Below are 72,089 nucleotides of genomic sequence, written 5' to 3' on the forward strand. Positions count from 1 at the left end.
TCTGAGCACAGCGATGTGATATAAACACAAATGGAGCAAGTCTTGAACTATTTAGGCGTCGATATGGTCACATTTCATGGGAAATGAGAGTTGGACATTGTGAAACCCATATAAGACTATAGATATGTAGTAAAAATGCAAGCCTTTGTGCTACTATCAACTTCAACTTAATAAATGTAGACCACAGAAAAGCAAAAATCAGAACACATATTTTGCTTTGTTGTATTTGGCACCTGTACATTTGTTTTGCATAACTTTGTTGGCTCCATTCTTTGCCTTTATGGTCAAGGTCTCTGCTAATGTCATGCTAATGATATGTGTGGGTGGTTTGCTTGACATGGCTGGACCTCTCTGTTAAGCCTCAGTGTTAATCTGGTTGGACACATAGGCCAATGAAAGCATTTTGTCATTAAAGCCAAATAAAGTTTTCTTGTAGCCATTTTCCAGTCGGGTCTCAGGACCCCAGTTGCTGCATAGCTGACCAATTAATCAGCCGGTGGTTCTCCAAATAGAAACACCTTTGTCAGCAGAACTGCAAGTACAGGACTAGTTATCAAGAGACAAAATCTCTAATTTCTTATCCTGCATAAAACTATTTTTATTCATTTGTTGTTGTTTACAGAAAAGAACAATTAGTAAACTTTGATCGAAGGAATGCAACATTCCTGGAAAAAAGTAATTTTGTTTTAGCAACAAGATTTACAGTTAGGTGTGGTATGAAACAATGAATGAATAAAAAAACCAACCCTTGATCTCCATTGTTTGGTGAAAGATTCAATTCTGTGGTCTGATATTATTCCAGAGTGAATGACATCATGATAAAAGAACATTTTAAGGAAAAAATAGAGTCTGCTCTGTTGCCAATCAAATGTTTTCAGGTGAGGTGAAGTTTACTTCGACAAAGAAGATTGCTGGCCATGACCTCAGACACCTTGTGGTTTTCTAATAGAAATATCTTAGCTTGAAAATGTTAAAGTCCGAAACACAAAACCAGATAAAGCCAGCTGTTGCAAATGCCCGATTATTTCATTGATTTGGTGCTCCGGGAGGCAGCCTGCAGTCATTGTCATCTGCGAATACAGATGGTTTTCCCATCTCCTTCTCTTAAAATGTTGATTCCCCAACATGGCCCTTCTGCTGTTTACCATGCAGCTTTCCTGCATACACAACCCCCTATGGAATTTTGCGTACACATGTAAAACACTGGAAGGGGCAAATTTATTAGACAAAAAGCATTTTAAGAATAAAGTGACTACAACTTATTTCCCCAGTCAGTCAATTTTCACAACTTATTAAGTGCTGCTGCATCAACAAATTGATTTTATCTGTTTGTTTGAGCCTTTTTTCAACCTAACCAGCAAAATGAAAATGAATTTCTGTAATTGGTTAAAACTTCCTGTTTGGCTTGTAGATACTGGTGGCTGTTGATCCTGTCCCAATCGTCATTCTCTAATACATAAACTGTCAGCAATTTAACTCCTTCCACAACTACATTTTCCTTCTCCCTGATCGCTCAACATTCAACATCTTTTGTCAAACACATCCAGTATCCCTGAATATACAATGGAAAATATTGCACATGTAGTACAGAAGACAGAAAACCTCATGCATTCCACCAAAAATTTAAAATTTATTCATGTATTTTATTGTCTTTCATTTTTTAAAATCTTGGAATCACTTTTAGACAAAATTTGTGTAATAATTTTGGGAAAGTTTAGACTTGTTTTATTGTGGCGGTCATAACCAGTGACGTCACTTCCTCCTTCACCACCCTGTTCCTGGCTGCCATGGCAGAAGGTGAGTTTCTCACCTCGTTTCTGTCGGTGTCTTATTTAAAAAAGTTGCTGTAGATGACAAAATTTTTGCTAGTGTGTTTGTATAATGTTAATTTCAGTTTTTCTACATATTTTGGCAGAAGAATGAATGTATTTGTCGAGTGTTGGACCGCAGTTTTGCCGCGTATGAGTTAGCTAGCTAATGTCGTTTCTTCGCTATGGCAGGTGGACTGATGGCGGCTGAATATTTTCTGTGCTGCTGAAATGTTAACTTCCATTCTGTACAGGTATGTTGTTCCCATCTGTTCTTTTTATTCAGCTTTCTTGTTCATTCTTGGAGTTTTTTATATTCTATTTTCGCAATACATCTGCATATTGTTATGCATTTTGATTATTAATCACAAGTCAGTCAGTGGTTTGTGATTTTTTCTTTTTCTTTGTTTTATCATAATTTTAAATAAGTAGCATAATTGTTTATATTAGCATTTGGTGCTGTCATATCAGACCAGACAGGTTCTGAATGTTATGGAGGAAGATGGTCTGATGTAGGCTGGATAGTTTCCCTGCTGCTGAAATGTGAAAGTCCATTCTTTGCAGATTACATATGCCATAACTTTAGCTGACCTTCAATTCTTGATGCATGTTTAATTCACAACACAGAGTTTTATTTGTGGTTTGGCTATCCACAGTTTTCTGCAGGACAAGAATTGCGCCACAAAGGTCTAAGATAGATGCCTGTCCAGAACAGGATGGACAGCTATATATTTCTGAATATCAAAATTTGGATTCTGAAAATCGAAAGGGGACCAAGTGAGACCAATTTCAAGTCAAAGTTTATTTGTGTAGCGCATTTTTAACAGCCTCAGCTGACTAAATTGCCTCACAATATCCCAAGTAGATAAATGATAAAATGGAAAATAAAATTAAGTTAAGTAAAAAAATAATAAGACAATTATACAATTGACAAAGATACCAAACGGTAATAATATGAAGAAAAAATAAACAATACTTCATTTTAGCTGCAGCCATTTTCTTCTCTCCTTTACTGTTTCTCTTTAATTGGTGTTAAAGGCCAGAGAAAATAAATGTGTTTCTTTCTGGACTGATTAAAGTCTGATTAATGTCTAAATTATTCGCAGACATGGATTATTTTATTTAAATGTGAAAATTTTTCTGCTGTCTTTTGATGTTTGCTTGAAATACAAACATAGGCTTATTTTAACCAGAAGGAACTACCCATAAATAATAACATCTCAATTACTAACACATTTCCATCAGATTATGTTTTCAACATGTAGAATCGTTTTTTTAAATGTTTATTAGACGTCTAAATTTAAGTTGTTTTAGATTGAGTAGCATAAAAAAGGCAGCCGCTCGCACCAAACTCAATCTTTAGTTCTTTACGTCCCTAAATAGCCTGACTTGGTCTGTTTCTTTACACACTATTATTTGGATATTATGAACTTTTATTTTTTTATGATAAGCTTTTGCACCTGGCAGTGTTACTTGGTCCAAACCTTGACAAAATATATAGGTCCCATATTGTTTTCACAAGGGTACAGCATCATCTCTTGGGGGTTTCTTCCATCTGTTCTCTGAAATGATTTATACCCTGCCCTATTAAGGACAATCTCACCTTAAAATCATTTTATTTGTCTTATTTACCAACTAAATATAAATACTACAGCTTTGTTGCTCTGTTTATGAAACACCCAAATCTGGACATGTTTCCAGCCACATGGATATGCATAAATACATATTTTTTTTCTGTTTGTAGAAGTTCAAACACAAGGCAAGCAATTGACAGGACTTCATTTCACAACTGCCTGGAGAAAGAAATAAAGAAAAAAACTACAAATGCATGTAGGCCAAGATAAAAGAAATCCAAGTCCTTTTGAGTGGCAGCCAAGATTCAGTGGCTCAGGTGGGCTCAGCCAAGCAGGGCTCCACATGCATAAATATTGCAGGGTTTAAATCTGAGTCCTGTGACCATTTTGATTTTGTCAAAGACGACAAGTAATAGAGTGAGGAAAGGAACTGGTGTGGCTTCCATTTCAAAACACGCAACTGTATGATATGTTATGCATTGGACATGAGATGAGCTCTTGCTAGTTTCATTTTCCTGTAGACTTGCTTGGGTTGTAGTAGTTTCTGGTACAAACCATCTGGTGGTGGATAAAAATGGAACATTTGGGTCGAGGGTTTACAGTCACCTCACCCAAAATGTAGCATCTACAACGCTAGTTTTAATCACTTAATTTCCTTAGAAACATCATTAAATACCGCTAATGGCTATGTGTTTTACCAAATTTACCCCACGGATACATTCTCCCCTTCCTGTCTCCTGTGCTGAATATGTCTACAGTTGTATCATGGGATAATCAGTGCAGTCTGGAGGTGATCGACAGGTGATGAGAACCTCGATCTAAAAACGGCAGGAAATCTGTCATAAAAGTTGTCAGCCTGTAAGTGAGAAGTTGCTGCAGAAATTCCCATGCACAGGAAAGAGAGACTGACTCCTTTTCTTGCCAAGTGTAAGAAAATGACAGAAGACTTCCATATGGAGTTTAAAAGCAGCAGAAAATATGTGAAGTATTGATTCAACATTGGACTTTCCATCATGTTCAATAGAAATTTGAAGTTAAAACTAAAGCCATGAAAAAGTGCTAGTCTTTACAGTTTTTACAGTCCATGATATTTTACCGGCAGGTTTCACAGAACATTTAGCAAATCAAACAAGAACAAAAATCACATTTCTTATCCTAAAGACCTAAAATATGAGTACAGCAAAATGCCCAAGACATCAATCAGGTAATTATTTTACTTCTTACCAGTTTGGACAAATTGTTCACGTAGTAGCAGTACCCAGCTTGCAGGCCACACTTCGATGTTAAAAGAATCAGCCAGGATGGGTGGTCTCTACACCATCTTGATGAGGTCTGCAGGGGGCTGTAGAGAACGGTGTGCGCTCTCCGTCTTGAAAGAGCATGAGAGCGTCCCAAGTGTTTTGAGTAAGTGAAAAACCCACGTAGTAATGTCATTATGTTTTAATATTGTGGTGGCAGCAGGGGGGCTGAGTTGAACCTGAGTTCACTTCTGGCATCCCTGGTTGGCTGAGAATTTCTCAAAGCAGCTCAGATTTGAAACCTGTGGCTAAAAGCAGTAGCACCAATGTTAGCACTGAAGCCTTGCCAAAAGAAACTCCTCAGTTCAATTGCCCGTCTTATAATAGACTCGTGACTTGTCTGGTGCGTCCCATGACTCCCATCCGTTCACTGCCACAATCTCAGTTTAAGCAGAAGCACGTTTCATCATTGTCACTATTTATTAATTAGAAAGAAGACAGGATCATTCTTTGATGCAGTTTATAACTTAAATTTAAGTTTCATTTTTGGAGTAGAGCTGAAACTGATGGTGGAGACCCAGAAACATAAAATTGTTCAGATTGTTTAAAGTTTAAGGGATTATTTTATCATTATTGGTGTCCCGACACAACTTTTTCTCTTCTGTGATGATATGAATATTGTAGCTTTTAGTATTTGCCGATACAGATATTGATATCAGCATGAATTGCTCTTACTTCTTCACTTAATTTTGATGTGGAATGTTAGGAAAAGCTTATATCACTGAGAACATTAGTCTTATAGTCAATGGAAACTATTTGTATTTTTAGCCATTTTTAAATATTTTTAAATAGTATGATGTGTCTTTTTAAGGGATTGTAAATGTAAGTATTTATTGGTTTATTTATTGTTCACTTTTTTAGTCATACCAGACCTACATGTTTTTGGTCAACAAGTTTTGAGTTTTTAACCTTCATTGTTTGAAGAATGGGAATTTATTGCCATCTAACTGGATATTAATTGTTGTTTTAATCTATGAAATTATTGGCATCTTCAAACATGAGTAAAGATTTTAATCTGTAATTAGTCAACAGCCAAGAACAACCAATGTGATTGAAACGCTGATGGATAGAAATGCTGGGCTGGACTAAATGCTGGAGTGGAGTGTGTCTGTGTTTGAGTAAAATGAACGTTGTTCTTTTATTCTATGAACTACGGACATGTCTCCAAATTCCAAGCAGAATGTTTGTATTTATGAGCAGAAAATGCAATAAAAAACCTCAAGGCAGAACCATTTTACACCTACCTACAACTGGCTGCAGAAGTAAAGTCCTGAATAGTTCATGGTATAATTAGTGATTCTTTGATGCTGACAGTGTTGTTTCAATGGAAGCATAAAAAAAAACACGGATGTTTTATCCATGAGACAAAAGTAATCCCAACACATCCAATGTCGCACAAATGGGAATTTAAAATGTATTTGTTGACATGAAAGTATTTACAGGAACAAAAGCAGCTTAAATTATCAGATGATAATTTGTAATATGAATTATTTATTGAATGAAAGCAGCCCACATAAAAGACATTTCCTGTTTCCCAGCAGGGTTCTTCACAAGTTATTTTGAATCCTGACAAACTGTGTTATGTCAGTTCTTCACTGTGTTGCAGCAAAGTTTACAAATCTGCTGAAGGATTACAGAAAAATGTAATCGAGTAAAGTTTCTGTCGGCCTGTCAGATGGAGAGAAGGAATAGTTTATATATGTGACAAAATATATGAAAGGGCAATCTGGAGCTTAAAAATTAACTTTAAGAAATATTTAATAACCGGATCACTGCATCTGAGCGGGAGCACCTTAGATTGTGAAACACAAGAAACTTACTTCTGACTGGATTTATTAGACATCTAAATTTGAATAAATACAGTTAGTAGAGTAGTGCACTAAATTGTAAGCAAATTTGTTGGTCATAAAAAGCTACATTTTATTAAGTATTAGTTGTAAAAAAATATATTTTTTATCTAATTTTTGTGCATTTTTTGTAATTTTTATAAAAAAATTTTATTTGCCTTCTTTTTCTACCTAGAGGACATCAGAAACATTTGTTTTTATTTAGATTTTGCTTTTTGTAAGTCTTGTATTTGTCTACTTCAGCAGTTATTTTAAGAGAAGCTTCAACAGAAAGGAAGTTGTAGACATGCCATGATGAGAGCAATTCATTGTTTCAACATTTTCTAACTTCCATGAATAATTGATCATTAATTTTGATTTGATTTATTTATTTCAAACAGGTTTATAAAAACAAAACCACTACTTTCTTGTTTGAAAAGATGGAACGATCAAAAGCTTATTTAATCCTACCCCTTAATTTGATGACTGATTTACATATTTACCAAAATAATAATGATTTTATTAATTTGTTCATAAGTTAATAAGCAATAAGATACTGGAGAAGTTTGATGGATGTCGTAATGCAGATGTGCAGACAGTTGGTGGGTCAGAGGAGCATGTTGTGCAATAAGAGACCAACATGAAAGAGATGGATAAAAACAAAGAAATTCTTATATAATGGAGTTTACTTCAGGTTTTGTCCGTTGAACAATCACAAAGAAAGCCTGTTTGTGTTGGATCTGCTTTGTTGTCGACCTCTTCTGAGAGCTGCTGTTCCTTTGTGTTGCACATCTGCACAATTGAGGCAAGGGACTCAAAATACAGAGCGGCGACATGACAGAGATAACTGCTCATTGTCTTTGTTCTCAAACTCTTGGCGCAACATGATGACAAATTTGCTAAAGATGTCAGTATGACCTGAGAAGGAACAGAGGGAATCGTATTGCACATTTCTCTTCACACCATGTCTGCTCCGGAGGCTTCAGATGTCTTGAGCTGTGTTTTATAATTGGATGTTGGGGATGAAAGAGCCACAATTGAGCATTGGTGGTCATAGGAAAGGTTCCAGTTTTTGATGGTTTACCTCTCGCAGTAATGAAAGGAATAATCGCTGCTCCACTGAAAGTTGTCAAAAGGAAAATTACAATCAGAAAATCATTTAACTTAGCTGACATTTTATGAGCTAATGCTTCAGTGACTACAGCTTTGAAACATTTAACATAAATCCTGTGTCGAGTATCAGAGTTTAGTTACTGCATGTATGTTTTTGGATTCAGAGAAGGATTAGGATGTCCATTGAGGAATTTTCTTGAGGGATTGGAGGGAGTATGAGGTTCAGGAAATGTAGCTTTGGGCAATCCACTCCTTGGATGACCAAAGTAAGAGTTATATTTGCATTCTTGGCACAAAGTAGAAGTTCAGGTTGTTCTACAGACCCAGGTTGCTCCCTGTTATTGATCCTGTGTTTTGTTTCCATGGGCAGAGATTCAACCTTATTTTAGAAGAGGATCTTTGGGTTTGGGAACAGCAAAGTAGTTGGTTTTGGAACATGAAGTGGTTCCTTCATGTGCTCCACAGAACGGTTGACTGCTTTCTTTGTGTTGAGAGTGAGTTCTCTGCCTGTTGCAGATCAGCTTTATTATGTTGTTGGTTGGAACAGAAGATGGACTGGTACGTTGGGGCTTTGTGTGCTATAATCCAGACATTGTGTCCACGATAGGCCATGAATTATGTCTGATACAACAAAATCTTGGATACAATTGGATGTAATAAGTTTTCTCTGTCTAACCTTAAACAAGTGAAGAGCTTAGAGAATTTGGTGCACCATGAAGCAAACACTTGTGATAGTTTGGGCATCTTGGAGATTTCAATGGGAGGAGACATCAGGTTGATTCAGAACATGGATGGATGCTAATTGATAAATAAAAACATTCAAGAAAACCATAAAATTGACCAACAGATCTAATTGATTAACTTTTTTTGAATAGCACATAACAAGGCAGTTCAAAGTGCTTTACATCTTAAAACACCAAAAATACCTCAGTGGAGAAACAACTCTTTTAACTTGACTAAAACTCTAGTTAAGCCAAAACTAGGTTAAGTGACCCGTCGACTGTGATTGAGTTTGGCACAAGTAGGTATTTGTAAATAAATACCAACCCAGAAAAAAAGGAAGATAAATGACATACATTCATAATTCTGCATAAACCAGCACCAGAAAATCTTTTTGTGTGTGTGAGCGGTAGAAAGGGATTGAGTCTGGCTTGGCTTTTACTTGACGCAATATTCTGTTGAAAATTATTGACGTCCTGGTCCACATTATTTTTATGACTTTGAAGAAGCATATCTAATAATCGTCATGCAAAAATCCACCCAACCCAACAGAAACAAAATAGTTTGGGACTTTTTTGCACTGTGCCAGAGAAGTTTCCAGCATGTGTTTCTTTTACATGTGTGGGGCCATTGTAATGGCCCTCAAAGTGCAGCCAGATGTGCAGACAAGAGAAAACAAGTGATGTGCACGGCTTGTTATCTTCTGCGGCTGAGCAAGTAAACTTTGGGGAGCAAAATTTGGGGAATTTGTTGTTTGTGGTGCACAAGCTTTGTTACTCACTAATGCATAGCTCTAGGCAAAGGATCATGTGGTCGAGCTAAAATATATATAAATGCATGAGTTACAAATTGGAATCATCAGTGCACTGCAAGAAAAGAAACATAACATATGCCAGAGTTTTATATTTGATTTGTCTTTCTTGGGATAAGTAGATTTTTCTCATGGAGAATATAACTATTTTGAGAAAGATGGTGATCACATGAGCGGTATTTGTTGATTAGGCCGGACAACAGATGGCACTAAAGAATTAAGGGTTTTTTAGGTATCATGACGTTACCTAATATGACATAAAATAACTTATATTTAGATAAAAGGTACTACATTTATCCAAATCTAAGCTTGGATTACTCACTGATGCTTCAACCTCCAATCATTCAAGTTCTTTGATTTCATTACATGTAAATAAATTATTTGGTTGATGCATTAACACACATTGCTCATTTTCTAAATCTGTACTCAAGGAAATCAGTCACCTGCAGCTTTGCACCTAATGTTGCTTTGATCTCCACACCATGGAGAAAGGGTCTCATGTTTTCTCAGGGGAAATGGCTGTATAGGAAACTTGACTTAAACCCAAGCACATTAAGAGACTGTCTGGTTTGTGTTTATTGATCTATCCTGCAGTTTGCAGTTCCCACAAAGGGAATAAACAATTGGTTATTATTTGTGTGCTCAGTGTCACTTCTGATTTGTGGTTATTTATACCAAATTTTGCAAACACATATGATTTCCCAGGAGAGTTTTGGTGGAGAAAGAAGATTAATTTCAGGTATTTTTGCCGTTCTAAGAGCAGAACTAAATAAAATCTTGTGTTTATTTTTCTGTGGTTATCTTGACAACCTCTCAGGAATTTAGCTTTTATAATTGCTTTTGCTTTAGAGATCAAACTTATAACTAAAAATGTCTTTGATATTATTTAGAAATTCCTAAATTCCCAACTCAAGCAGGATGCAGAAGATAAATAAATGATTGAAAGTCCTTTTGGTGACCCATAAGAAAATGCTAAAAGTTGTGCCAAAAAGAATGCAATTTATTTGGTCAGATTAAATCCCAATAAATTACCAATACTCCCTGCAGTAAATGTTAGTTCTGGATCTCGGGGATTTTTCTCTGAAAACCCCTTAGGTAACAGGTGATAGTCGCTCTCCATTGATTATTGACTTCTACTGTGGGAAATGACTGGAAAAACCTCTCTTAGACAAGGCAACTTTATTTATATAGCACCTTTCAGCCAAAGGCAATTCAAAGTGATTGTACAAGAGAGTTAAAAACAACATACAAGAAGAAGATAGTAATTAAAAATAATGATAAAAATAAGAACAACAAATAAAAGATCAAGCAGATTAAAAATACATTGTTCTCTCTTAAAAGCCATTTATACCCAGGGACAATAAGCATGATATTTCAAAATGGAACAATGCTCTCATTTTTTTCCATCCTATCTGTCCCTTTATCTCTTGCTCCATTTCCAAACAGGACAACAGGGTACTTCAGGCAGAAATCCTCTCCAAACCACCAGGGGGCCTTATGCCTTTTCCGGTTGAGAATCGCATGGAGAAATTTGATTGTAGATAAACTTTTGCTGACATATGTTCTAAAGTTCTTTGTCCATCCTAATACTGGGACAATTTTATAAAGGTAACCTGTTCTCCAACGAACAATGTTTGGATCACTAGAGGTTGTATTTAAGCCCTATGTAACTTTTTAATTCCCATAAAAGCATTCATGAATTTCATGCTAGCTTAGACTCGCTCACAGTATGTGTCTCACCAGGTGGTTGATTATTTTAGCACAGTTCTTGTATTTTATACATTTTAAAACGGTTAAGTATTTTCAGGGAATACAGTTTCTATGAAGAGCTGAAGTTTGGCAGGAACAAACTTAAAATACGAGCTGCTGTAAAGGTGACATTGATTGCATTGTGCAAACCTAAGGTTTCCCAACAGAGCAGGACTCAGGTATATATATATATTAATCCATTTGTCCATTAACTATTCCCCTTTATCCTTGCAGTATCATGTAAGAGTTGATGCCTATCTCCTGCGCTTATTGACTGAGGTACTGAGGTGCACCCTTGACAGGTTTCCTCCTTATTAAATTTCTTCTTTTTTGAGTTTTTTTTAACAACAGACCCATATAACCTTGTCTATACCTTGTCCTTACAACCCTGTTACATGATAAACCATATTTTTTACACATCTCTATCTGAATTCTGCCAGATCTATGCTGTTGAAGTAAATCAAATTTACTTCAATAGCATAGACTAGGCTAAGAAACCTCAAAAACACATCATTCCCCAGATGAGAGAAAAAATCACTAATATCTGTATCTGGAAAGCCAAAGTTTCCATTGACCACAAATGAAGAAGACATGGCACTAGAGTGAATCTTCCCAGCAGTTGCAGGCCGACAAAAATTACTCAAATATTTCAAGCAGTCACTTTTCCAGGGGTAAGGAATGAACCAAAATCAACATCTGAAGCTTAACAAATTTTCCTCACGGTCAGTGTTTATGATTCTGAAACAAAAAGAACATTTTAAAAAATATGTTGTGGTCTGCTAATACACAGGGCATATTGTTATGTCTGGTTTAGAGCAAAGACAACATCGCTCAGGCCAGTTTTTGGTTTGAGTTCTTTATTCCTCAATGTAGTTTGATGATCTGAAACAGCTTTTTGTGTCAAATAAGTGTAAAAAGCAAATCAACAACAGCAGTGATTTGTTGCAAGGCAGATTTTTAAATGCACTATTTAAATTCATGCAGACTAGACAAGACACAGTGCCAGGCTCTGTGTGATGGGGACACACTCAGATTTGTAACACCAGCTCTCTGTTGCATTGCATCAGCCTCCTAATGGTACTTGACATTGTTGAAGTGCTGAGGTTAATGTTAATGAGCATAGGAGTGTGTGTGGAGCTAACACTAAGCCTGTCCTTCATTCCTTGATATGCAGTTTTTCATCCACCTTCCTGAAACGCTATCAATGAAAACCTTCAACCGGCTTGGTAATCCCAGGATACAAGGCCTGGCCCACCTAAAAACTACAATGCTGTCAGTTACAGTTAATATTCAAACTTTATAAGTCATAAATCCTTTGGGTTTTAATCTGCTTCACCTCTATACGTTGGCCTGAAATTGTATAGCCATATGGCTCCTTTTTATTCTCACAAATTGGTCTACCACTCAGCTAAGCTCCCCATACTGAGCAGCATATATATGACTTCAGCCATTTAGGTTTGGGAGCTTGGCCAAAGCTATATGTCAAAGCAGGAGAAAAAAAAAGTGGGAGCAGTGCGAAAATTTGGGTGTATGACTGAAAGCGCTGGCTCCCACCCAGCTCTACCGTCAGGGTTAAAGTACCTGGAGCTAACGGCTTTGGATGTGTGAGCTCAGGTCGGTGTGTGTGTGTGTGCGTGTTTTCCAGCATCTCGGGGTTAGGTTTCAGTTTTCATGCTGATGGGAGGAAACGCTGATTTAATTTCAGCCTCCTTAGAGTGCCCCTAGACCTCTGATTTACAACCCTTGATACTTTAAGATAATACACTGAGGCCAGGCCGCATTAGCTACAAGAGCAGGGAGAGTTAACATTAAGATTCACACTATACAGCAAAGACAAGGCGGCTATAAACAACTGAAACAGATGGGAAATACTTTAAACTGGAGTTTTAGAAAAGATATTTATACAAAACAAAGAGCTGCATGCCTGCTATCCTCCTTTTGTCCACATCTCCTTTTCAACCAGGGATTCTAAGATGAGCTCCTGTGTTTTTATGGCCTATAACCATTTGGGGCTCTAACAGAAGATGTCATTATATATTCCACGGCACGGTGGCTCCTCTCGTCTGTTCTGTCCCATTGAGCTGCAAGGTGATCTTGAAGGAAGAGGGGGCACGGACAGGACCTCAGAAAATGAGATGCAGAGGTTATTAACTTTTATCCTTCACATAGGTTATGGATTTAAATAGAAAGCTGGAGCCATATTCAGAATCTGTCCCTTCACAATGACAGGTAGGGATTTTGGGAGGCAAAGCTAACATTCGAGAGGTGAGCTGTAGCTGTCGGTTACTGATTTCCCTGTTGGATTCAGGAGATGGGGCGGTCTCTTGTACCATGTCAAAGGGATATTATACCATAACCTGTTAGCAAAAAAATCACAGAGATGGTAAAGAGTCACTTTTATACGTTGTATGTGTGATCCCAGATAAGCTTGGGGTACGTTTCTGCTCTCAGAAGAAGAGTTCCAGTATCTTGATGTCTTGTTTATGTGACAAGACGGTCTTCATTTGGAGTTCAGACACAAACTTGAAAAATGTACAGTGGCCAAGCGTTACCTTTGAAACAAGTGGTGGAGCTCTGACAGAGGGAACTTGAAATCCTCACACACACTCTCGTCCACATCTGCCTCTTTTGACGCCTTCTTTTTTGAGACTTTCTGGGAAAATCACACTCGGAGGTGACCCACATCTCACTAGAGAGACTATGTATCCCTTCTGGCCTGCAAACGCCGTGTAGTTCCCAGAATCTGTTGGATAGTTTGGCTGGAAAGAGGAATGTCTGGGTTTCCATGATGGATCCTGAGCACTGAAACATTTTGTCAAAGGTGGAATACCACACACTGGTTTTTATGAAACACACCTTTACAAAGAGTTTGGTTTTGTGAAATATAAAATGCAAAAACTCCTTGAGGTGTTTTGGATTTTACATTTCCAAAAATATGAATTCACTTTATTTTGTTTCCAGAAACATACCTCCAAACAGCTGCTCCATAAGCACTGATAGAAATACTAAATATGTATGGCTTTTGGTTTAGATGTTCCAGGTTACGTTTGTGGATTAAGCTTCTCGCTGGTTACTATTTTAAAGCCCTTCACTGTCATGACACCAGAATCCTAATGGACCCATTGACTTACAAGTAAGCAGCTCTGACCTGCATCAAAGCGCCGACCCGCTTTGATGCAGGTCAAAGCTGCTTTCTTGCTCTGGCCTTTATATTTACAAAAGTCCCCACTGCCCTCTTGAGTATTTTTTATTGTTTTGTGCTCTGCAAGAATTAGAGGGTCAAATATTTAAGCTCTTTTTATCTACTACATATATTAGGCATGTGTTGCTTTATTTTTATACTCAATTTTGACTTGATCACTTGTTACCAATTAAAATTGCATTTATTCATCTTCAGTTCTTGACAGGAAGTTATTCTCAAGTTAATGATTTAGAAAAACGATGGTTCAACATGCTCAGGACTGAGAATTGGACCCAGCAATGTCCCAGAACATCCCATCAGTGGACAATTAGGAAGTGGAAAGTTCTGACCAGAGTTATGTTTGTATCTTTATCCTTTAGCGTTATTGTGGGGTTTTGGGAATGGTCTATAAATGGAGTAAACTCTTTAAACTTGAGGATTGGGGCAAACCGTCCTCAAACGAGTGGAAGAAAGTGGTTGGCAGAAAGTTTCATTGATGTTTTTACCAAATAAACTAAATTTTACAATTATTTTTGTGAAAATGGGCAACATTTTTGTTGTTTCATCCAATGAAACTAAACTATTCCCCAGATATATAAATAATATCAGACAATCAATATCTGATGATATCTTCAATAAGAAATTATTTGTGACATCTTCATTTTTTAACATGAATATAATTCACCTATCATAACTTTAGGAGTTACTGATGGGCGACTAGACCTTCAAGAGAGAAAAAATATTGTAATAAAATGTGAATAGGCCCTCAAAGACACAAATAGGAGCCGGCAGATGGGAAGAAGGTGGAAAAAAAAAAGAAAGCTCATCAGAAGCAGAAGCACACCAGCTGTCAGTCAGTGTCAGTCGGCTCCCGCGGCGCTGCAGACACCGGGTTGTTGGAGGCAGGAAGGACTGCGGCACCTCGCATGCCTGCGGGGCTCAGAGAGCAGGAGACAATCGCAGCAGGCTTCACCCCTGGGCTTCCTCTTCATCTCCACACTCATGTGGAATGTTTTGATTTGTGACAAAAACGTCTGCGAGTCGAAGCCCAGACCTCAGAGTGCGTCTATGTCTCGCGTTTGTATTTTGCCCTCCTGGATGCTTGATTATTTAAGTTTCTTTTGTGAGGAAAGCAACAATTAAAACCACAAGGAAAACCTTTCTGTGGAAGTAGGGGAGGTGAAAGATCACTGCAAGGTTTGCACTGAAGGAACGAGGAGTGAAGAGATGACTGTGTGATATTTATTCACTTGTTTTAGCTCTGTGTTGGTGGAAGGGCTTGATCACGACATGTTTGCCACATCTTGTTATAAATGGTGTCTTTTTACAATGTGTTTGAACTTTCTGGCTCCCAGCCGAGCCGCTTTCACCCTGGTCAACTCCTACACAGAAATCTACAGAAGGTTTCAAAGCGCGTTAGCTTAAAAATGCAGAGGAGGGAGGGAGGAGCTGTGGGAAAGTGATAGAAAGAAAATGATGCCTTGCAGTCATGTTTGGGTTGTGTGTGTTTGTGGGAATCCAGCAGTAGCAGCAGGCGGGGAGCATGCCTCGGCTCGAGACGGAGCACCATGAGGCAGAGCAGCAAATTATACCAGTTCAGGGATGAGCCTGAAGCTGTCAGCAGAAATGGAAATAAAAAGGGGCTTTGAGTGGCCCCACAGCAAGTCAGAATGACAGCCATGTAAATAATATTGGCTGAATATGCTGCAATTTGGACCTAATTTACCCGACTGCCCCTCCCTGCTCTCAGAAAGTAGAAAAACTTGAAACAATTTATCCTTTCGGAGGTTAAAATGAACATTTCAGGCCTGTGCGTTGAAAGAAGTTCTGTTAGCGACAGTAAGCGCAGTGAGGCGTGAGTCTGAGCAGGCCCTGCACACTTCCTCCTATACCGGCTGGCCCATACTCTAAAAATCATTACTGCACCATCTGTCTGTCATGACTTTGGCATATTTTCACTTCACATTTATGACGCTTTTTTAACCAAAACCAGATGCAGACGGCCCTTAAAGAGCAGAGCGATGCACCTCTTGGGGCTAATGGCTCAGAAGTGTGAACGTTGCCTTGGAGGGGCCTAACTCTGCCCCTTTTAATATCGAGCCACTGACGTTAAATGAAAATACCGTGCAGAGCTGGCAACCTTGGCCCCGTAATGAAGGCTGGCGAGGTTGCGTCACGTCCTGAGTGGATGTGTGTGACCGTGTCAGGCTGAGAACTCAGGGAACTCCAAAGCGTCTTGGCAAGTTTTAAGGAATTAAGTCAGTGGCAAATACTCCTGACAGGAAAAAAATGTGCCAGAGAGAACAACCAATAAAATAAATAACACTGATTTCTACTAGAGTATGCAATAAAAGTATGTCAAATATACATAAATAATGAGAAACCTGGAGGAAAATAAGGTGATAAAAGTGACAATGACGCTTTTTAAAATTTATTTCGCAATTTGTGTGTTTTTGGCCAAACCAAACTCCTTGGGCTGACGTCGTTGTTTGAATGAAAAGAGCACTACAGATGTATTTGGATTGATTTGATTGGTTAATAAAAGAATTGGCTCATAAAGAGAAATTATGTTAGTGACTAAGTGGAGTGTTTATAACATTTTACCAGTTTTCTGTGGTACAGAGTCAAGAAAGGGTCATAATTACTGCATGTTTGAAAAAACTAGTTGAAACTGAGAAAATAAAGTTGAAACTGAATGTTTCAACGTTTGGGTTTTTTTTATAATAAAATTTTTCATTGTGTTTTCTTTATTACATGTTCATACGTCCTCCTCTCAGATTGGGGTCAAAATTTGAGTCAGACAATAACCTGCAAGTTATTAATTAGAAAATTGATAGAAACAGACTTCAATGTGAAGATGTGACATCTGGACTGCAACAAAAACAATGTAAAACATGAAGTCTAATTAAAAAGAACTACACTTTTTAAAAATGTCCTCCTTGAACACTGTTTTCGCGTCATAAAATTAAAATTTGATGTTCAGATTCAAGTTTTATTTTTGTCTTTCAACTTGTTTTTATTTGCAAAAATTATGACCCTATTTTGGCTCCATACATGACAGAATGTGAAAAATAAACATGACTATTGAAAATTTCAACAGGTTGGTTGTTGGGTTGTTGAGGACAAAAACATAAAACAGTGTTTCCATCTAAGTGAAACTTTAATTATATGTGCAGAAATTATTTTGCATAAAATGTACCCTGAATGCAGCATTGATGTTATAATGTCATGTTTTAGTTGTTGAAGACTCGATCAAAATGTAAAATGAGAAGATCAAATGACTAAATTAACAGATGAAGTGATTAATTAGATGCTGTAGTTCAAAGTATCTGCTCTAATTACGTTTTTAAATGTTTGGCTTTAACAGAAAATACCAAAACGCTGACCTCTCCTTTAAACTAAAGTTTATTCCAGTCTGAAATTATTTCTAGAAGCCAAAACATAAAACAATATAATTTAATGGTGGATTAAACTGTGCTTTTGAGTTCAAAATCAATTTTAGATGTTTCATTGTGCATGTAAGGTATGATCAGAAGAAATGATTGCCTCTTCTATACACGAGTGTTGGCACAGCAACGCTTTGTGGTCCTGGCGAAACAGAGCAGCAATAATTCCTTCTGGAACATAATAACCTCTTACATATTAAAGGCAACACTGGAATATTACAGGTTTGAGAGAAACAGTTTTGCTCTCAGAGGTTGTTCAATAGATGGCAGAAAATACAGAATGATAATTTCTGTTCAGCAGTTTTTCTGGCTTGTTTTGTTCTGTGAAACTCCCACAGGACTCTTACCAGTAAATCGATGAGTGATTGATCCGTCCAATTGACTCCTGCTTTTAAAACAAAAGTTCTGATTTGTTAAAGCAGAAACACCGAGCCGATGGAAGAATTTCAAGCAATTAGAATATTGGGTTTCAGGACCTTTTCCCCTCTCAAACTGGTGTTTATTTCCAACAAACAGATGCCATTGGACCATACTGAAACAATTATGTGTAAATTTCTCAAGCTCTCAGACAGGCCTGAGTGTACACTGTTTGGAATTACATCTTTAGAGTTTGTTTTCCCCTCTTTTGGATTTTTCACATACAGCTCTTTAATAAATGCCAGAATGTCTGAAAGAACCCGAAGCTCAGGCGACATCTTTAGGGAACTTATGCAGAGATCCGTGGATCCACATCTGCCATCTGTTGTTTATTGTTGAAACAAAGCTCTGCTTTATGGCAAACTTTTTTTTCTTTTTACATGTCAACACAAACAAGATGCACGTCTAAAAAAATTAATTCAAAAGTACTTGATGAAAAACATTGACAAGGCATTTGCTTAAAAAACTGTAACACGTCACATCTTCAAAGTACCCCATGCAAAAAACAAAATTAAAAATTAAATCTCATAAATATGGCTATCAACAGCAATTAATGTAGGATAATGAATGTTGTTTTTGACTTTTTTGACTGGAGAAGAAGACTGATTTTTCTCTGCTGAGACGCACCAATTAAAGGACATGAGATTACCCATAATGCATGTTGCTGAAGTTGGATGTTCACACAGCATCGGAAAGATGAGTGGAAGGAAAAAGTGCACTGGAATAAGACACAAACATAAAACATAAAGGCAGGCTTGAGAGGATGTTGATCCAAAGCCCAGTTGAGAATTTGAAAGCATGATGTCCCGTTTTTAGAGGAATAACTTAAATAAATCATACAGAAAAAAATTTGACTGAATTATCAACATTCTTAAAGCGTTAAGTTAACGTATTATGTAGAAGTTACTGGTGAGAAATTGTTTGAAATAATAAAGTGCATACCTTAGAGCTTGGACTGGTGACAAACTGGAGCGGTATAGATTTTCTTGCGGCTCACCTTCCTTCTCAACAAGCAATTCGCCTGTAACCTTTGACCCAACCAGGATATCAGACACCTTTAAAACTCTGCTGTGAAACACAAAGCTGAGATTAATCACTGCGAGACACGGTACATTCCACTTTCTGTCTTCTTGATCCTGACACAGACAAATTAAGACATCATATCTCAGTCAGGAACCAAAGATCTAGTGTTCACTTTCCCAAAGCTTTCATGTGCAACGCTGGGCCCCGCATGGCCCCACATGGCCCCCAGGAGCTGATTAATCAATGTTTCCCCAGCCTGCTGCCCTACTCTGTTCTGCAAGTCAGAGAGAGCGATGGAAGGAGAGAAAACCCACAAGATGCAACTCAAAACCCTTCAGCATTTCTGTCCCGTTGAGCATCGTGGAATAAGGAAAACCAGCATGCTCCACTTTTACCCTCCAGTGCATCCAGCAAGGATGAAAATGAAACTCCTTTTCCTCTTGAACCTTTTGATCAGATCACAAGAGCAGATGTAACAGCAAAGACTCCATGTAAGTCCTGTCCTCTGGTTGATGTTCTGTGTTTTCAACAGTTTGCAGCATGTTCACTTCTTCCATTTGTCTTCAAAGTCCAACCGTCTGCCTACTGCTGGGTCCCTGGAGACACTTTGAAATGGTTCAATTCAAATTTGGGCCACCTGACTGCGACCCAAGATGGCGCCCTCTGAGAGGCGCCTCGGTGGATCAGATCTGGATCTGCTTTCAGGAAAGAATTTCAGCTTTACTTCCTGGGTATCAAAAGCTTTGGAGTATTTCTAAAGAGATCTGACCTGAAAGCAAATGTAAATTTAACATGAAACGAGTCGATCTGATGTGTGTTTCTGAGAGATTTCTGCTTGTGCTTTCCTTCTGAAAGATTTATATTTCTGTTTGTTCATCAAGTCGTGTTATTTGCCAGCCAAAATAAGTGTTTTCTTCTTGTCTTTGCCTCCACTTCCTCTGGGTGTCTCCTGTGGATTTTCAAGCCTCATTTGGAGGCGACCCACAGCGGCTTTAATCCCTCTGGTGTTATGAAGCGCTCGCTCTCAGAAGAGATGGTTGTCACAGAGAGACGTCGGCCTTCACCCACAAACCAAAGAAATGTGGAGGAAAGAGGTAGAAAGGAGCAGACCCTTCACCCTTTTATAGCCTACCATTACTGCTTTTACAGTTAGACCAGCCATGATCCATCTTGGGCTGCCATTAAGCTCTTAGTCAACATCCCAAATTGTCTTAAAGTCTTTCAAAAATCCATCGTCTTCAGCAGTTTTTTTTTTCCCCTCTGGCATCCTTAGGTGAACCTCTTCCACCCTTCCTGACCTCAGATCGGTCCTGCTTGTTTTTAGCTTTACACACAAGATTATAGGCAGGAAAAGGGTGTAAACACGCGGCTGCAAGCACATAAGAGCAAACCCACTCTCAGGAAAGCGTGTAGGGACTGTGAGATTGATGGCTGAACACATTAGTGAGTAAGCCGAGTGTCTGTGCCAGTGTGGTACCTCCGTGTTTGTGTTTATCATATGTTTGTCTGGCCGGCCGTGTGAGCGAGCGCGACTGGAGGATTCCCCCCGATGACAGTCCCAATCAATCACAGCAGCCACCAAAGTGCAGAGTTCAAGAGACATTTTGGCAGCGGGATGCACTGGGGGTTCTGCCAAGGCAAAGAGACCAAACTGGAGTAATGATTGCCATTAGGCGCCTTTATGAATATTTATGGCAAACATCTGCAGCGTGAACACGGCTCTGTGAGTTGGCTGAGCCGCGTCTCGTCGATGCAGATACTGGAGAATAAAAAGGAGTTGTACATGTGATCTCTAAAGGTCTTGGGTGAGAAGCTTTCAGGTGGCAGCAGAACAAACAGGTGTACCAGATTACCCTGAACAGCTCAGGATTTCAGAGATTTCAGGGAACAAAGCACAAAAACCAACTGGATTAAGATGACACACTTCAGCTGTAATGCTGTTTTGAAATCAAATATATTCATTTTTGAAGATTGAAGGACTAAGTAAACTACAGTAGACCAATAGCGGTGGTTGAGGATTTGTGGATTTAACTAATCATAGATTTTAGAATACCTCTCAAATGCATTAAAAATAAAAAAAGCTGAAATTTGTATTAATGTATATTAGTTTATTGCACTATTAGAACAGGCAGTTGTGTGTTTTTAGAGGAATGTCCCGTTCAGACATTAACAGGTCGTTTTTATTGTCGCAGTGTAAACATATCAAAGTTCCCTTATCATCATTCAAAAGATTTATTCATCTTATTACTTTTCCATTTCCCTCTTTACTTCTCGCTATATTTTTGGAGAAATGCATAGAACAGAGTAGATCGGAACATAAACTGAGTGGAAATGACTTTGGTAGTTATGCATTGTACAGTGTTTACAAAATTCACAAGCACTGAAAACCTTTCCCAGAGAATTAGGGGATTTTGGTGAATAACCTTAAAGTGCAGACGGTGAAAACTCTTCAGCATTTTACTACTTCAGCACAAAACTGGAATTACCCTGTTGTGTCTCTGAGATAAAACTCTAGACATACAAATTTACATGTGTGGTCACCAGATGGTTCGGTCACTACGGACTCAGATATGGTTTTGAAATGACTCATATTTATCCTCACAGTGAATGTTTGTTTGAGTCTTAAATACCTGTCTGTTTCTTCATGCCAGTCTGAGAAAAAGAGTGGGCTTCCCCTGCTGACTCAGCATCTCCCCGGTCCATTGTCATTATATTACTTAGCAACTTCAGCTTTTTTACGTTACACCATGATCCTATATAACACATTGTTTAGACTTAGATGTGAAATAAGTGGAAAAACTCAAAGGTTTTAATGTTTGCAGTTTTGCTTAGCGGTTCTTTTAAAAAAACATTTTATGAAGAAAACAATTCAAATTGAGGGAAAAGACATAAAGTTTATGACACAGTTACACCCTCAGTAAAAACAGAAACAAGATAATTGAGATAACAGTGGGTGTTTATAAAGATCAGGTATTTTGTTTTCTCTCCATACAAAATACCTGATCATTTCTTAATATTAATAGGCTCTTTAGCCAAACAATAATAATGCGTGACTATGCAGAACTATTATCATTTTTGTCATTTTTCTCTATATGCCAAATAAAGCAGATACTTCACTGCAGCTGTTGTCTGAAGATTTTAACTCCCTGTCCGTCCAGCACATGTAGCATTAGCTTGAAATTATATTTCAGCCAAAACAAAAAGCTGCAGCATTTTTAGTGCAGTCATAATTACAGATTTTGTGGTGTAAATTTAGAAAGGTTTGTTAGGAATTTGTACAATATTTGAGCTGATGTATGATGTTGAATGTGATTGTTTTTTTTATTACTCCCTGTGTCAGTTATGGACTGTAAATTGACAATGTTTTGGACCAATTTTGACAATGTTTTGGACCAATTTTGAAAAAATTTGCTGTAAAATCAGAAAAAAATGTGGAGATTTGTTGAGTTTGTGAATTTGTGAAAAACTGGAGGGAATTATTGATGTAATTTGGGGCCCCAGGTCTGGCCCCCGGGCCTTGAGTTTGACACCTCTGAGCTACAGACTTTGCTATTTTGTTTTGGTTGCTCGTTCTGCTATTCATCCATATTTAATATTTCATTAAACTTGTCATTTTTATCCTCATCTTTTGGCTGAACTTTGCTCATATTTTCACTTTTCCATTTCTGACATTATGAATTCACACCAACATCATAAACTACAAAGTGGAGGATTTTTAGTGGTAGCTGCACTGGCGCCCCTTAGATTTTATACAAAATTTTCCAGTAATCGTTCTTCTTGACTATCACTTAGAAGTGTTGACAGCTTTCCAAAATGCTTGGAACTACTTTTCCTTGATCCTTGATCGAACCGAATGGATGTGGGACATTTTTGTCTTAAGTGCACTTTACATGAGATGAAACAGTCAGTCACATTTTCTGACTGATCCATGTTCAGCTGAAGTAGAGAGCTTGTTAAAACAGCACTCAGGATGTTTCAAATATTAAATCTAAATTAATCATGAATGTAAGTGGGAACAATAGGTGCTTACACACAACACACAGACCATGTTACTGTTGGATTATTTTACTTCTTATCTGGAGTTACTGTTAAAACACATGTAGCTCATCCTAACCTTATAGTTTATCTTCACAGCCACTTCAAATGGGGAAAAGTTATGAAAATAAATAAATATGAAGGCTTTGAGTAAAAGATGGAGCTGAAGCCAGCTTTTCTTTAATTTGATTTTAGCTGTTTTGTTCTCCCGCATGCCAAAAACATGGCAAGTGTTCATCATGATTAGAGTATGATGTAATGAATTGCCTGAAACGCAGAACTAAAAAGGTTCAGAGAATCCTCTGCAGACCTGCGAGGCGGGCTTGAGTTAAAGCACAGATCTGCTGCAGGACGCAGTGTACTTTTGTAATATTGAAAGAGCCCCAAACCAAAGGTGGCTTCATAATTTTTAATGAGGAGAAGTTTGGAACCACCGGTTCAGACACACAGGCAAACACATTTGTTTTTTCCAGCACCGCGGTCGCAGCGCTAAACCAGGAGCGTGTGAGAGCCGACTTGGTAAAAACAGACATGAACTGGTTTTTCTAAAACTGTCTCTCCCAGTAAATCTCTGGTCCTCCCTCTGAGGGACTCTGAGTTTCTGTGGAGGATTACGGCGCACACCGACATCAGCAGTTTGATTTAAAAACATTCTTTAAAAGAACAGGTGTTTGTGAAATCTCCTTCTGATCTGAGATCAGGTTTTATAAACAGGAGTTCCACACATTGTCTTAGTCTGGATTTATAAACAGCAGCTGGTCATATTAAAAGACTAGACAGTGTTTTTAAACCGGCTCACAAACTGTAATCACAAATTCAACTGAAAACAGTGATTATGAAAGCAGCCATGTGCATTCACCCAGACTCAGAGAAATGATAGAGGTGGAGTGAGAACAGACAGAAGAGATCATGTTCACATGATCCAAGAGAAATCTGGCTGTTAGGGGGAAACGTTGGGCTTTTCTTTCAGTGTTTTCAAATAAATCCTGATGATTTTATAAGATTTTAATTGACTTTTTGTGTCCATGAACCAACTTCAAGTGCTTAACATCTCATCTGTCAGGAAACTGAAAGTAATTATAAAAAAAAAAAAATCATGTCATGCATACATTGATAGAGATGGTCTGCCATTTAAATAACAATGGGGATATTTAAACAGTCGTCTTTAAAGTCAAATATTTTTTTCTATTTGCTGTAGATTTTTGGATTTTATCTGTTTTATTTCCTTGGATTTTGCTGCAGCTGCTGCCTGACCTCAGAGGTCATCACCTTTACTGCTCTGCTGGCCGCAGACTTTTTATTTTCCAATCTCGTCATCTTTCTGCTTCTGCATGTTGCTGTCTTCTAACATTTGTTGACAATGACTTTACACCCTGCAGGCATAAAACACAAATCATTCTTTGGTGTTTCTAAGCTGTGAAACTTGTTTTGGGTGAATTAACATCAACTAACTGTTATGCTGTTATCCTATTTCTTTACAGTTGCAACTGAACAAGCAAGATAATCTGTCTTGCATCTTAAAGCAACAGCCATTCATCTGTTTTCTATACCATTGCAATTTCAGTAACAGTAAACAGGATAGTTAACCATGTATAAGGTTTATTTATAGACGTGTTTAACCAAAGATGCAGCAATACGGGAAAACATACAAACTCTGTAAAGAAAGAGTTTGAGATTCAAACTCAAGACATTGTGCTAACAATCCTGTCAACATAAAATTTAATTAAGCAGCTTTAACATTGTTAACCTCAACTTTATTTTTTACGGCGCTTAATAGAGTGTTTAAAAGTAACGTGTTAATGTTATCACCTTTCATCTTCCTTCTTTCATTCCCTCAAGACTCAGTTGTGCAAGTTGATAAATTAATTACTGACCTGCCTATTTTAGTTATTTTTAGCTAAAAATGTTTAGGATTGATTTAGTCATTTATTCAGATTAAAAAGAGACAGAATTTAACTGTGAAAATCTTTCTTGATATGTTGTTTATACTATTTGTTCATCTTTTTGCTTCATATGAATATAAATTGTGTTTTTTGCAATGAATTTATCTGTGTAGTCAGAAAGCAAAGACAATATCTTGTTTTGTCTACAAGGGTTAGTCCTCCGTCTGAGATAACTGGAAAACTTTTTTTTTTTATTTCTGCAGTGACATGACTGAGATGCTGGAAGAACTTCAAGGCCGTGCCACAGATATTCATCACAAATCTTATTACAGAGGATGGCATTTTCCTGCCACAGGTGAGCTCACTCGCACCGAGCAGAACATGACGGGGGATTTCCCCGGAGGTCGCAGAGGGGTCGCTGGGATATCAGGTTAATGAAAACCAACATGGTGCAGGTTGTCTGGGTCTCAAGGAGGTGATAACGCTGGAGACAGTTGGGAAATTTGTAGTCAGTTTTATTAGTGAAGCAGCCCCAGGGAAGTGTTTTAATTTAATTTAAATCCTAATGTAAAGCATGAGTGGACTTTGCAGGTGTTGCAAGGTGCTTCAGAGTGATTAGCATTAATTCCAACTACCTTCATTCACTCTCTGCATACTTTATAAAGAAAGGGTCGCCTGATGATATTAATGGATAATTTTTATTTTCTGTAGGCCATTAAATGTTTAGCCTACATGCAAAACACGTTTTGTTTTGATGCTACGTTCAGAGGCGAATGTAGCTCTGCTCTGAATCCTGTAAGTGACAGGATTCCAGCAGTAAACATTTATTTATATGAAAATATTATTAATTAGTAATAAAACTGCACCACTTAATGTAATCAGTATCCTGAAATAGCTTATTTCACAAAGAAAAATTGTATAAAAGGAGAGTTTTATGCATTTTTTAGGGACATAGTGCCACTTTATAGCTGTTTTTCTATTACGAATGCGTGCAAAACTGTCAATATTCCACTAATGTTTAAGAGACTACACTGTTTTGATTAAGTAATGCAGGAAGCAGAGTTAAAACCACACAGGAATGCATTTGTTCACGTAATAAGTCATTAAAAAACAAGAAGAAAACAGGAAGTGTCATCATTCTGCCACTTTCTGTTTCCGTCTTCTTCATTGTTTGTGCCAGTAGAAACATCCAGTTGTTGATCATGTGGTTCCTGTTTTAAAAAATGTGTTTCCATCGTAGTTTTGCAATATAAACCAAATTTAATACATCCAAATCCTAGCTTCAAAACATTTTGTTTTTTAAATTGGCATGTTTCCATTAAGCAAATTTATAATGAATGGAAATGCAGCTTATGTTGCATTCAGTTATCATGAAAATTCTGGTAATATCTGAAAAGGATTAAAATAAATTTTACTTTGCGATTTGTCACCTTGAAATTGGCCTCTGTCTCTTTAAGAAGCTCCTGCTCTTCCTGTTACTCCTCCATCGTCAGTTTGGTTTATTGATGTGCTGTTGCCTCTTCTTTCCCTGCAGTATCTGAGTTATTTGAACAAACCATCTATTTAAGTGCTCTTTGTATTTATTGCTGAATGTGTTATGGCAAATATTTTAGTTTAGACTGACCATCTGTTGGCTCTTCATTCATGGGTGTATTTTATTGTTATACATATATTTCCCTGGATAATTTTAGGGAATCTAACAGTGGAGAAAAAACAATGCACATCAGTCTGCACACGGCGTGAAATACAGTGAGGCTGATGTGGCTGGGAGATTTTTACAGCTGCAAGAACATTATTCTTGTAGGGTGTGTGTCTTCTGTTGACAAAATGGTGTTTCACTCCTTTTGTGAAGGAGCCTTTGTATGCTTGAATGATTTGTTTGTCAGAGCAAAGTGGTTCATCAAACATATTGGAAATGTTTATATATTGAACTGAGTTAAAAGCAGCCAGAATTCCCCCAGAGATCATGGAGAGCTGCTACTCCAAACCACTTTAAAAGATACTGGAAAGTATTTCACAACTAAATATGAAGAAATCAAAATGGGTCAGGATACTACACGTCTCTTATCTCCACAACCAACGGCTGTTCTTCCCAATAATGCCGCCCAGCTTCGTTAAAGGGGCAGTACTATTTATTTTCCAGGCACATAGCGCCATTTTATAGCACATTCCAGCATCTGTTACCTTTAGTTGTTATGAAAATGCTACATAAGGTCAAATTTGACTTTGCCTTCAAATTGGTCCTCTGTCTCTTTCAGAAGCTCCAGTTTTTTCTGAAACTCCTGGAAGTTATAACGACAAGGCTCCATTATTGACTCTTTAACAATGTTTTTTACCAGCGTTGCTCTCAGAAGTAGCTTTTATTATGAGCTCAGCAGATATTCAGTTCCACCAGGTGTTTGCTAATTGCTTCTGGCTAGTCTGAAGGAGCTGAGTGGAGAGCTGCCCTGTGAGGCAGACGCCCTAAAGCTTAGAGACTGCAGCTCAGAGGAGGAGCTGCAACTCGGCGTTTTGCGTAAGTGAATGGCCATGGAGATTAAATGATTTCTCAAAATAGAATCAATCATCATTCCAGGTATGATTTAGATGAGAGAATAAGGTTGTAACATGATGTGAAGCTCAAAAAGTTGATTTAACACAATACTGAGCGTTTAAATAAAATCAAAATATATATCAAAAACTCATACTGCTCATGTATTTCCCACATTAGTTCATTGATGACAGAAAAATTTAAGAAAATGAGGTTCAGAGTAAAACTGATGTGTTGTTTCCAATGCCGCCCTGGGTAAGTGCCCATGGGTCTCTAAACTCAGCATGTTTTGATGAAACACACCCATGCAGCAATCTCCGTGGCTCACTGACTCCCAACAGGACCAGATTTTTTCCAACAGTAACCGTCACATTTAGTCAGTTCTGCGTTTCAAGCTCTGCCAGAAGCCTTTCTGTCATCGTCCCTCCTTCCACCTTTTGTCTGATAGTTTTCGCTGGATGTCACAGGCAGGCTTCCAAGAGATGCTCCCCAAACTCCGTCCCTACCTCTTCCTACTGTTGTTTATGGAGGAAATATCATCCGGACTCTTATTATTCCAGCTGGGCAGGAGATACCTCTGCCATGGAGCTTGGCCCAGAGCAGAGAACGTGATCAGCACCAACATACATCCTCATCTGTGCCAAATGTCTTTTTCATCCTTTCTGTCCGAGCTCAGAGAAAACAAACAAGGGGAAGTCATTTTACTGCATCGCACTGCCAGAGGGGAGACTTTAAAAAAGGGTGTTCTCCACTCTGTAAGCCTTTTCTTCTGTGTCTGGAGGAGGGTGGAGTCACTTCAGTGTCAGAAATGAGGTAAGAAGTTTTACACTGGGGACTCTGGGGGTCAAACCGGGCTGGACTTGTTTTTTGGGCAGAAGCTGCCAGTTCCAGGTTTTTTCGCAGAGTTTAAGGGTCTTGACGCAAGGCGGCTTCCTGTTCCGAGCTTTGTGTCGGCGCTGTGCTCCAGCTCAGATTGAAGAGTCAGCAGAAGTTTGGTAGAATTTAATATCGCAGCTCCTTCATGATCCAGAAACAATATTTTATCTAAGTGCCGGCACCCCCTAATTGGTGGGATTTAGAAAATTCATTTACAGAGAATACTTTGTTTTTTCTCAGCAGTAAGTAAAGCCAAAACACCTCCTTACGTCTGCACTGAAATCATACACTGTAATGATATAGTGCCCACATAAACCTTGTTTATTAGCTGCAGCTAGGCTTTCTGGGTTTGTCTCATTCTCCATTTGTTTCTTATATTACATTCAGACATCCTCTAAACTCATCAGTTTTTCAAGTGCAGCTTGCCTTCTCTTCACTTTACACATTTCAGGCTGTATTAAACCAATTTACACCACGTAAAAAATTATAAAAACTTTCAATTCTGTCTAACATTAGATATTAGGTATAGGTTTAGAAAATAAAAATGTTAACAAACTAGTCATGAGAAATGAAACTGAGTTTGAAGGAAACTTAAATGAGAAACTTCACAGCATGACGACGTAGGTTCTCTCTTGCCACTCCAGTTTCTCTCACAGTTAGAGAAATTAGCATAAAGCAGTGCTGCACAGTGGGGCGTTTGGTAGCACTGTTGCCTTGCAGCAAGAAGGTCCTGGGTTCGATTTCCGGCCCATTTAAACTTCTGCATGGAGTTTACATGTATTCTCCCTGTGCACCCGTGGGTTCTCTCCGGGTTCTCCGGCTCCCTCCCATAGTCCAAAAACATGACTGTTAGGTTATTGGTCTCTAAATGTGTGTGTGCATGGTTGTTTGTCCTGTCTGTCTCTGTGTTGCCCTGTGGCAGACTGGCGACCTGTCCAGGGTGACCCCGCCTCTCGCCCAGAACTTTAGCTGGAGCAGACTGCTCCTTACTGGGTCACTGAGGATGTTTTCATACCTGATGGTCCAGTACACTCAGTTCAACTAGACCAAAATTGCCACATTTGCTACAATTTTAGCTGTTGCGGTTTGCTTTCGTACTGCATAGAGTAAAGTTACACAACCTGTTCCCCTCCTTGCCTGTGGTGGCGCTGCACCAACAACAACACCTGAAGGAAACAACGGAAAACTCCAAAGAAGACATGAGCACAAAATATAACAAAAATGGAGCGGAGTCAGATTTTAGCAGGATTTCTTTCTTTGGCACAAAACCACAAACCGTTTTTCCTGCTAGCGATAGACTCAAGTTTTTGTTTAGGTGGTATTTACCCAGAATGCCCTGTGCTATAGTCTGCGGTCACATATGCATGGTTCACTTCAACCAAACCAAAGCATAGGCTTGGAATTGGACAAGATTTCACTTTTTTGGTTCACATCAGAGTTTGATTAGCATTCATACTTCCACAAACAAACCAGACTTTCTAGGCAAACAAACTAGAGTTTGGTTAAAGCAAACTAAGCAGACAAAGAATTAGATAAATGCTCTATTGATTGGTTTATTAGGACATCATCTTCTTACTGGGATCAGGAACGTTTGGCCGGAAATGAAAATGTGAAATTATGAGCAGAAGCAGCTTATAATATATTTTTTCCATAGGAGTGTAAAATACTGTTTTTGTGATTAGTTCCTCGGCTGTTCAGCGCCGTCTGCCTGTCCTCTGTACTGGAGGGAGATGTGGTGGTTCGGGCATCAGGTGAAAATCCCTACCCACGGTTCTTTGGACAGGTCCCACTGGGAGGACGCCGCTGGGCAGACCTGGAACACAGATTATGTCTTCTGCTTGGCCTGGGAATACCTCGGAATCCCACCGGATGAGCTCTGGGAATGTCTGCTTAATCTTCAGACTGGCCTTCGGATAAAGGATCCACTTTTTATACGTGAGAAGACCAGGAATAAAATAACTGATTCTGATTCATAAAGCATTCGGATGAATCTGAATCGTTGAGGAGTTGGGATTTTTTTTGTGTTTTTGAGGAAAACACCATCCTCTCCTGTATCCTGACAGTCTTTTCCTTCTTTGCTGTCTTTTTTTGTGTAAAACTTTCCTACCTGTCAGACGTGGTCTTGTGTTTGACACAGTGGTGGAGAAGCTTCCTCCATCTAAATCAACCACTTAAGCTACCATTTAATGCTTTGTTAACCACGTTAAAAAGCTGAGTGCTTCACTGTGCCTTCTGTTAATGTGGCGAGCAAATAGAGGTTGAGCAAAATTACTCACCGACAGTCAAAATGATTATTTAAATCTAAGAAAGAAAACATATTTTTTGTCTTTGTTCTGAAGGATCTGGTCACTGTGCATGTTTTCTCCTGCAGCGTTAACCTGAAGATGGACTGACCTCAGCTCACAGGCTCCCACTTTGTGCTTCTCTCCATCTCTCTTTACAAATTACTGATAATTAGGGAGAGAGTTTTTTATTTTTTATTTTTCTGAGTGTGTCACTAATTGTGCCACTTTATTATTTTTTCTTTTGTGGCTTACCTGAAAAGGACTGTTTGGTGGAAAACGAGGAGCTGGAACAGCTGCTGCATTTATCCCACTCATTTGTTTTGACTGCCTCTGCCGATTCGGACCTGACTGGGCTCCTCTGTGTTTGTGCACCTTTGCCCTGCGGCGCTCATGGCGGTGGGCGGTAGGAAAATGAAATAGTGCATGGCAGAAAAAAAAAATACTTCATTTGTTTCTGATAGTAAGAATTATGGAAATTATATTTAAATGGCCAGTTGCCTGTCTTTTTATCAGCTGACCTGGTAACCTGAAGTCATTGTTCGTATGTTTATCTGCACATGCACTTGATTGTAGCCTGTGTAAGTATAGCTATGTGTCTGTGAATTTGCTTGTTTACTGATTTGAATTTGTGTATGCATTCTAATTTGTGTGTCAGAGATACTTCCTTCAATTTGCATGTTATGGCAATAGGATAGCCTGTTCATATGGGATCTAAAATGTTTCTATGGTTGATTTAGGACAACAAACTGAGCTCTGGTGGAGGAGCTGAAGATCTAATCTACATGGGAAAGTGTGTCTGCGTGAGTTTGTTTGCTAGTGCCGTATTTTTATTTGTGTAAAAAAACTGAAAACTTGATTCTTTCACATGGAATATCTCTTATTGGCTGTTATGTGTTCGAAAAAAGAAAAACATTCATAACCATAATAACACCAAACATAGTGACGGCAGCATCAATAAAACTGAATGTTTTGATGATACTCCCAGAAGGAGCCAGTTTTTTTTTATTAAGGTGGATACATTTATAAAGTTTAACTTTTACACCTGGATCCTCCAGGTGTCCAGTAGAAACTTGAAGAGGAATTTAATTTCTCAGCATCTCAGTAAGTTTAGGCGTACATCAAAATCAACCAAAATAGAAACAACCAGGGCAAAATTCAAAAGTTTAGACTCCACTGGCTACTGACAGTTACTAGACAGAACAAAGCGCACACATCCAGTTTGGACAGAAAATATTAATTATTAATGTCTTCATGTCATCACAGCAGTGAATCATATAAATACATTTTTTTCTGATTTATCTTCTATTTTTAGGCCTGGTTTTTGTTTTGTTAATATGATAATCAGGTGTTCAGTGTTTACATGTGGAGTCCTGGTGATGGGGAGCCGCCAACAGGTGGAGTAGTCCTACCTGAAAGTACCGTGTAAAAGACTGATGAATTCTTCATTTTTATTGTTTCATGACAGAGCCCTCTGGAGGTTTCTATAATGTAAATTCAAGGTCCTCCTCCTTCACAAATTACAATTGGATGATTGAAACAAACCCGACATAGCCCCTTAAAACTGCTTCTCTCATAGAGACACACTTTCTGAAAGCTTTATGTGCAGCCACTCTTTTTTTTTTTGATCTCTGACTCATATTTTGCTTTAATTCCCACACTGTAATTTTCTTTGCCTGTACCTGCGGTTCGGTGTGAACTTGAAAAAACGTCGGTGTGCCAAACTCCCTCAGAACCAAAGCCGCACGTCACTCCAACTCTCTGCTGATGGGATCAAGTACATCTTCAGGGAAGACTCGTTCTAAAGGTTACTGCCAGTTTGCCAAACATTTTTCAAGTGCTGCAGAACGAAGCAAAGGAGAGCTGTTAAAAAAAAGCATCGGAGAGGGCTTTTACCCATCTGCCAGCAATATCCCTATTTAGATATATTCATCTGTCAAAAGAGTGTTTAAAACTCAAACAGTATGTTCAAGAACGAAAGGTTAAAATAGACATTTTTTCCCTGAAGACTTTATAAACACATCTGAAAAGGGCTTTGAACATGTTCTTTAATCACAGCTGGTAGAGATTTTTTTTCTTTCAAAATCACGATGACCTTGTAGTGGAATCAGTCTGAAATGGTCAGTATAAACATTTAGCAAGAAAAAGAAACATATTTAGGAACATCTTGTGTAGGATGAGAAATCCTTTTAAATCTGACAAAATCACATAGTTGATGGATGAAAAACACTTTTCATTAAAAATCCTCTCCTTTGTCCTATTTGGGGAAGTAATTTTCATATTTAATAAAGGATTTGAACAATTTAGCTATAATAACTTTGTGATGTTAAATTTTCGCATGTTCCCCCAGAGTCCTGAAAGGTGAAGAATCTACTTAGTGAGCCACAGTTAACACATTAATTTCAATTTTTCAGAGAAGCTCTCCTGTAATTTAGATAATGACACAGTTCCAGAGCCATTTCCATTCTCAGGGGTCAAATATACAATTTAGTCATTTTTTTCTGGCTTATTAAACAAACAAATAAGGAGTTGCTCTGTTTGAAACCGGCTGTGGTAATAGCAGACACACACTGCGAAATTGCTTGACAGCTTCTGTCTATTATTAAGCAACACTCCGTTCCTAATGGAGCTTGAAACTTTCACAAGGTCAAAAAATGTTAGGCAAAAGTTTTATTTCTTGTATGAGCTTGATCAAGTTAGTAGCAGAAAGCATATCATCAAGTTTACCGTCAAAGTTTTGTGGTCTTTGCTGGGAAAATATTTTGTCTTCTGGATCAACAATTTAACGTAATTCTTCATTTAAAGACAGCTTTTGTAACTTGGAACAGTTTGCTTTGTAGTGTAAATTTGGAGACCTCATAGTGACACCAAAGTGATGATGGGAAATGTTTTCTGAATGCTAATGAAAAACGGCTTTTTATGATAGCTCGAGTCATAAAGCCTGATAAAAAAAACATTGTTGGCTTTGTATTAATAACTTGAAGTTTTAAATGTTACCTAGTCGCTAATGTTTGTCGTTGCTAATGTGACGTGTAATGCGTCAGTTCAACGCTTCCTCCACCGCTACGCTACAATGGTAAAACAGCACAGAAAATCAACGTCATTGTTCACAACTTCTGTTCACTGATTGGCCCAGTCGGAATTCTACTGAAGAAATCCAAGTCAATGGGAAAAAATACTAATGGAAGATGAGAATCAAGCAGAATGGCATACGAAGGCAGTGGGAAGGCTAAAAGATGGGGCTGCACCTGGGGGTTAGCCTATTGATAAATGTCTGTCAGTGGTGACTAGCTAACGCACCCCAACCTCAATAACTCCACTTGGATAGTGGATCAAAATCTGGTACAATGTGAACCAATTGGAAGTCAAAGATGGGGCTATAAGATGTCCAGATCTCTCTAGATTCTGAGAATGTTTGTAAATTTTGTAAGTTTTCAAACTTGGAAAAGTAAAACTCCATGTTTTACTTTGAACAGTTAAAACGCCAAACCGCTGCCTCGTAAAATGTGGGAAACATCTGCCCTTAGTGAATGAAGGTGAGATTCTGCTCCTCAATCAACAAAAGGATGAGAACAGAATGATGGAGACTCTAACAAGTCAAATAAATGCAGTAACACCTCAACTTCGGATCTACAAAGATATTCACCAAGAGGATGACAACCCGAGCAGATTAAGACATGCTGGGGGATTTAACTCGCTCTGTTTCCTTCAAGGCCTAAAACAACACATCAGGTGTGTTTGACTTTACAATTAAGACTCATCAGGCTGAAGGAGAGGCAGGGAGAAACAGGAATCCCCTGGTGGCTGATCAGCACCAAATTGAAATAGACGAGCTGCAGCACGACTCACAAAATGAGTGACATGAGTCTTCAGCTCCCCTTTGCTGCTGATCCTTTGAGCTTCAAACTTTACGACATACAAGCCCATCAGAAGCTCATAGTGAATGAACCAATAGATACTTGTCAATATTTATCTAAATGATAGTTCTGGTCGCTTCCTTATCCTTCCTTTCACTTTGTTTTAATTTGTTAGTCGACACACCTGTTTTAATTTTATGATTTCTTCTCGCTGTGTCTTTTCTTACTTGATACTTTCAATGTTCATGTTTCAATAGTGGTTTAGTTTTGGCTCATAAAGTTTTCAAACCTTCCCTTGTCAGTGTTTCTGTGATAAAAGTGGAGAAACAAGTCAAACTTGTGCCATAATTTTTTCATTACATCAGAAAGACTTAGTGAACCCCCCGGTCTGTTATTCTTCATTTTGTCTGTTAAATAGTGACGGCAGCAGCTGCACCTGACAGGGCCAGACAAACCAAGACGGCTTAGTTTCTGTCCTCATCTTGTTTGTTTCAAAGATCAGTTATTTTGAAGAAACGTGTCAGGAAGGGCCAGGAAATGAATCAATAACAACAAATATCATGACAGACGCGTGAGCAGCATCAACAGGTAATACTAACGACGAGAAAGTCGGTAACTTCATCCCAGAACCGCACAGCATTCTGGGACATTAGCTAAGCTAAGATAGCGGAATCAACTAACTCGCTCGCTCTTTGGTCGCCTAGCAATAACCCGTTGTGTAACTTCTGCAGCTGCAATTTACTGATAACTGCTTAAAAATTAAATTCAATAGTGTGGAGAGGTCACACCACCAGTTTGGTAACATTTCACATATTTAAAACAAAAAAAAACTGATCAATAATTATTGATATCGACTGATATGTTGTGATCAGTTCTTCAGCCATATTGTCGAACTCGAGTGTCAGGTTCTTCTAGCAGTTTTCAAGTGCTAAATCTCATCTCTGCTGTCTGAACTTGTGTTTTTATTGACACCCAGAATAACAGAATTAGAAACTTTAGACACTGTGATTGATTTACTGGAGATTAACAAGGTTTTTTTTATTGTTTAGTAACAGCCGCAGCTTATAAAATGGAAAGGAAGTAACATTTTTCTTGTGTCATTTTACAAGTATTGCATACCCACAGTCACAATAAACCGGCACCCGCTGATATTTGGGCCATATTTCACCGTGCAAAGCTCTTCACCACTCACTGACAGGACAATAAGGTTTTATTTATAATATTTCTACTTTATGCACAGAAAGCAGAGGGTTGCTGCGCTTTGTGGAGCCACATTTGATGCGTTTAAAACCAGGCTGAGAGATGGATGAAGATATCACAGCACTCTGGGGTGTTGGTATCAATTCATGCCCAGGTATCTCTGTGGTGTTTCCATTACAGTGATGGAGGAAGAGGGTAATATGCAAAGCCAGGGCTCATCTCGGGGAATAGCAGCTTCAATCTGTCAGGGCCTCCTTTACCCAGGTCAGAGAGGCAACAATGGAGAAAAAGATAGACATGAAGAGGCAATGGAGGCATTTTCAATCTCATTTTCCATCTCAACAGGTCATTGTTATTGGATGGTCATGGAGCTGATGGTGTTTTTTATGGGTTCATCTGGAAAGAAAAATGACAACCAGATTGATGGTGGTGCTTAGAAACAGAACAATGTTGAAATAAGGAGAGAGATCATTCTTAACTTTAATGCAAGTTTCAATGTTCAGCCTCATGTTTGGAATCCTCCGGTTCAAAACTGTTGTGAATACAATATAGATTATTGGTCATCAAATAATGTCATTTAAAAGTGAATGCTTAAATCAATTAGCAGAAACTGCATCCATGTTTGAGGCAGAGAACAGGATAGTCAACCACTTCACTACTGGTGCATTTCACTTTACAGCAGCACTGCAATTAATAAAGAATTAGTTTATACATGAGAATTATTTCCTATGAAAAAGTTTTTTGTTTATTTGCAAATCCAAATTTCTCAAAAACACAAAATTTAAGGTGAACTTTAGTTTTCGGTAAGTGAAGAGATTCACAACAGATGTATAGTTTCACTGTGTTTATCTACGGTCATGCTCAAGTGACTTTAAACAGAAATGTGGGGATTTTTCACTATTTTTGTGTTCATCCCTGAGCTGTATGAGCCCAAAGAGGCCATGTAGAGATATTTGGAGATCCTGGTGCACAAAGTTAAACTGGGTACACAGAACATGATTTTTAAACGCCCACAAAAACATATTTTATGGTACATCTGGCTGAAAAACATGTCATTTTCATCAGCCCACTTAGCCTAAGTTGAGCGTTTTAACTGGAGTAACCAGGAAGAACCCATACATGGTAAACATGGTGAATACAAATCTGAAACCACCAAATTGAGGCTTTACTAAAGATGTTGGTCATGGTTGAAAAGCAAAACATACACATTAGAGCAGGATGGGCAACTCCAGGCCTCGAGGGCCAGTCTTCTGCAACCTTTAGATGTATCTCTACTTCAACTCACCTGAGTCAAATAATGAGGTCATTAGCAGGACTCTGGAGAACCCAACTGCACTTGGGAGGAGATTCAGCTGTTGGTTTCTGGTGTGTTGGACCAGGGAGACGTCTAAGAGTTGCAGGACACCGGCCCTCGAGGGCCAGGATTGCCCACCCCTGCATTAGAGGGATGTACATAACACATGTTAAATCTTAAGTTATTCTTGTTATTTGCACATTGTCCCTGTTATGTCAGTGAGTACCACTAATTGGCTGACACACGCAATCATTAGAGGACATAAGCAAACACTGAGTCACCTACAGCATAACAAAGGTCATTGCTGGAGTTTGTTGGAACAGGAGCAGATGAACACAAATGCCCACCAGAAATGAGCCGGCGTCAGTCGGCTTATTTCTTTTAATATTGTGGATTACATTTGTCTTTGTTTCAGCTCTGGGATTTAAACAAAAACTAATGCATTTAAAGAAAATTAAATTACCTCTGCAGAAAACGGCTCCACTCATTTTACATTTTTCCCAATTCAGGTTTTTCTTGGCTGATGCCAAATCCTGCCTGCACTGACTTGATGTTAATAAGTGACAACAATTGCAGTCGGGTAAATGAGCTGTCAACATTTAAAGTTTTCATCTCTGCTGATGAAATTATTAAATTTGCGAATGAGAGCAGCTGTTTTGGAAGATAAGCAGTTATAAAATGTCATTCATGTCAGCAAAGACAACAGTAGAGAGCAAAATGGATGCGAGCCAAGTGAATTATACGCATGCTAATTCTGCAATGATGTTATGATCTGCCCTTTTAGACTTTTATTTAGACAATATTTGATAGATAATAGAGAAGAAGTTCAGATTGGAGCTGTTAACTCAGTTAAAATATAATTAGGTAGCGAACAATGAACATGAATTACTGTATTTTATCTGTGGTGGGCTGGTTACCTGCCCAGGTTTCACCATCCAGGTAAATTATAATTTATCCAACCATCCACTCAAAACAGCCAAAGTAAATTAACACTTTAGAATTTGCTTGGAAAATTAATTTAGGGGAATCTAGTGCGCTAAACATTATCAAAATGAGCAAAAACACATTAAAAATTAGCTCTGCTATTAGCGCATTAGCAGATAAGGTAATGCGCTAATAGTGGTGCACTGGAATGAATTTATTCTATTTAAAATAATAATATAAAAAAAGATATGACAGGTTTGGAGTTAAAAAGAAATAATGGGACAGAAACTGAAAAAATATTCAGGAATTACATATTTTTACAAGATAAAATGAGCTAAACTCACCAGCAGGTAAAATCAAAACGTCAGTGAGACGTGAGCTGATGGTGTATAATGACAATACAGGAAACGTTGGACATAAAACGGGAACAGCAGTGAAGCTCTTCATCCACTCATGTATACTGAATAAAATCTTAATCATTCTCTTTAAAATGTCTGGATCCTGCTTAGAAGGCAGTAAGTCATACATAATTGAGAGTTCCCAGTGCTTGCAGACTCACCTCCAATACATGACGGCATGCAAGATTAAAATTATAAATCAATTTTTAATTGATTTATCATACTATCCAGTTGTTTTCCACGTGTTCTTCTCGTTCAGCTCCTTGTCTGTTTCCTTGTTGTTCCTGTTATAACTGGATCTGATAAATAGAGTCCCTGTTAGAGCAGAAAGCTGGAGCTTATCTGACATTACTGAGTGCCCCCCTGCCCCCATTCCCACTTCCTCACTGGTCTCTAACTCTGGGACGGGACTTCCTCTAACAACCTTATCAGTTTGAACCACAACCCTGGAACAGACCCACTGAAAGAGATCTCACAAAAAGTAAAGAAAAATGAAAGGTGGTAATGTTATACCTGCATTATGTTTCGCTTATCTTTATCTGTGGAATTTAGGAAATCTTTGTTTTCCTTTTGGATGTAGCACCCTTCCAAAAACCTTAGTTTGGTCTCAGTTTGAGAGACAGACATTGTGTCGAGGAAACTCAAGGACGCACAAGTGCACTGATATTGTGAAAAATCACTTTACTCGTTTTTCTCTCTTTGTTTTTTAAGAGTAGAGTGTACAGGCCGCTGCAGTAGAGACCCCTGTGAGGCTCTTGTGAAAACTGTGTGTCTCTGAGTGGAACGCTGTTGTTCGGTCGAGATAATAACGTCTGTGATGAAACACTCCAAGCTGCTCGTGTTTATGGACCTGGAGGGGAAAATTCAGACCCAGTTTTGGTCCAGGCAAAAACACGAAACTATAAATTACTTTCCTTCACAATTCAGTTGGATGAATGCGTCCATAAACAAGGCTGCAGATATTCTCTGAATCTGAATGTCATGGTCAACCTTTGGTAATAGATTTGGGAACTAGGAAAAAGTTGAATAAAGCAAATCTTTAAATATATGATCACTTTGATTGTGGTCTGGTATTTGCTGATGTTTGTGATGAAAAAGACTTAAATATCAATCTGTGACTGCATCAACAGCAGATTTATGTCAGCAGATTTAGTTTCAACCATCTGCATAAATGTTGGGGGAGTTTCGTCTGTGACCTTTTAAATTGTGAGTCTACATTGTATCTCAACCAGAATCTCCATTGTTCTATTGGAGGAAAAAAGTCCCCAAACAGTCAGTGGGCTGAGTGGAGAACATCTCCAGTGGAAATTGTTACGTCAGGAGAGTTTTAAGTCATCAGGATTGTCCGGACGAATTATTTTCTCCAAATTTGAAGGTTTTAGGAATGAATAGAGCTGTGGATTTGGAAACATTTTGAGTTTTTTTTAAGTCTTTCTATTGTAAATGCCATCTTATTGTTGGGGCTTCGCCTACTTTTAGTGTAGCACTCAATTTTTGTGTGGTTTATTAGCTATAGAGTTAAATAGTGCAAACACATCATGTCAGATTCAGAGACAGAAACCATTGTTTTCCTTTCTTACAATGTGGTTACCAGAATGATATTTTAATTTCTTCCCAAGGGTCACAAGGGTTTTTTTCTGAAAATGTTCTGAATTTAAATCTCTCCTCTTGTGCACAAATGTATCTGTTTTTCAATTTTCCTAAGTATGACTAAGATTGAACTGAATTTATAGCAATAAATCTCAATCTAACAAATTTCTCAAAGCATTGCACAAAACAGAAGACCCACAAAATGTTATTTTAATTCCTATATTAGATAACCTTTAATCTATAACTCCTGTTATTTATGTTTTTGGATGATATTCACAATTTGAAAGGATTAGTTTCACAACTAAAGTTGCTTTTTTTATCCTCTGTATTCCACAGCAGCTCTTAGCATACTTGCATCATTAGCTTTCTAATTAGCAACCGTGCTAATTCATCAAGACAACAAATGCTGGTGTCAACATGGGCACTCCACTAAGGGTTGAATGTGGTTGCATTAATATCACTGCTATTAATAACAGACAATAGCATCTGTTGAATGGTGGTTTACACTTTCCGAAACATAATTATCTCTTCACAACAATTGACACATCGGAGCAAAATCCAAAACATCTCAGCAGACGGGGGAAATGGCTAAGACTCAGGAGGCTCCACCAGGGACGACCAGCAATTAGCTTGACTGGAGTTTAGTAGGTGAGAGTCTGAACAAAAGTCAGACATGTGGTTTCGGATTGTTAAGCGAGACACAAATGACTTCAGGCTCCTGGATTTGATGGCTGCAGCTCTGTTTTTCTTAGCAAGGTTTGAATAAACAGTGCTGCTCTGGGCCGGGGCCATGTTGATTCCAGAGGGGAGATAAGCAGAGTAAATAAAGCCCAACTCCGAGTGGAAGAGATTTCCTCTCAATGGTGCTCAACTGTTTTACTGTTTAAACGCCTCCAGATGGGTTGAGTTAAGGAAGCAAATGTCCTGTGACAACCAAAAAGAGAAAGCATTATGGACATGTCCCAGTGTCAGTTTGATGCTAAAATATGTTGATTCGCAGAACTTTTCTTTTTTTTTTTACATCCATGTATGTTGATGGACAGCAACAGCTCTTATTGTACAATCCTCTGATGGTGAATAATTAAATATAATTGAAAAGATAACATAATTGAAATAAAAAAATACACTTATGCATGCTTTACACCATCTGAAATGTATTTTTTATCCTTATTTTGATTATTACAGCTGAACTTAGTGACATGAAAAAAAAAATTTCACAAAAATTACAGCTTTATGTTATGGTCAACACAAGTCCAATTGTTTCCTTCTAACTGTGTCTGTAATTCAACAAAAATAAATCAGTAACTTTGTCATTAGCAGGACTTGAATGAATGCTGAAGAAACGTTTCAAATCGGTTTCTATTAATCAAATCTGTGAACCAAGAAAGCAATGAACACAAATAAGATACTGGATATGATACAAGAGTTTCTCACTTCCTAGCTTAACAACAGAAATAAATTAACTTTTAGTTTATTTAATTTCCGTTTGGGATCAATAAAGTATTTTTGAATTAAATTGTATTGTGCAGGTGCATTTAAAAAACATCTGATCAATGTTTTTCGCTTCTCATTTCAAAAATAGAAACTCAAAATCAACAAAGCTACAAGTAAAGGCTTGAAGTAATTCATGTTCTGTGTATTTAAGTTTCACTTTCTAAAATATGTGACAAAAATGTTGAACTTTTATGATCCAATTGTTAAAGGGGTCAAAAGAAGTAACATAAAAGTGTGAGATTGATTAAATTAGTGTTTTTTTTTGTTGTATTAGAGGTAGTAAATGTTTGGCTCAGGAAAATGACACAATTTGGGGAAGTGCTAGCTTTCCAAATGATTGTTTTTAATAAACTGTGACGTTCCTAAAAGTCATGACTTATCATTTGATCATGAGGCTCTGAGTAAAAAACCTGATGAAGTCACTACTATCCTTTGTTTTCCTCTCAATGTGGAAGCGAATCGCTGCGATAAAAGTCTTGTTTCCCCTTGACAGAAGCTTGTTTTTTCTATTAAAGGTACGCTCTAACAGCTTAGAGGAAGCAAAAAATGATGACAAGGAAAAATAGATTAATTAAGGTACCTCAACGTTGCAGCAGACACTTAATCATAGATTGTGCTTGTCACAGGGATTTAGGATCTGATTGACTTGAACAGATTATGCCTCTCTTCATTTTCTGCCTTTGTGCAATAGAAAATTAATTGTCAGTGACATTTGGTTGTAATCCCTCCCTCTCTCCTTCTTCTTCCCTCCACCTCCTTCGCTCTCTACTTCCATCAATTAATTGGCTCTCGTTTATATTCTCCATTCCAAAGATTTTCTTTTAGAGATACACAGGAGGCGGAATCATTTCCTTGGCTGCAGAGGACAACATTGAGTTTTTTGATTGAGTGTAGAATCTAAGCATCGGTTGATGCTGAAGCGATACTCCGGCTCATACTTGGAGTGCTGCGTCAGTTCTTTCTTTTGCGGCCTCACACACAAACACACACACATTGTCTGAATGACAGCTAAATATTTAGAATGGCCCATTCCAGCTTTGGTCGTCAGTCATCTGTAGATGTGACAGCCAAAGTCTCTCAAAAGAAGAATAAAACAGAACAAGGGTAAGAAAAGTTGAAAGAAAAAGAAATATAGAACAATTTGTCATACTGGGCTTCAGCCAGTGGTCAAAAACGTTGGAGCACATACTGTTAATACAATAAACATGATTTCATGTTGCTATTTGTTCCGTTCTGTCAACTGCATTCATCAAAAAAGTTGTTGGACTTTGAAAACAAGCAGATGGAAACATGAAAACACTCATGGTGACTGTTAATACCGCATGTATCTGGAACCTTTCCTGGCGACATCAACATACTAGCTGAGTTTCCTTTTCTAATGTTTTTTCCGATTTGCAAAAGGTCAAAAAAATACCAAAAACAAAGCTATTTGGCAATTGTGATGTTTCTGTTACAAAAGAAATGCATTTACAATTATATGTGAATATATTTATTCACATAAGTCTTTAAAACCATGATCTCCATACCACTTCCTGTCATCTTCTTCATCATTTCCACCAGTAGTAACATCTGGTTGTTGATCACATGACTTGGGTGATTGGAAATAACTTTTTCCATTGCACTTTTGCAAAATATACTAATCTCAATATGGCCAAAAAAAAACTCGACAAAAGAAAGAACAAAAATATTTTTAAAAACTTGACAGTCATGTTGGACTCCAGCATAGAAACTGAATGATGGATTTTTCGCACGGCTTCATTTCTTGCGTATTAAGAAATGTGAGTTATGAGGATATATCTAAGGTTAAATTAACTGAATTTTGTGCAACATTGAGTCTTTTGGCGTCTTTTAATTACCGTATTTTCCGGACTATAAGTCGCAGTTTTGTTCATAGTTTGGCCGGCGGTGCAACTTACACTGCGGAGCGACTTATGTGTGAAATTATTAACACATTATTATGTCATATCACATGTTATTTTTATACTAACCTGCAAGAGGGCGCTCCAGGCCTGTGTTGACAATGTGTGTGGTAGAAGCTACCTCCGGAGTTAGCGGAGTTGTTTACAAGCGACACCAAAGATGAAGATTTAGTGATTTGGAGAGACACAAATGGTTTGGTAAACTTGTTAGCATGTTATTTATGCTATAGTTATCTGAGTAACTCTTAATATGTTGACATACCAGGCACGTTCTCAGTTCTCAGTGATTTTGTGGATGTGACGGCCTTATTATCTCTGCTTTTCAGTCTTCTTATTGCACCTTTACGGTGGCATTTCACAAAAAGTTTTCTATGGGTAATAAGAACGTTTTTTTTTTTTTTTTTCTGAAATTTGTTCAACTTTAGAGCCGAGCGTTGAGCTTCCACGCTCCTTCCAACGGCAAATCCCCAGCTAACAATCCAGGAAAGTTTCTGCTGAAAAAAACTTAATTGACAAAGAAATGGGGAGAGGGTGACGGAGGAGAAAAACATGGATGTAAAATGAAACAAACAAGGAGGAATATGTGAGGGGAATGAGCAGAATAATAAGAGGCAGTTTAGAGCTTTGATGGAGAAAATGTTGTCAGCCGGCATCATGCACAAGGGAGCAGCAGAGAGAAAACGAAGGAAATTGTGGGATACTGGCTGCTGATAGAACGAAGGTAGAGTGAAGGATGAGATAGCATAGAAGCGTGATGAAACAGAGGTCAAACTTGTGTGTGTGCGTGTGTTTGTGCGCGCTTGCTTCCTGTGTCAAATTAAACTGTGGAGCCAAAGATGGACATTTCATTTCCCAGATATGATTGATGGGAAATGTCTGAGTCCCGGAGAGGTGTCTGATATCCCGACCCGACTCCTTCACACCTAAACACTGAAACGGGCCGAGCTGCTGTCACACTCAGCTAAATACACGCGCTTTATTATATACATATACACACACTGATAAGCAACTAATGTTTAGTTAGAATGCATTAAAATGCAAATGATCTTCGTTTCAAGCCTCAAGTTCTTCACCTGGAGGGAAAATGTAGAAATGATCATTTTGCAGTTTACTGAATTTGATTGTCGTTAATGTTATTATAACAGATTGGAATTGGATCGCTTGTAATTTGTGTAAGCCGGTGGGAATTTCTGCGGCAGTAATGTAAGCATCACTCTGGTCTGTGGTGAACTATTTACCCCTCTGCAATGCTTTGAAATGCTCCGAGTGTCTCGGGATTCTTGGCTTTTTCTCAGCCGAATGCCAACATCTGACTGGAAAAGACAATGAACCAACGGATGGATGTTTCTTAAAAACTTCAAGCCGACTGGGAATTTATTTGGACTTCTTTGTTTTTATTTTCAATTCTGTGGGGAAATTTTTCTACTATAATTTGAGAGCACAGTCTTTCAGTTTGAAAGCAGGATATTATGTCTTTTGTTCTCAAAACTTTTAACACTTGTATTAACATTTTCAATTTGAAAGAAGGAGGTTGCTGTAATTGATAGTGGACACAGACACACAAACACACCCAGTGTAATGCTTTCGCTCTGTTGGCTGGGAGGTTGCCAGCAACGGACTTTTTCTGAATGGAACAGAATCATATATTCATATCTATATCATATTCAGAGACGTTTACAAGCGGAGACTTAATCCGAACAGAGGCCAGTTTGAGTGCGAGCAGAAAGGTTTGAGAAAACACAGTGAACATTTGAACGGGAACAACAGTTTTGAGCACAAGTATTAAAAGTTTTGAGAAGGAAGATATGAAATCCTGCTTTCAAAATGAAAATGTGTGCTCTTGAATTATGGCAGAAAGATTCCTCCATACAATTCCTCTTGTTCTGTTTTGAATTGGTGCCATATAAACAACTATCAGAAAAAAAGTCTTATATTTCAGGTTGAAATAAGACTGAATATTTGTGGGTGTTTTAAGGAGTTTTCAGCTATTAAGGAAAAAAAGGGCTTTTTTTCCTGCTTTATATTATTAATCTACAGAAGACAATTAGGGCCAATGAATAAACAAGAAAAAAAATCTGAAGTTTTACTCACAAATTTGACTTTTTTTTTTCTTTCAGTGGCCTTAATCCTCTTCCGTATCAACCACATTGTATAAATAGATAAAAAAAAAAATATGTAAATAAAAACATTGGTGACAGGTTGCTAAGTCATAATAGTGTAGTTTGTGTTGAATAATGGTAATAAAATCAAACCAATTAAATACAGCATAAATAAGTCAAATAATTTCATAGTGCATGTGACAGTTGAACTCTTCATTTTACTTACTTTTTTCTGCATTAGTCTACATTAAATCTCCAGACTTCACGTCATTATTAAAGTGATGCTTTCTCTAGCTGAAATAGGATGAACCTCAGTTCTGAAGGAATAAGAAGGTTTTGATTCTTCTTGGGAAACCATTTGACAAACAAACTGTATATTTCTCTAATAGTCTGCCTCTAAATAAGTATTCAGTGTGGCTTTCAGCAGAAGGAGATTAAACTAATATTTTAAATACTTATTTGGTTTTGTTTCCTAGCATACAAATTTGTTTGCTTTCTTACTGATATAACCAATCAGGAATGTGGCGCCAGGGGAATCGACAGAGCTTGGCTGCCTTCTTGTCTCTGTGCTGAACAAAATGCAAACGTCTGAAACAGAAAGGGGTCAGGAGCTGCGCCACGTTCTGCTGCGTCCTCCCAGTTACCGTGACCTTGTGCACAGACTCTTTTACGTTTCCTCTAAATATCCCGGTAGCAAAACCTCCTGATTCAACGAAGAGGAACGACCTCCAGTTCACCAGTGGGAGCTTTCAGATGGGCCGTTTGTATCCATTAATAGTCATTAAAAGCTGAATTCCAGGCTGAAGCTTTCTCCAAGCTTCTCTGAGAGCCTTATAATGTTCCTGTTGTGCAACACGTTTATGATCCGTTATAAATTGAGTGTTTTCAGGCCTTCCCCTGAATGCACCGGGCCGTGGAGGTGAGGCTGGCCTGGCTCTGTGGATTTCCGGTGGCTGCGGCAGAAACAGACAGCATGTTGATTTTTATGATGTTAGACTTGGCAGACTCTGTTCCCCTTTTAATGCTCCTGCCCTGCAAACAGAAAAGTGTTGTTCTCCAGACACAGAGAGAGAAACTGGCCAGGCAGAGGAACTGGATGCTGCAGGATTCGGGTTCTGTGACTGTGAAGCAGTTGAGACTTTTTGCTTCAGGTTTTACTTCCCTTTTGTACTTTGATGAGGTAACTCCAGCTGCCAGTAAAAGACTAAATGTTGGCAGTGCTTTAAAAATGACTATATTCTCTGTAATTGGACGAGAACTATTTACTTAAAGTCAGAGAGCATCTTGGGTGACATTTTTTACAGAGAACCACAAGAGATTTTTTTTTATTGATATTTATGACTCCAAACAGTCTAAATGAATCATCCAAACAAAGTGTTTAATGGCAGGTCATGAGGAAGCATGTATTGAAATATTAAAGTCCCGCTGCTCATTTCTGATCCGATGCACCAATGCCTCCCGCTCGTTTTTCCAGATAATGTGAAAAATAAAATGAGATTTTCCAGCCTGTTAATTGTTATTGCCTCCTCCTACAAATTTGTAAACTTGTGACAGTCATTCTTGTGCAAACAAACATCCTAAAACCACATGACCGCACGTCGACAGTTCGACCTCTGGACCACCAAGGCGAAGCCTCTCCGTCCTGCAGTGGGAGCCTCTTGTATTATGGAGCGTCTTAAAGTGACAATCCAGGTGTTAGATCCATCTTTGAAAGCCTGGATGTGGACGAAGCAGAAAAGCAAGAGCTTCGCTTTTCCTTTCAGCTCCTTCTGTGCTACATTGGGGTTTCTGCAGACAAGGCACTTTGAAAAAAGTGGGGAAAAATAACTCAAGGATGGGTGGAAAATTTACAATTGTAATAATATGAAAAAATGATGTTGAAGTAGTTTTGGCTTCAATGTGCTTCTTAACCTCCATTGATCTGGAATGAATCAAGCTGCGTCGTCTTTCAACTTCGGCCTCAATCATCTGAGCGGCATTTAAATAATTCGCTTGTAAGGTGATGAGCAGTGACATTTTTCTTAAAGCCAGACTCCCGCGACCCTGGAAAGGAGCTGAGCTGGAAACCGAGAGCACAGTTCCTCCTGTCCTAACAACCCCTTTGAGGGGAATGATGAAGAGTGGCCTGCACAAAGCCAGCACTCAGCTTTAATTGGATGGAAGGTGGTTGTACCCCTGTACCATAAATAACTGGACCCAGAAAAGCTGTGGATATATGTGTGTGTGTGCGTGCGTGTGTTTTAGGGGTTAGTTGGGTGGAGAAAGGTTTAACCATAATGCAGTCTCACAGAGAACTTGAGCACACTGAGAATGAAGGAGGCTGCCAGGAACCTGGTGTAAATATCCTGTGGACTAACTGATTTGTCGATGGTCATAAACACGACATAAAGAGCTAATATACAGGTCAGCACCTGCATGATATATTACTGCTGGAGGCTAAAGGGCTTTATCAAAGCATTTCAATTTCCTTAAAATCCTCCTAAAAAAGTGCATTTCTGCAAAGAATACTTTGATTTTTTTTTTCCTTAAAGTTTGGACTGGACATTTTTAAAAGTTTGTTTGAGTTGGATTTGTAAGTAAAAAAAAAAAAATCAATATATACAGAGACATAACTTTTAATAAAACACAAGGGGAATATCAGACGGGAGGTGAAACTAATCACAATTTTACAGTCCAATCAGAGTTTATAGAAATAATTCTAATACCTCATACTGGCTAGCTGTGTCTTGCCATTAAACATTTTTATGGTCTTTATGGCCAGCATCTCAGGATTTAGAGATTCATGTAGAGGAATGTATCTAGTTTAGAGGTGGCAGGGCGTTTTTATTAGATCTTTGCAGATGGTCTGGTCCTGTGGGCGTATTGACAGAACACTGATCCAATATACAACAAAAACAACAAATATATTCCAGATTACAAAATACAGCAGTGGGATATAATTGCATGGTTGCAAGAAACCTCCGATACAATATCAAATCTAGATGGAGCAGTATTTTTTAAAAAAGCTAGATGGTTTTTCACATTTAGTTTCTGTCAATAAATTCAGTGCTTTAAAAATCAAATTTTACAATAAAATGTGTTAGACGTAGGATGAGGTGGGTTTTTGGCTGTATCAAAATTGGTAAATTTGGCAAAACACATACAATCATGGTAAAGAACCAGATGTTTCCACTAGCGCTAACCACAAAGAAGAAGACGACAGGAAGTAGTTTGACCTGGTATTCTTTTTTTAATGACCTTTCTCATGAACATACTTATGTATGATTTTTGTAAGAGTTCCTGTGCTACATATTTTCTTAGTAACGCTGCAGTATCTTGGTGCGCCCACCAGAGGGCGACCTGACCTACTAGCGTTCCATACAGATCGAGATGGCAGAGGAAGAGAAAGCGGCGTGTGCAGCGAGACATTTCGGCTTTTTTTAACCTGCCGACGGACAGCTGTTACGTTCACATCGGTGTGCAAGTTATGTGACCCTGGCGACTAAAATGAGCGCTACGTCGTGGATAAATCGGCAGTTAAGTTATGCTGTTGTATTAGCCTTTGCTTTTAGCCTGCACAGCTTAAGCTAAGCTAATATAGATGAGCTCATTTAAACTTCTTCTCTTCTGAGTTGGTGTCAACTTTTTTTATTTTTCAGTTGAACTCAAAGACGCCAAATTCCACATCATATCTACATGCTAAGGTTTTCAAAGTCCAACAAGAATAACTGACCTCCTTTCCTATCCCTCGCTTTTTTTTTTTTTTTGTTAATTAAAACTTTTCCTGATTTTTTTCAACTTAAACCAATGGTAGTTATCATTGACAAACAGCTTTTTGCCCTCCAGCAGGGAGATGCAGGCAGGATCTTGTGAGCAGGACATTTTAATTGTTTCATATTAAAACTGTGTGACAATTATGCAATTATAATTGTGTTTTTTTGACATCAGCCAAAGATCACTAAATTTTGTGCACATTTATAATGGAAGCACAACTCGTGGTGAATTTATGCCATCATGAATGAAAGTGTTCACTTCTAGTAAGGTGCGTATCAGCCATACATAAAGAGTTATTTCGGCTGTGTGGTGGCAGGGCTCTGCCTAGAAGACGAGGTAAGGAGCCTCATCTCCTCGCCTCAAACAGCTCTCACCAGAGTTTCTGCTCCTCTACATCATGAGAGGTGGTTTGAACATTTAGCTAATATGTCTCCTGGATGTTGCACACATTCTAGTGGTAGAAGACCTGGGGCAGATCTCGACCTCCCCGGAGTAATCTGAATGTGCCTTGGGATCTCCCAGGAGGAGCTGGGAAGCGTGAGGGATGTCTGGGCTTTCCGTCTTGGACATTTTACTTCCACGACCCAATTATGTATAAGTGAGAGGCATTAGATAGATGACTCTTCGCTGGAATATCTAATTTAAATGTACCCTCTATTTTCCCCCTTATGTTAGACAATTCTCACCTCACAACTGCTGGAATTTAATTGGCTCAAAATTCTGGCACTTGGAAACTGATTGAGAGAGTGTTTACATCACTTGTATTTGGTCCATTTGAATCAAACTGGTTTGTTTTGAGACTGGTTTGGTTGGAGAAGTGTGAATACATAACCAAACTCTGACGCGGACCAAAACGAACTCTGGTCTACCGGTTGAAGTGATCTGTGGTGCGGCTCAAAGCCGTGTTTGACTGCAAATGGACCTGAGATCGTTGTCAGGTCTATACCGCGGGGCATTCTGGGTAAATACAAACAAACGTGCTAATCTAGTGCTAGCGGGAGAAATGGCTCGTAGTCCTTTACCAAAGACAAAGGAGAAATTGTTCAAATCTGATGCTACTCCATATTTGTTTTATGTTTTGAGAAAAAGGAAGTTATGCTCAATGTCTTCTGCAAAGGCTTTCATGTTTCCTTCAATGGGTCTTGGTGCAGCGCCACCTCAGGCCTGTTGAGGAAGTTGAGCATCAAAACTGTCTCCTAACTTCTTTAAAGCTATGTTATAATTTTTTTTGATTGAACTTGAACTGTCATCTTATAATCCACCTATTGGTCAAAATCAAAGAACTAAAGACATGCATGATAATCACTTAATTAATTTTTTTATGTTTTTGCCCTTGAAGAAACCACCGTTTGTTCCTTTTGTAGAAACATGTCAGGATTGAAGGTGTGGGTTGTAAAACTCATTATCAAGCTTCCCCATGCACTCCCATTCAGCCCTAATTGCCTTTTTCTCCTTGTGATCATGTGTGTTTTGGACAAGATGTCCATCTATAACTTACAGAAGGAAGGACCCCCGTCCGGCTCGACCATCTGTCACCTGGGCACCTGCAGGGCCCTGAGCCTCGTGCTGAATAAAATTAAGATGTTGCGATAACAAACGTCCAGTTATGTTTCGCTCAGGCACACACAGATTCACACTTCTTGCTGTGATAAACATTCCTGTCACAACTGAAAAGACATATTACTTCAGAGTCAGTTTTCTTCTTGTTACCCTTGATTATTGTGGGTTTTTTCACCTGAATTTGCTGGATATTTTGTATTTTTATTCAGGCAGCTAGCGGGGACACCTCTGTCCCGCTGAGACACAAATTAAAATAGCACCCAAGAAGGAAAAACTGACCACATTCCATCACTCCTTTCAAACTCGTCTTTCCTTATGTTTTTTTCTCCGGACTCGCAGGCGGAGACCCAAGGTCAGTGGAGGTCTGACGGGACGTTGATGAATGGATGTGAAGGGTGTCATCCTGGATAAACAGCGCCCGGGCCCACATGCTGCTACATCCTGAAAAATACGTCTGTTCCACCAGCAGCCCAGGGAAATAGTTTGGAGGTTTCACACATCCTTTCGATTGCTCACTCTGTCTTTCTCTCTGCGTGGAACGTACATCATTCCCCGTGTACGAAAATAAAAGTCAAAAAATAACACATACCCGTCTTATAGTCCGAAACACACAAACACTCATGCGTTACACTGACACTGAAGGGTAATATCTGATACATGACAGAGAGAACACACTCCGTTTCCCAGTAAAGGTCACTGTTTTTTTGACAAACTGTGGATCCGCTAACATTCGTGCCTTCCACATGCTGTTACGGCCAAATAAATGCGTCTGTCTCTGCCGGCTAATCTCCGATTCCTCCCCGCCTCGCTCCTTCATGTCTCCGTAGATAAATAGCTTACATAAAAGGCCTCTTAAAATATGACTTTGCTCCGACTTAAGTGGAGTAAACTGGAAGGATGAAGGAGGGGAATTGGAGGTGATGCTAGATCCTGGGACAGACCCAGACCAGGAAGCGTCAAGGACAAAGTGAAATCTTAACGGGGCACAGAAAGCCGTAAAGATGGAGAGATTGCTCAAACAAGGGGTGGAATGCATAAGAAAAAAGGATTTATTGCTTTCATTAAAAAAATTAATAAAATTTTCTCTTACCACAGAAAAAATTAACTGCTTAGCAGTGCAGATTTTTACAGACTATTTCACACCAGCTTATTTGGAGGTCTCTATGTTCAGACCCCAACTAGCTCCAAATGAAGGTCAGAATGACCGTCTCCTCTAAAAATGTACCTGTTAGGAATCTAACCTTGCGTTCATGAACTATTTCCTTTTCCTCTGTCACTGTAAACTTAAAGAAAAGAGAAGAATAGAGATTTGGTTTCTCTGTAATAAAATATCCTGTAGCTGCAGGGGAATCGGCCTCAGTATCATCTGACACATTGAATATTGAAATTTGTGGACATTTTTTCTGTAATTAACATTCAGCATCTGCTTCATCTGTTGTTCCTGAAGCAAATACCACAAATGGCATCCAAGCAAATTTACACTTTTTTTTTCACTTTCGGTTGCAGCTGTTCTGAGCTAACAATCTAAATAATCCCTTTGGCGTTAAGTTAGTCAGAGAAATAAAAACACGTTTTCTCAGATGGCTCTTTGACCATCAGAAGATTAACTGCAGCACGAACCTCTAACCTTGGCAGATAGGAAACAACTTAGGAAGATATTTCTGCTCCACATCTGGACCTGACAGTACTTGCTTATTTTACCTTGCAAGTTTTCCCAATCGATCAGACGGTGAGAACATTTCTCGTCCCTGTGACTCGGACCGTCAAAAACTTCAGTTTTCCTCTTATGAAATAATATTTGTATTAATTTGTCTGGACTCAGTGTGATGTTGAGAAAATATGTACAGATCGTCAGGTAATTTGATCTGTTCACCCTTTTATTGACCTTTAGCAAAGAAGAGGGAGAGACAGAACAGCTTCTTGTCAATGAAAGTAACCACCAGATCATGATGATGCCACTTCCGTGCTCCCCCATGTTCTTCCTGGCCACTCTTAACTCCATACCTGCTATGTCAAATAATTTTAACTCTTTTGTGCTTTTTAAGTTTATTACTATTATTGTTGACTATAAGCTGATGAATTCAGTTCTGCTGATTGCATTTAATACATTTTATAGTAGTTTATGATGACAATTATTAACTAAATACCAAGCAGTGACTTGTTTAGAGTAATTAACTTTTTTTCTCATTATTTTTCCATTTTGAAGGGTGCAAAAATACCTCAAAGTCCTGAAATGTTTCGGTCTCAGTCTTGATCTTGGTGGATCCCGACTTCACTCTCTGCCTGGTGGATAAATAATCCTTCTTGTATTCTTCTCCTGACTGATACCTTTGAGAAATAATGTACTTTTGATCCCTTACAATAGCTTCCCTGCAAACGTTTTTAGAAACAAGATAAAAATTAATAATTTTGCTAGGAAAATACAACTTTATTTCCATTTAATCAGATTAATTATGCCAAACTAGCCAAAGGCTTTAGATCACAACAAGTCTGGCAATTAAACAGGGCTGTGCATATGTTTTGAACAGAATGAAATGGTGCCTGAAATATTAAACCCGCATCAGTAATACAAATATACAAATGATGACTGCACTGTAAGCTGCCAACAGCAGTAGCCAGCTGTCTGCAGAATGAAAAATGAAAGTATATATTTGGGGATATTTGATCAACAGGAAATAGAAGCTCTCAAACTCACAGAAATAGTTCTTATCAGGGTCAAATCAAATCGCAGTTCTTTTCTAGACAATGATAAAATATAAAACAGTCCCACAGTATTAGAGGTTTGGAGTTACCACAGCTCAGTGGACAAGCAGTCACCAGTTAATAACAGGGATGATTAATGTGCTGTATATTAAATTTTGTTAGCCTCAGAAAGATGTGATTACCAACAAAACCACAGCAGAAAAACACAATAAGAGCATGCCGACTCGCCACATGAGAGCTGCTCCAATATCAGTGGATTTGTGTGTTGCAAGGAAACGTCGGAGTGGCAGGAATGATGGGAATGATCTCGACTTCCATTGATCCCTGTCTCAGTTTGATGGGAAATTATCAGAGTAGACCTTAAATTTGTGAAAAATACATAAATCCATTGGTATAATACAGTGTTAGGCATTATATCACTGCAGAATGTCTGTTTGCACTTTATTATCGAGTGCTATACCATATCTAACCTATTGTAATAAATGGAGAAGTATTTTTTTCTCACAACGTTGCATAAATCTCAGACTATCATCGTCCCGCTGTTCCTCTAAGAATCTACAGAATCTTACTTTCTATATCAATATATTTTTCAGATTTGTATTTTTATTAAATTTCTAAAATTCAAGAGGATATACCATTACTAGACATCAAATATGCAGTTTCAATCTTACTGAACTCCCCAGAGTTCAGCGCTTCCTAAATACTAGACCAGTAGAGGTCTGTTTTTCTCTCTGGTGCTAAAGGTTGGAATGGTTTTTGCACTTTGTAAAAGGCAGAGCTTCTGTAAAAGAGTGCAAAGGTTATTTTAATCTGTACTTTTAAAATTTTATTTAGGAAGCACTGTTACGTAAAATCAGCTTTTCTGAGGTTTAACTCATGTTATAATGTTACTTCCTCTTCAAAAACATACCGGGAATGTCGCTTTGATTCTTTAATACATGTTTGAGAAAGCCTTCAATCTCCTGGGTGGTCCTAGCTCCGCCTTTGAGGCATGACTCCTCCTCCTCGTTGCATTTTCCAAGCCTCTGAGCTTCTGCCTTCTCTGTATCTCCTCTCAGCTCCTTCAGACTAGCCAGCAGCAGTTAGCAAACACCTGGTGTAGCTGCACATCAGGTGAGCTCGTTGTACGAGCTGCTTCTCAGTGAGACGCTGGTAAAAATGATGCTGAAAGGTTAATAGAGGAGAGATGTGATGACTTCCTGAAGGCAGAGTTTTAGAAAGAGCAGGAGTTTTTAAAGAGACAGAGGCCCAGACATTTCAAGGTATTAAATATTGCAGTTCTTTAAAGTCATATTTACATATATTTCGCATTTTTATAACATTTTCAGATAACAGTCACCTGATTGTGCTACAAAACGGCCCCATGTGCCTGGAAACATACAATACTGGCAATTTAACACTTAGATGGGTTTTTATGTTTCTGTTCTCTTAATGATTGTATTTTACTACATTCTTGTATTATATATATTTTTCTATATTATTTGGATGTAGTTTTCATATAATCCCAATGGGCTTTTGCCTCTTCCTGTGTTTATTTTTGTCTTAGTGTCTTTCACCTGCATATTAATTTTGCAAACTAAGCTAAACGCTCCTCCCTGTGTGGCACGAAGAACCTGGTGGGAAACAAAAGAGAAGGGTACATGAGGCGGAGGGAGCTGAGGGGCTCGGGGTGCAGCCCTGAGGGAAACGGAGGGTTCCTATACTGTACACAAGGTCACAGAGAGATATATGAAGTCTTGTCACAATGTGAAGGTTGAGCTATGGTCTCTATTGGTCCAGACAGTGACCGCCAGCGCAGGGCCAAAACATTTCCAGATGTCTGCCAACAGCGTTACTGGAGCTGGGTCCGTGTGCGAGCTCATGATTCCTGGGGGAGGGAGGGTTAACCCTGCAGGACTTTGCATGGGAGAGAAGTGAAATGGAAATCAAATGACGAACACAGACATTAAAGTCTTTGCAGGGAGCAGGAGAGGGAGCAAGAGAGTTTGGGTCTGGGACATAAAACTGTGTGTGTGTGTGTGTGTGTGTGTGTGTGTGGGGGTGTGTGTGCGTGTGTGTGTGTGTGTGTGTGGAGGGGTGTGTGTGGAGGGGTGTGTGTGTGTGTGTGTGTGTGTGTGTGTGTGTGTGTGTGGAGGGGTGTGTGTGTGGAGGGGTGTGTGTGTGTGTGTGTGTGTGTGTGTGTGTGTGTGAGAGAAAGACAGTGAGTGTGTCTATGTATGTAGATGTTTGTCAAAACTAGAGACACAGACATTAAAGTGCTCTAAATTTCTTCCCTCTGAGTTTCTTGCCCAAAGGGGAATCTTTTATTCAGCTCCCCAAAGTGCCGGCTTGCCAAGTATTCGACATCAATCACATCTTTTTTATTTTTTTATGTTCATTTTGTATCACCATTTTGCACTTTGGTTCATCATTACTGCTGATAAATATGGCAAATGCATTCTCTGGGCAATGATTACACTAGAGGTGATCCACCAGGGAGTCTGGATGATGAGATGGATTGAATTGTTACAAAAATGCTCCAGCTAAAAAGGAATTTAAATGTCAAACCGCTCCTGGACCAGGATTCTCTGCAGCTCTCAGTCTCAGGTGGGATTAAAGACGAACAAGATTTCAGACATGATGTTTCATGTTCTGCATTAACTGTCAGTAACTATTTCACTGGTATATATGTGATTAGATCCATTGTTGTAACTCAGCACAGACAGATTAGAGGAGCTGAAATTTGAGCAAACGTTGTCAAAAAAACATCGTTTTACAATTGCAGTGTTTCCATTAAATAGAAAATGCATTTAAAATCACAGGTGAATAAGTTTGACATGCTGTGCCTTAACCCTCCAACTACTTCCTGTCTTCTTCTTCGTGGTCTGTGCCAGTGGAAACATCCGGTTGTTGATTATGTGAGTGGTGTGATGTGGAAAATGTGCTTTTATTGCAGTTTTGCACAAATGTTATGCTTTGTTTTCCTTTTTTCTTTCACTAGCCTTTATCAACCTTTAGTTGATAGTGGTTAGACAGGAAAGTAGGTAAAGAGAGACGGGGGAGACAAATGTCAAAGAGACAAAGGTCTTCATGTGTGGGTTGTGGTTTACCACTGCACCACCTCATTACTCACAGTTTTTCAAAATAAACCAATATGGCCAGTAGCCACCAAAACGTATCGAATAATTACTCTTTTTGAAATTGCCGTTTTCCATTCAGTTAATTAATTTTCCAAATGTTAAGTTATGCAATTATATGGTCAACGGAAATGCAACTTATGCGATGAACAACGAGAAATCACTTTACTCTTAAATTAGATTTCCAAACATTTCCAGGACATTGGTGAGAAAATCACGGCATTTTTTACGGAAACAAGACAACAAGGAGCAGCAAAATGCAGTCAAAGTGAATAATTTCAGCGTTGATCCCATGTTTTCCTTCCCAACCAGGTCCTCCGCTCAACCCTCTAATCGGGCCTTCAGTACTGAGGAATGTTGGTCCGCCTCAGGATATCGCTGTGTTTCCCGTTCCATCTCATTTACACCTGCTAGACATCCCATCACGTCTGCGTTTCATGCCTACTAAATCAAAATAAGGAAAACAAAACCACATACTCTAGCATACACAATGTCATTTCCAATTAAGCATGACTGCAGTAAAAGTGATAGATAGGGCAAAAAAATGAAAATGTTACATAAGATTTGCAACTGTGGCGCATCATACGTGTCTGAACTAGTATGAAACAAAACTAAATCTAGAGCCGTTACTTAATCTCTTGATGTTCAATGCAGACACTCTGTCTGCACTAATGAAGAGTTATTCATCTCTGCATGATGATGTGAACTTACAGCAACTCACAAAATAAATAAATGTGAAAATGAGTAGATACAAACACATAACATTAATTTTCGTATGTTAACATACGTGATGTAAGAGAGTGACAGAAGGTAGAAGTTCATCAAATGGCACCAAGTAGACAAATCATCCTGAATTTGAGTTATTTGTTAAATAAATAAGAAATATCCCCATAGAAATGTGAGGTAATGTCGTCCTTGATAGAACACAGTCGCAAGAGCAGCTGAAAAAGAGCTGATATCTATTGTGACCTTTGAGATTATACCTTGCAGCACAATTTAATTAACTAATCTTAGATGTTGGTGGTTCGTGCGTTGTTTCACCTCCGGTACAGCCATCCAACTGCAACAAATCCTGAAACGATAAAATTCCTCTCAGCACAGAGCGGAAGATCATTGACGAACCTCGGCCCAACGCGGTGTCAGAGTGATTTATCTGAGCTGCTCAGCCATAGATGGAAACATCTGCCTCAGCTGTCTGGGTCCAAATCTGATTTTATGCAACCATATGGAACGCCAGCTTTCTGCCGGAACCCCAATTTGCAAAACAGGTTACTGGTTTAGCTGAAAATCTCACTTTGGAGAGCCGAGATTAGAACCTTTGCAGGAAAAACACAACAACTGGTTCACCCCCCTCACCTTTGCGTGCTAATAGCTCGGCTAAAACGCGGCTCATTTCCTTGCATCAGCGATCAAATGTTGACGTTTAATCACTGCAGTTAGCCACGCTGATTAAAGCGTAGAGGCCAGGTTAATCGTTTTTCTTTAACTTTTTCAATATGTCATGCAAACGCAAAACTCAAACTGTATGACTTCAACTATGTTTTCCTTTGATGTGTTTAGGTATATTTTGTGTGCCACACACATCTGTACTCCTCTAATGACACTAATGTTTTTCATATCGGTGTCATTTTCTCTCAGTCAACAAAAATACTGACGCAGGCTTATAATAGTGCAAGTTTGCAATGTTTTTACACTTCCAAATAGCAAAATTCTTAAACCTATTTTGAAAGATAATCCTTAATCTGAGCATATATACAAAAACATATTTTTCTATCAACTTGCAACATATGTAAAGTCTTTACTCAAAATTTATCCTCCTTTATTCATGACCAGTGTAGAAATAAGAAGCTTGGATAGGATAGAAATGATTTCTCTTTTTGAGGTGCATAGATGTGTCCTTTTTTAAGATGAAATCAGAATAGCTACACTAATAACACAAGCAGCATAATTTAAAACTCTAAGGAATCACTAAAGCTGATCTGCTTTGTTTGGATAGGCCTGAAAGCTCATCTTAAATCTGGCAGGGACTGAATTAGTGAACTCTGGCTGAAAGTGTGGGTTACACAGAGAACAACACAGGAAAACAAAGACAAGAGGAACGGCCTCTTAAAAGAGGGATTTATGGGTAATTTATGGCTATATAACAATGTTGAAATCCTCTCAGTATCTGTGTAACCCTGAAAACACGGCATTTATATGCACTGCTTATTGCAAGTCTATTTTTGCACTCAATAGAGAAGAGCACATTTTTGAACCAACTAATGTCTTTACCTGCTTGTCCTTGCAGAGAGGCGGGTCCATGCTGTATCTCAAGGCAGAAAAGAACAGAAAGACAAGCGACAATAAACATGCATAAAGTTTTTTGTTTAAAATAATTTTTGACCAAAATCAAATGAAGATAATTCAGCCGTTCACGTTGATGTGGGGAGAGGAAATGCAACTTCTGTGGTGTTGAACTTCAAAGTAAGAGCACGGATATAAACGGCTAGCTGCTTGAAGAGAACTATAAACAAATCGCTAACCAACACAAATCTCGAACTTTAATCAATTGAGAGTTTACAAAACACCCAAGTAAATTGGTACTTTAGGATTTAAATAGAAAAATGTATTTAGCCAAAACTAAAGGCGCTAAATGTTGTCACAGTTAGCAAAAGAGCTAAACAAAAAATTAGCAGATTAGCAGGTGTGTACCCATCATTCTGGGATTTAATAAGTTTAAATAAGTTTATATTTCTTCATATCGATATGAAGAAATATCGATATGAAGATACAACAGAGTTGTCTATTTCATAAACCTATTTAAATTATTTATGCTTCTTTTGCACTCTTATTTTCCAATCATGTTTGAAAAAAACTAAATATTGCAGTCTGTTTCAAGATATAGACGTGAGCTTTGAGAATATTTCTGCTGGGGGATTTTTGGTCTCTGCATCACTAAGAACCTTTGTTGCACAAAGGTTTTCTGCACAAAGTTGGCTACATTTTCTATGTGACTCCAGCTTGTCTCTGATCTCGTTTGTATAGAGGTTCTTAAGTATATTTTCATTGCTCCTTCACATTGTAAAGAGTCAGTTGAGGTGGTACAGGCTTCGGTTCAGCTCTATGCTAGTACGCCGAACCTAAAGAGGATTTCTGTGCAGCTCCAACTGGGAGGAAACCTGAGGGAGACCCAGAACTCACTGGGAGGACTGTATATTTCTTCATCTCTCAGGAGGAGCTGGAAAAGGTGGATGTTGGAGGAAAAGTGGACTATGAATGGATGGATGTGTAAAAGTGTAGCAAAGAGGACTGCTGGTTTAACTCTGGGCAAAATTTCACATCTTCCCTCAGCAAAGCAGCAGCTAATGCTCACCAGTACTATGTTAACACAAGTGAATATCTGATGGCTCTCAGTGAAACAAAGTCCTTCTTGAAACTTTTATTTCTGACACCTTGACTTCTTGAATTTAGCCAGGCGAAGCCCTGACAGTCGCTGCACGGCAGCAGGCAGGGCTGGTGGAGTTATTCTTGGCACGGTTCTTCTGAAGACGTGCCTCAAACAAGTGAAAGTGATTACAGCTAGTTATCCCTTATTAAAAAAGATTAATGCCTTGGCTCCCAATGCGTTGGTGGGATTGTTGCTCTTTGAAGTGTGATTCGTTGGGTCTGCGCTGTCGCAAAAATATGAAAGCAGAGATTAAATAAATAACATGCAGTGTTGTTTTTGCAGAGTTGAAGGTGTTGCAATAGATTGGTGAACTGTTTGAAATCTCTCCAATTAGCAAACAATCATTGCCCTAATTTTCTAAGAGGAATGTGAAGCAGCGGAGAAGTTAGAACATGATAAGTTTAAACAAACATCTCTGAGTAGCAGGCTTAGATGTCACCATTGTTTCTCCAGTCAGGTGCTGATCAGATAAGGGTAAGACTCTTCAAACAGGGAGACACGAGAGTCTGTTTGTTCAATGCCTAATCAGTTCTTCTTTCTTCTGGCACTTGATCTTTGCCAAGAAAATCTTCGTCTGAGGCTAGAACACCTTCAGTAAATAAAACAATAATAAATCCTGATGTTCTGATGAGTCAGGGAATCATCAAAAACACAAAATAATGTTGGTCCAACAACAACGTTCAAGTCTTGGAAACTTGCTGAAACTGTATTTCTGCCTTTCCTTTTTGCCTTCTTTCCCCTTTTTTAACAAGCTCAATTGGATTTCCCTCCCTAATGCTTTGATAGATAACCACTTTATTCATTAGCATAGATTCATGGGGCTCTGGAAGGAAAGAAGCAATCAAACGCTAATTCTATAGACAAACAAGGAGGCTATAAATCACTCGCTCCCACACACAGTCTCCAGATTGCTTTCTGACCAGGCCTGACCGGCCAACACCGACGTGCACCAAGCCAGCAAGCTGGAACAACTTCTTTGAACTTTACGTGGGTCCAAATGACATGCAACAGGCTGAGGAGTCAAGAGGACGAATCCAGATGGCTGATGGCTGCTAATGGGGTGGAAAACCGTTGATAAAATCTCCTCATCAATCAGATAACAGCAGGTTTAAACCTGGAGAGCATAAAAGAAACGAGACTGAAAGGTTGGGCTTAAATTGGACACCACCAGAGGTTTTGGATTGTTTATTTTCTTCATAACTTTCAAACTCGCATTCTAGCTCTACAATCAAACTAAGGTATAATCCAGAAAAGATGAATGCTCTTCGAAATCAAGCATAAAGGCTAATGAGGGAACAACGAGATAGCATAAAAACACCTTCTGGATAAATAACAGCATCCGGTGCTAGATTCAGGGAGGCTGAGTCACTTCCTGGTGGATCATTCTTGGTGGTGACCCAGTTCAGGCTGAGTTTTAAACAGATGGACTCAAACTTATCTCTACAACACTTCAGGCATAATGAGAAATTCATGGTCTTCTGTCATCAATCATCAACCCTCCACCGCCATGCATGACCGTTTGTTTGCATTGTTTTTACTGATATTGACGTTACATTGTATATTAATAAACTGATTTTGATACGACCAAAAAACCAACCTCATCCTCGCGCAAAAACTTCTCATCAGAAAATCTGAGTTTTTGGAAATTGCAGCATTTCCAGTAAGCAGATTTACTTCCAGGATTCCAGTTGTTAAATTAGGTGGTTGATGGAAACCCTCCTGATGAAGACAAACTCAAGTGCTTTCGACTTTCAGCTCCTTGCTTCTACTTTTCCTCTTAAATCCTACGAAGCAGAAGGGGTGTACTTAGTTTTTCATGAACAGCTTGTGGATATTTTTGAATCCACTTTGGTTTAATGAGTGGAACTGTAGAAGCTTTGGGTTTATATTTAAATGATTCAGGAATCTGATAAAGACTAGAGACTTTCTATTCTAAGACTGCACTTTTTTTTCTTAGTGTGACCATATAATTTTAACAGAAAGGAAGAGAACATAAAGATTCACTCATAGCGTTTTACAGGAACCTGTGAGAAATGGTGACTGCTGAAGGGATTTTTCCCTTGGAGGTAATTTTATTAATAATTTGAGTTAAGATGACATCACCCAATAAATAACTGCAGAAACCTCTTTAAATGCTCCTCAGAGTGTCACAGATAATTTGATCACTTTCAGTGAGAAATTCTTAACTAATTGATGTTGATTTAATGCCTAATAACTGAGAGCTTTCAGTGGAAACATATTTCACAACATCAATGAGTTCACATAAAGGGGAGTCTCTTAAATCAGAACTTTAATTTTAAAAAAATGGGGATTTTTATTCACTTGTTGAAGAGACTGTGGAGAAAAATGTTCACAGCTTTTAAAGATAAAGTATTTAGAAAAAGCATCAATTTCTGATGATTTATGATTGACTCACAGTTTGTTTTAATATTATTAAATCTCTTCACAGCATCCAGATACTGATGGTAGGAATCTGTTATTCAGAATTTCATAATTCTGCATTAATAATAATCTTTTTTTTTCTATCTGGCATGGGTGTTACGTTTTGCCTCATTTATATCCATCGTAATATGTCAAAAAAGCTCCGTCACACCTCAGGAAAACACCTGGAGCAGCATTAACCCCCCGGTCTTTCAAATTAGTTAATATATTCCTTTCCACAATATAACAGATTGTGGAAACATTTTAGCAATACTCTGATGCTGAAATTAATGTTGCATTTGTGGATAAACTTGCCACACTGCAAAAAAAATCAAAGTCTAGTTTCTAGTGCAAATATCTTAGTACACTTTAAATAAAACAAAACTATCTTTTAAGTAACCTTTTAGCTTTTTTTAGGTGAATAACTCTTAAACATTTATAAAGTTGCAGATTATCACTTAAAACAAGACATTTTTCCCAGGTCACAATTGAAACAGTACCATTGGGACGAGAACGTTTCCAGCAATATGAAGGAATTACTCACTCAACACAAACTCCTATATATTGCAGAAAAGTTACTTGTAAGTTAGTTTTGTGTACCAAAATACTTGCACTAGAAACCAGACCAAAACTCTTGGTGGGATTTGGTTTTTACAGTGTCCATAACATTATTGGGTCATTTTTTGGGTGGCTTTGTGCTGCATGTCAGAAGTCAGGCGTCGCTGTAAAGTTAATGACTCGTAATCCGCTGGGTTTCCTGACTTACAAGGTCTTAATTGAGCTTAATGAACTGTTTGACGTCTAGGATTAATTGAAATGTATGATTAAACTGACATTTTAAGAGTCTTGAGACTACATTTGTTGTGAATTGATGCTGTATTATTGAATTGGATTGAATTAGTTGACCTGGTCACTAACTGGTAACCTGGTTGAGCTTTAGGGTTACAAGGCAAATATGTGATGGAGATATTTTTTTCCACTCTGTCGAGGTGCAGTACTATATATTTCACAAACTGTGGCTCATATATTAACGTTTCACATAACATAGTTTCTGATTCACCAGCTGGGGAAGTTATTTCCCCTCCCTTGTGTTGACGATGCCCTGAAGCAGGACAGACATGTGTTAAAAGCTGCTTATCTGTGTACAGTTTTCTCTCTTCAGCGCATTTACCCTCCACGCTCGGCGCTGGCTATGTAAACACTTCCACATCTGCAATATTTTCAAAGGGAACCCATTACCATTCTAGTACGGCGTGCACCGAGCTGCAGCATACTGAGAAACGCAAACAAATAAAGTGTGACCCCTGGAGAGGTTTGTGTAAATCACAGCAGCCCAAACAAGCTAAAGTGCTGGATTTTTATCAGGCAGCGCAGACCTTCATTCCCACTCCTCTTGTTCCTTTCCTTTTTTATCTTCGTCATCTTATCTCCTGGATCCGTTCTTTGTACTCGCCACACCGCTCCCCGCTGCCCCCCAACCCGCCTCTGATGCACATAAACTCTGCAAATCATCTGTGGCTGATACAAACTGAAGCCCAGTGGAAGCCACATGTGGATCATCTTTCTTCTATGTTGCTGTACATATCAGAGCATTCATCTTGCTTTAGGAAAAGAAAAAAAAACCCTGAAAATGTCTTAGTTTTTTTTTTTTTTCTGCAGTGTGATGTGATTTTAAATACTGTCACCAGTTTTATACCAAGGAAATGTTTCAAGTTTCAAGTCTGCACCTGGATATTTGCTTATTTACGCAGTTCTTTAGTAAGTAAATGTATTTACCCATTTATCCATAACAACTGGAACATTCAATGTCTTTTTTTTTTTTTTGCAATTTACCCTCTAATAGAAGAGCGCCTTTCAGATTAATTTCACTCCCTGTCACAACGGGGGTGAAATTGCCGTAATAACCAGATATTGGATGGAAAGCGCAACGTTTTCCATTTCAGAAACTGTTGGACTTCAGCGCAAAATGTGGCAAATTTGACTGGATCGTTGTCGATGCGTTTGGTCAGGAAGATTAATACCAGAGGGAAAAACACCTCAGTAATTACATGCTACTTTTTTCAAATGAAGTACAAGAAAAATAAATCTATCCAGACAGACCTGTCCCTGTGAGAAAAAGTAGTCACCCTCTAAAGCAAAAATTATTGTGCCATAACAAAACTGACACAGTGGAGAAATTTCCACCCGCTTTCCCTTACAGATTTGTTTTTAATTTAGAAGGATTTCAGCATTAAATGGCATTGACTAATCCTGATTTTGGTTTTTAGCATTTTGGTGTTTTTGACCCATTCAGAGGGCAGCTTGTTGATGTGCTTGGGTTTTTATCTTCCTGAAAAACTCAAGTGAGTTTCAACAAACAGAATAAAGCATTATTAATGACTCTGTAACGCTTTCTAGGATGATATAACTTGGTCTTCTTTACATCGGGGCTTTTAATACACTCCATGTTATCAAAGAGACTTTTTAAAGTGATTTATTGACCACTAAGGTTTTGCACTAATTAGACCTGCATGTGGCTTGTGAAACAAATCTAAAATTTGGGGTAAATACAGTTAAATAATGATCCAGTTGGTTTGGATTTTCTTTTCTAACCATTTAACAAATACAGAGGCAATATTATGTATTAAATAATCAGCTCTGGGTATGTTTTTAATGAGAGAATAACCTAACATAATGTGAAGCTCAAAAAGGTCAATTTTACATGATACTGCCCCTTTAATCAATAAAAAACTGGTGTTTCATTTAGGTAGGTTTGTCTTATAGTAATTCTTTAAAATGAAACATGAAGGCATGACAAAATAAATGGCAGAAACATAAGAAACTTTGTGGGAGGTTAAATATGCTGGTTTTTATTTTAGAGAATTATTCCTCGATGTTTGTGTGCAACATGTTTAAACCTGCTGTGAAGAAGCATTAGCTCCTGCGACTGGGTTTCCTCTGAAATGCTGCTGCCGTCCCCAGAGAGTGTCTGGTTATACTGGGAGAACAGGGAGGCACTTAGCCTTTTGAGTGAGTCTTGTCCATGTTGCTGTTCCCTGCAGAGGAAGAGGAGTGACAGTGGACGCCTCCTGGTCGGCCGGCCTGAGTTTCACAGCGAATGTGTTGGATCAGGGGTCGAGGTCGGGAGAGGTCACTGCAGACAGACTGGTTGGAGAGGTCAGAGGTCACGCTTTGATGCAGTGGGAGTGCTGGCCTCAGGCCGTGGTTTGATGGCGCAGTCCAGGTGTGAAGAAGGAGGGCGATGATGGGGCCAGAGAGAGTTACGGCCGCCGCTTGATGTGATCGCCCGCACGGTGGTATACGACTGCTTTCTGAGTGCATCAAGGAGCTGGAGTTGCAACCCACTGTGCTTTTGATCACTTTGCTTTTCCTTTTAAAAAGAAGATACCTGCTGAGAGCTTTTAGTCACACAAAGAGTGGTTGTTAAAGCATTGGGAAAATATGGGAAATATTGGAAAGGGTGCCACCAGTTCAAGAAACCATCTGAGAAGAAAGTTGTTTGAGAAAATGTTTTGCAAAAGTATTCTGACCAATCTCTTATTACCACAAACTCCAGTGTACTTCATTGGTACTTCATGTTGGGCCTTAATTCTGGACAGAGGTTACACTAATGATTTACAGCTCAGGTGATAAAACCTGCTGACAGGAAGGAAGCCGTTGTTGAACAAAAAGCCGAGTACGAGGAACAGCGAATGTGTTGAGGGTCTTCAGGTCAGATAAGACCAATGATAAACGGCACGGACTCCGTGTAAAACACAAGACGCAGTAAAAACTACCACTGCATTTGACCCTGAAGACAAGATCCTCACAGCAAAACAAGGCAACAGTAGCTTCATAGTCTGGGGTTTATCGGAAGGTCAGAGTTCATGGGAAGATTGATGGATCTGGTTACAAGATAATCCACGAAGGAACAAAAGAAACTATTCAATTCAAAAATACTTTATTGATCCAAAGAGAAAATTAAATGTTTTGTAATTTAGTACAATGGCACGGTTTAGGTCAAAGGTCAAATTCAGCATGGCCCAGTCTAATCTAAAGCCAGATAATAATTTGCAGCAGAACATCAGATTTAAAGATGTTTTCTGTTCAAACTGATGGAGCTATTCTACAGAAACGATTTAGAAAAGCCCTTTCTGCAGCCGCATTCATGTCACAACTTTTATGTATTTGAAATCCATTTATCATTTTCTTTAAGACTTTACAATCACACACCATAAGGCCAAACATAGCTGGATGGAAAATACATGTTGTTTGCATTTTGTCTTCATAAAGACCCAGCTAATTTGTGTTGATCTGATATTAATCCAAATAATCTACAGTGAAGTTGGTGGTTTTTAGGTGAAATCATGCAAAAATGTTCAACTGGTGTTGATATTTCCACAATCCCACAATAGCTTTTAAATTATATAACTGGAGTTATATACGTACCACTCTGGGAAAATGCAGTTTTTCATAATGTGACTGTATAAACAGAGAAAAAAGATGGTAACCATGTTTGTACAGACCAACGTCAGAGTTCATCCAACCTCACTGTGATTAAACAGACCGTAGCAGTTAAATGGAGGAGGATTAGCTGGAAATCATGGGGATGCGTAGAGCGAGAGAAGTAGGTGAAACTGTGTTCATCCCCTGTTCTGCGCTGTCAAGCAGCAGGAATCCATGGCGGACGTCGACAGTGGAAGAACAAGCAGACTATAAGCTCAGCTGGGGAAAGGAGTGTCCTGAAACGTATGATTTGTTTGGCCTGGCTACAAGAAGACAAATGTTAGTGTGGGTTTTTCTGCAGGGATGATAAAAATGATTCATCGTCCTTCCTGATGCATGTGAAGGATAGAGCTACGCCAACTCACTTCCTGCTCAAACGCAAAACAAACGCCACTTTTGGGCTGATGTATTTGGTGCTGATATTAAATTCTGCAGACAAGACGGTTAATATCAGAGCAGCACCTAAAGGTCATCTGAGTGACATTCAAGGTCATGAGAAGACTTAGCGGGTAACGAGACTGCAGGAATCTAGATTATCCTGCTAACATTGAGCATTTACCTCAGCTTGTGTTGATTTTTATTATTTAACAATAAGAAAGAGACACTGGCCCAATTATTACAGTTAGTGGGCAATTAAGTTTTCATGTAGGTTGGTTTAATATGTTTACTTAATGACAACTTTTTATGTTTACTCAGGTTATCTTTGTCTAACGATATTTGATCAGAAACATTTTAAGTGCAGATAATGGGTGGATTCTTCGTTCTTATACTTAAAGATGTTTTCATATCGAGTCAAATGATAAAAAAGCAACAAAAAACAACAACTTTAAAACACTCTTTACCTTTTTAGAATATAAAAAATGAGCCAATTTATTGCAACGAGGAACCTTTTGAAAGTAAAGGATTTTAAAATAACACTAAAAATAACTTTTTTTCTCAAAAATATACTTTTTTGCCCAACTCCAAGTAAATAATATCCAGTTTTAATTGTTAATATAAAATGATGCATGCAGTCAGTTTTAATAGCTGTGAAGAAGTTTAAATATGCTGCCTCATTCCTTGACGAGACCTCCGTGATCCTCATGATGCTTGAGTAAAACCCGATAAAGCTTAAATTATACATTCATATTTGAGATGAATAAATTAATGCATTAAGTGATAAAGCAGGTTTGTATGCATGGCTGGATTAATCTGATTAATATGAATTGGTTTCACTGCTGGGGCCGTATTAACGAGCCGAGCTGCTGCCAGAACCCTGAGAAAACTTTCATTTGAAATGCAGCGTCGACTCGTGTTTCATTTATTTAAAGATATTTTAATCTGAAGAAGCACATTTTGATTTCTGTTAGTTTAAAAAAACAAAAACAAAACTGGTTCCTCTGTATATTTGTATCCTATGAATGGAGCTAATTGTGTCTCGTTTTCCACATTGTATTATTTCAACAATATTAGACGTCCGTTGCTCCGAGCTCACTGGTCTTGACTGGGTCATTAATCATTTTCCCGAGAACTTTCATGTGTGACAGCAAAGGTGACTCGCTAAGTCAATTAATCTAATGTTATAGAAATTTCCTGCACCCCTACATACCGACCTTCTGTCGTGTAAAAGTGAGAAATGTGAGCTTGTGTGGCAGAGTTCTGCTGACTGGAGTTTTGTTTCTCTCTTCCTCCCAACGTTAAACCTCAACAGCTAATATACCTCGTTAAAATGTTGCAATGAGCCCAGCACCCAAAGGAGTTGAGTCAGTTTGAAGGAATTTGGTTTTACACAAAGTCAGAAGTTTCACATGGTGAAATGCTGCCTCACAGGCAACACAATGATGTTAAATGTAATTTAAAGTGCAGAAAACCTCATTTGGAATTTAAACGACGGATGAGGAAAAAGGAAGAAAAAGAAGGACACAGAGAAATTTAAAGATGTATCCCCTTTACTCTGGTACTTTTAAATAAAATACACTCCAACTATATTTCTTCTGAAGTCAGTTCAGTTCAGTGTTTATCCACCGAAACAGCAGATGGCCTGCATTTTTTATCAGTTTAATAGGAAATGTAAACTTTTCCCAAGAGATTTCCACCACCACGTTTGGAGAGGTTCTAATATCTTCCCTCTATCTGGTGAGGATCAAAACATATTTTTATTCCCCCGGAGATTCAGAAACACAAGACCAGATGATGTCGAAGTCAGAAAACGTCACAGTTGGTGTTTCTCTTGACAAATAAAGAGCAGAACGTGAGCATGCATTGGGAGTCGGAAGAAGGTGGTGGCAAATATTTGCGGTAGGCTCTGAAGAAGATGAATACACAACACCTTTAAACACTGAACAAAAGAAAATAAAACACATGAGGTCAGAGGTCATTTAGAAAAAGGTGACAGAATGAACTACGGTTGACCCTGTGGCTGTTTCTGGAGTTTCAAACTCAACTCAAAAATACTTTCTTGGTTCCAAAAGAAAATGAAATGGTGGTGCAACAATTCAGTGTTTTTAGACACAAGACCGTCTCATGAAGACAACAGCGACAGTTGTCCATAACTTTCTGGATTTTATCAAGAATCCTTATTTGCATTAGCGTCATAGGAAACTGGTGAAGTATAAACAATATGGGCAGAAATCAGGCCAACTGCACAGTATCCAAAACAAAGAGGAATGATTGTGTAAATTAAGCTATTTTCTCCCAAAAAGGCAGGAGTGAAAGTTTGAAGAAGAAAAAAATCTCAGTAAAAGTACAGAGCTACTCCAAAGTGCTGAGAGGCTCAATTCTTTTCGTATCACTGCTTATTGTAATATTTCAAACTGTACGTTTTATCTAAATTTGAATTAAATGTGGATGAATACGCACAGTGAAAACAAGCAAGGCCATATACTCTAATATCTACAGTTTCTTGTCTTCTATGTAGGTCCAAACAATTGGTGCCAAGGAACATAAATGGTGCCAAAAAGAAGCATTTCTACAGATATTTCAGCTTCCCACGCTGCGTCTTCTTTCCAATACTTTAGATATGATTTACACCAAAAAATCAGCAAATCATGAACAATGAAAGATTGTTCAACAATTTGTGATCATCCAAACGTTGCAATCTGAGTCATTAAAGATAAAACACGACAAGATTTCAGATTTTCACAAAATATCTCAGCACTGTGCGCCAGCGTTTGCTTTTCTCGTTGAGCTGAAGTGTGTAAAGAAAAAATGTCGGCATGCTCATAAATATGTTTTCATCTTCTCTTCCCATCAATAGTCGATAATGTAGGGACTGTATCTTCAGAGAGCTGATTTAGTGATTCTGAACACGCCCATCTTCGTATAAAAGCAGCCGCCTCGCGGCGTGATTTTAACACGCTTCATTAGCAGACTCTTTGATCTCATCTTTTGCAATCTTCTCCATGACGTTCCGTCTACTTTTGTACCCCAAGAGTTTGGTAAGAGGTGATGAAGAGGTCTGGCTTCCATTATTATCCCAAAGAGTCTCTGCAGCGTGGAGGGACTCTGCCTGAAAAACCGTTCAGATTCAGTTTTTAACATAATGAAGGAATACAAACTCTTACCAAGTATTTTGGGTTCTTGTTTAAGTATCTTTGTGCTCTTGAAATAAGACCAAATTAACTCGCAGGTAAGCAAGATATAGGAGCTTTTTAAGTCAATAATTTCTTAATGTTATTGGAAAAAATGCTGGCAGATTATTTCACTTATAACTTTGGAAAAATGTCTTATAATAAGTGAAATCATCTGCCGGAAAAATTTTCCTCAATATTAGGGAATTATTGATAAACTCATTCATTTGCTGAGGTAGTATTTTAAAATAAAGATATTTTCACTATAACGAGGCAAAAATGTGGCAAGATTTTGAGGTTTTCAGTATAAACTTTCATATATTTTGTTTTTCAAACAAACCATAAATTAATTTAGCTGTTTTTTTATTTTATTTTTGTTTTTTGTTGGGACCAATGCACCAGATTGTGACAATCTCAGATTTAAACCTTTAGCAAATTTACAGCCTCACTGCTATTGGACCCAGAAAAAGAATCCTACATAAAAGATCATTTTAATAATGATCTTTAGATGCATTTTTACCTACTCAGTTGCACATATGACCACAAAATGCATAAAATTAAGCATTTTCATCAGCAATGCTTGCTGTACAAGAGAAACCTTTTCTTAGAGTTTTTTTGTGTGAGATGCAATTGATCTCTGAGTTTAGAAAAAAAAAAGGTTGTTTTATTACTTGTGCTGTAAATTAGTTTTATATTTTCTTACTGTGCTGTATGTGTTGCGGTCTGAGGAATGCAGGTATTTCCCAGTGAACATGAAGGCTTTGCTTAAATCCATTAAGTCTGTTTCAGAGCTGCACATGTCCTGCACATGTCCTGCACATGTCTTTACTATCAGCTGATGTCTGCACTCGCTGCCGTCCACGTTTACTGGTTTGCTATAAGGTGAAGAATTCAGTAATTTATGTCTACTCTGGACTCGCATTTCCTCGACTGTAACTTACCGAGGTTTCGCTTTGACAAACTTACAAGGAGCCGTTAAACTGGACCAGCTTTACAGCAGAGACTCATTTGGTGTGAGACTTTGCACATGCTGCACTCACCCAAGTCCTGAGAAACGTTCAACTGTCTGGTCGGGGCCGTTGAATAATAGTTGAGAGAAAATAATTCTGTTAAAGAGATTAGAGTTTGTGTAACGCAGCATGTTAGCAGTCGGCTACGGTTTGTGTTAGCTGTCTGCAAACAGAGATTTGATCCGAATGCTGCGGTCTCACCAGGAAGGCTGTACCTGCAATGTGAATGCAAACTGGAAAACCAAAGTATTAACTCATAGGTGACGAATGTTTGCAACAAACTGAGTATTTCCTGCTGCTATAAACATGTTTGCATGGCTCTGGGATTTATAGGTTCAGTATTTAAAGTGCCACTAATAGGATGTACTTTGAGGCAGGCTGTAAAGTTTTTAGACTTAATCTTACAATTTCATGGCTTTTCCGTAAGAAATACTGGATGCATAATCAATTTACTGGTTTGAGAGTTATTATTCTATATTAAAAGGTGTATATCTTAGATGACAGTGTACAAATAATGTTGTGAAAATCCAATTTTCCTTTTAGTTCATTCGCTTTTTCTGTTTGGCTTTCCTTAATACTTTGTTGACATTGCTATTTATTTCCAAAAACATAATTTCAACCAATAGACTTTAATGTTCTTCTAGAGAAAAACACACAAGGAACAAAAACGAACATTTTACGGCTTCCTTTTTTCCTATTGAAATCACTGTGCCAAAAGT

At 38.4% G+C, this 72,089-nt stretch overlaps 1 long non-coding RNA gene across 1 annotated transcript; it reads left to right on the top strand.

Moving 5' to 3' along the window:
* The first annotated feature begins 1,751 nt into the window (after positions 1-1,751).
* LOC129374518 (uncharacterized) lies at positions 1,752-51,246 on the top strand. Its single transcript, XR_008607508.1, has 4 exons — positions 1,752-1,797; positions 2,001-2,062; positions 25,148-25,239; positions 51,000-51,246. It is a non-coding gene; the product is annotated as an uncharacterized LOC129374518 (long non-coding RNA).
* Positions 51,247-72,089: the final 20,843 nt, after the last annotated feature.

This window comes from Poeciliopsis prolifica, unplaced genomic scaffold (assembly GCF_027474105.1).
Source record: "Poeciliopsis prolifica strain line A6 unplaced genomic scaffold, Auburn_PproV2 SCAFFOLD036, whole genome shotgun sequence".
NCBI classification, from domain to species: Eukaryota; Metazoa; Chordata; class Actinopteri; order Cyprinodontiformes; family Poeciliidae; genus Poeciliopsis; species Poeciliopsis prolifica.